The following is a 72,089-nucleotide window of genomic DNA, read 5'->3' as shown; positions in this document are numbered from 1 at the left end:
AGTACTAAAAAAGGAGTTTTCTTATAATTTTCCACTAAGATGCGCAGTGTGTGGCTCTGTTTAAAAGTTTTCTTAAAGAACTGTACAGGGCGATTTAATCTTAAGATCAGCTGGAACACCCAGTGGTACCCAGGCTGTCAAGAAAGCATGGTAAATGGCTGTTAATGAAGCATTTAGGAAGCCTATTTGCATAAGCTCCCTTTCTTAAAAGTAATCATTTAAAATGCTGATGCTAAAAGGTAAAATCACAAGCAATTCTAGTTAGCACCTCCTGTTTTCTAGAAAAAGGACAACAGCTGTCTCCAAACACTGCTTTAAGTGCCCCGAGTTCAGATCCTGGAGTAGAACAGTTGGATTTTATGATGAAGATTTCTACAATTCAAATGTCTGTCCATGACCCCAACTACCTCACATAAGTTAGTTTCGATATGGGAATCTATTTTCCCATTGCTCATCATGGTCATCATCTTCTTATGTTTTTCTTCATGTGTGTTTCCCTGTCTGTTTCTGTGTCCTAATCTTCCATATAAAGGGCAGAAGTCTTTCCAGATTTAGATTCCTTTTATGACCTTGACGACTTCTGCAAACAGCCTGTTTTCAAATGCAGTTGCTCCTGAAGTACTGGGGTTAAGACGTAGAGACACATGATTTTGTAAGACACAGGTCAGTAGTAGACCACAAACAGAATTGTAGTTGATATGGATTATAATTCAAAGAATTTAGAGTTGGTGAATTCATACTTAAACTGATTATGTATCATTTGACATGCTATCCAATGACATGTCAAGTGCTTTTGTATTTCAGAAACATAAAGTGATAATTTGGGCTTTTTTCCCAGTGTCCTCAGTAAGGAATCTTCTCTGTGCAGTCAGAAGCTTTTTACCAGCCTTCCAAAGAGGACATTCCCTTCCCTTATACATTCACTTTCAGGTATAACACTTCTATTATCTGATTATAAATTCCAGAGTTAATTTCAAAATTAAAATTTGGCAAGAACCTGGTGATACCGGTAAGAGAGAAGAGCAAAGTCAGCTTTGATAAGCATAGGTTATCCAGGACTAAACCTTGCTCTCAGCTAGGACCCTGAATTATGCTCAGAAAACAGAATCAGTCTTTACCTGATATATAGGGAGAATTTTTTTTGACTTTGGGGGCATTTAAATTAATTGTCAAACTGTAGAAAGACCTGAAGAGTCTGAAATACTAGTCAGCAAAAGACTCAGAGGTCAGAAATTCCTGAGATTTCTGAAGAATATTCATTATGCCACACAAATATTGAATAAATTGATATGTATTCAGGCTATTGTTACTCTTTCTCAAAGGCCATTGATTATAGTGACACACCTTGTTTTATATAACTATGGTTAATGATCAACTTGCTATTTGTGTTACAAAAGACAAATGAAGTTAAATCATATTTAGATGATTTAATAGATAATTATATAGATTTAAATTATTAATGCAAACATAATACCAGGAAAGAATAAATAATTAATGATGTACTTATAAATAATTTCTATTAGTGAAATAGATTAAGAAAATGATTTGTCCTTACCAGTGGGCTCTTAAATATTTAACAATAACTACCACTGACATCTTTTAGATTCACCTTAAAACCCTAACAGTTAAGCCTCTTTTTATAATACAGAATGCATTTTAAATAGAAAATAAAGCCAAAGCAATGTAGTCATGAGTGAGTGTTATTTACTCCATTTCATTTACAAATATTTTACATTGGCTGTGCTCTAAACTATGCTCCATTTTTCCATATTCATAAGGATCTGCTTTTCTCTTAAATATTAAATATGGAAGATGTTAAAATATATGTGCATTTAAATAAATTCATTTTTTTCATAGTGGACGTTAGGACTCACAGTGTCCCTGTTACAATTTTCTATTATCCTGGCAAGAATTAAAATGTTTAAGAAACTACTTTATGTATTTGCTTTTCAAGTAATTGTGTAAGATTGCAAACAGGTCAAATTGTGGAGCGAAGGTGCTTGCATGGGTTGCCTCCAAAATTCACCAATTTTCATAGTGAAGAAAGATTAGCTGGGGCCGTGACATTGCAGCAAAGCTTCTCTATGAGACTGGGCTGAGCAACTGACAAAGGCCAGCATCTCCCTTCCTGGACTGTCTACTTCTCACTGCTGCAGTTAGTATATGTGTCTCCCTTAGGATGCTGCACTTTCTGAGATTTTTAAGACAGCCTATGTTCTTTAATGAGTCCAGGTCTTCTTTGTCTACTATTCAGTGATAGCTTCATAGAGAACGTTTCACATATAAATGAGTCCTGGTACTGAGGCCTCACAGAGTTCCAGCATTTCCACATTGCAGACCACACTTCTCCAGCACCTTTTTACTTTCATAGTTTATGGTTCTCAGTTATGTCTGTCCCTTTGGGAAATTTTGTGCGGGATTTGCTGAAGGATGAAAACGTGTGTGCTGGTAGCCATTCTAGACAAAACAATTCTTTGGATAAGATCCTTGCCACCATGGAACAATACACCTTGTTAGTCTGCCTGCACCCACACAAGTTAACACCAAGCTGCTAGAAAATTTAGATAAGAAACATATGCTTGACAAATAAGTTTTATTTGATAATCAAGATGTATAAATTCCTAAGGTCTACTGAGGTTCACGGTAATATTTGTCCAGCATCATCTTTGCTCACTTGTAAGCTTTAGCTATTTCAATAAACTAAGTCATACAAGAAACTGCAGTATTCCATATTGGAGTGGCTGCTCACAAAGAAAAGTCCTTTCTCAAGGTTAGCCATTTGGACAAAAGTTCTTATTCCCTCTGGGGCTTGAAGAAAGTTCTTTCTTGCCAGGTTCCTCTGGCAGAGGGAACCTGTGATCCTTCATTAACATATGACTGGTGCCCATTGTCAAGGTTGGTGCCAGCTTCTCAATTCCTGATCTCAAGCCATTTGTTTCTTTTCTCCCATTTAATCCTATGTGCAACTCTAGAGTATAAACGGTTTAGTCTTTTTTCACTAAAAGTTCTGGCACTATTTTCACCCTCAGATCCTCTCAGTGTCCCCCTTCTAAGCCACCTGCCTACCCAATGTAGAATTCATCTACTTTGGGACCTCTCAAAGTAGGTCTCCCACAGAATCCAAATAAAAACGGTGAGTTTGTTATATAGTCCTAATCAATAAACATATTTGTGTCAATATAGATAAGTATATGAAAACAAGCATTTATGAAATATTAGAATACCTTCTCATTTTCTTATACCAGTTCTCTTTATTGCCTACCTCTGTTTCATCTCTATTTACGTGTGTGTGTGTGTGTGTGTGTGTGTGTGTGTGCATGTGTCTACATGTAGGTACATAGGTAAGTATATGTGTGTGTTACACACATGTTGAAGTATGGGGTGTGGGGTACTTGTAGACCCATATTTCTATATGGTGTGGCAGCCAGGCTCTGAAGCCATAGGCCCACCTGAGGTGGTCATGTAGCCCTGCAGACAGCCTGTCACTGCCCTCAACAAGAGCCAGGATGTGCTACACCTTCTCTTTTGTTTTAAATGTAGATCACCTGGGGAGAGGTGTTTGCTTGATTGCAGGTGCCCTCCCTAGGCGGGCGCCTTCCTGGAAAGAGAATATTAATGAGGTATCTCACCTCAGTTGAGAGGGGTATTAAGAGATGTTTTGAGATAATAAATGCAGGTAGGTCTTCAGGATGGAGAGAAGCCTGAGATGCCCTTCCGTAATGATCCTGTAAGCTGTGTCCAGTTAGGGAAAATAGTTTTCTATGTTGGGACCCATGGGCCCTGACAGGTGCTACTCCATGTTCCTGTGTATTTGAGATTCAAGAACTTTATCAAGTGTCATCTGCAGGAATACCATTCACTTCTTTGGACAGGATGTTTTATTGGCCTATATCTCATCAGTTAGGCAAGACCACCTAGTCAGAGGACTCAGTGACACTCTCTCTATCTTCCTAAGTTCTTAAATGTGTGGTGGCTGTCCTCTCCACTAAACCTTACATTTTATGTTGGTTCTAGGGATTGAATCAGGTTCTCACACTTGCAAGTCAATTGTGCTACCTCCTCATACCCTCCCTACCTCTACTGCATAATGACGCAATGTCTTTTTATATATCATATTTGAACATACTAATTGAATTTATGGACTGAACAATGATTCTCTTTAAAATATCTCTGCAAACTCCGCTTTAAAATATGATTTACTTATCTCTTTTATAATTTATGATTTCATCATTTTTGTTCTTATTTACTGCAACTTGATAAAATGATTTACTCTCAGGCAACAATATTTATTCCAAGAATATTTTTAATAGGGGCTTATGCACTGACTCCTATGAAAAATTAAATAAGAGCTAGTACAGTGTTTATGGGAACTCTCTATTCTTCTACTTTATTAAACAAATGTCTGGAAATTTTGCAGGTGTTGTTATTCATTGCTTTATTTTACAGTACTTTTCATGATATCACATTAATTATATAATTAAGTAAGCATTCTAGTTTGCTTTCTATTATTATAAAACACTGACCAAAAATGAACTGAAGGAAACGGTATAATTTGTTTCCATGCTCTGATGACAGTTCATCACTGAAAGAAGTCAAGACAAAAACTTAAACAGGAACAGAGATAGAAAGCATAGAGGGAAACATTTTTCGGTCTGGTCTTCTTTTCCATGTCTTGTCCAGCTTGATTTTTTTTTTTTTGTGCAATCAGCATCACCTGCCTGAGGTGGCATCACCAAAAGTGGGCTAAGCCTTTCCACATGAATTATTAATCAAGAAAAGACACAACAGATGGATGATAGGCCAATGTGATGGAAGCATCTTTTCAGCTGGCTTTTCCCAGATAACTCCAGGTTGTGTCAAGGTGACAAAAAACAAACAAACAAACAAAAAACTAACCTGCACAGTAAGGATCTGTGAACATGGAGGAAGGAGGTGGGAATTCAGTGATAACTGAACCTTCATTATAGCCATGCTAGTATATCTTCTTGTAGTACAATAAGCATCCATCAGAGATAGATTATAAAGAGGAAATGTGGATTCCAACATGAAAAGAAAATACAGTGCGATAAAGCACAATGCAATATGTAGGCATCATTCTCTCTCTCTCTCTCTCTCTCTCTCTCTCTCTCTCTCTCTCTCTCTTAGTTTTTCAAGACAGTATTCTCTGTTTAACAACCCTACTTTTCTTTGAGTCTAGAGGCTGGCCTCAAACTTACAGAGATCCCCCTGCCACTGCCTCCTGAGTGCTGGGATTAAAGGCATGCACCACCACTGCCCAGCTGTAGGTATCATTTAATGAAATGGTAGTATACAAAAACACAGAGCAGAAGCATGGTTAAAACACACTGATAGAATAAAAGATTATGAACTTTCAAATCATTGATTGAAGCACAAGATTTTAAAAAGTAAGATATTAAGCCTAAACATTGTAATGTGATGTAATAATGTAATGAAGAATCTCTGGTGAACAAATTTTGAAACGTTTATCTCTATGACAAAAAATTCTTCTCTTAAGAACTAATATGTTTTATAAAAATCCATAGAAGAAATAATCTTGACATGTACTTAATATGAATGAGGTAACACTACTAACAATTATTTGGTTATAATGAAATAAAAATATTTGTTATTTAAAAAGGAAGGAAAAAGCTCTTTGGTTAGAACTTAATATAATAATGAACTTCTAATTTTTTCATTAGTGGAAAAAACTGGAATAATGGTCTTTTGGCAATAATCCAAGCATATTATATAGAAGCATATATAAAACTGTAGTAATAAAATTCATATCACAGTCAATGTAAAGCAGGGTTAAAGGGAAAATTCATAGTTATACAATGGGCTAGTGTTAGTGAAGAAAAGGAAAGCAGTAAAAAGTTTAAGCCAACAACGTAAAAACTGCAAGGTCAATGAAAACAAAGGACAAGAGAAATAAGGAAAAGAGCAAGGTTGAAAAAGAGGGTAGACACATAGAATCCTGAAATGCATATAGGATTATGATTTTACTATTTAACAAAACTGAAAAGAATCATCAACAAAACCAAGAGAGAAAATACGCATATATACACCATACAAAAGAGAAAGGAATGCACAACAAGCGATACCATTTCAAAACTGGAAGTCACTACTCTGAAATACCCCCCCACCCAAAAAAAGAAACAAAGTGCAAATCTTGGCACAAATTTTAATTCCAGAAATAATAACATATTGTAAAAAAAAATTCCATTAGAAATAGAAATCTTAAAGCAGTTTGTGTTGTGGTCATGGCAGCCCAATTCTTTCTTTCTTTCTTCCTTCCTTCCTTCCTTCCTTCCTTCCTTCCTTCCTTCCTTCCTTCCTTTCTTTCTTTCTTTCTTAAAACTTTCCACCTCCTCCCCACCTCCCTTTTCCCTCTCCCCTCCCCACCTCCACCTCCCTCTCTAGTTTTAAGAGCAGTCAGGGTTCCCTGCCCCTTGGGAAGTCCAAGGTCCTCCCCCCTCCATACAGGTCTATCTATAAAGGTGAGCATCTACACAAACCGGGCTCTCACAAAGTCAGTCCATGCAGTAGACTCAAAACCCAGTGCCATTGTACTTGGCATCTCAGTCAGCCTTCATTGTCAGCCACATTCAGAGTGTCTATTTTGATCACATGTTCCATCACTCCCAGTCCAGCTGGCCTTGCTGAGCTCCCATTAGATCAGCCCCACTGTATCAGTGGGTGGACGCACCCCTCGTGATCCTGACTTCCTTGCTCATGTTCTGCCTTGTTCTGCTCCTCATTTGGACCTTGGGAGCTAAGTCCAGTACTTCAATGTGGGTCTCTGTCTCTATCTCCATCCATCGCCAGATGAAGGTTCTATGGTGCTATGCAAGATAGTCATCAGTGTTTCAAGTTCTAAGCCAGAGGCCAGCCAGAACTACATGATGAGACACATGGTAAAATCCTATTCTCTACCAAAAACAAACAAACAAACCAAAAAGCTATTCTATGAATCTTTCGGAAAAGAAAAGGAAAAAGGAAAGGAAAAAAATCTCAAACGGTCAAAACTTTGCTATCCGGGAACCGTAATCGGTATTAAGAGGGACAGAGGAGAGCAATGTACATCAAATTTAAATCTCATATTATGACAGTTCTACCAGCATTCATACACAAAGACCACCATTCTTTTTTTTTAATCTTACAACATACAAAATGAAGAAATTCTTTCTAATATTGTTGTGAAGTCAACCCTAGTGTGGCTCAATTTCAGTACGATATTGTATATAAGATAAATATTGCTCGCAAAGAACTATATAGTCAGTAGAAAGGTGTATATTTTCCAGTGGTTCATTTGCAAGTTTTTACAATCCCCAACAAAAGTCTTAAAACCAATTTTTGTAGACCTGCAATAAATTTCATATGAAAATAGACTATGAAGAAAAAGAAATGTCTAAGAAAAATTGTATTTAGGGACTAAATCTACCAGATATATAAAAATACAAAAAGGTCCCCATAAGTACTACAATAAGTATCCTAGTGGTCCATAAACAGAAACAGACTAGTAACAACAATAAAACATTGGGCAATTGATATGACACCTAAAATATACATAAAGTGGACATCTTAACTTATAGAAGCAGGAATAAACTTTTTAGAATAAAGATCACTGTGGCAATTGGATACAAACAAAAACCAGAAACCACCTTAATTAAATTCACACACACACACACACACACACACACACACATGCATACACACACACAAACTTTCAAAAGACACTGATAGGCTAATGATACACACAGTGAATCCTAGAAACCAAAGACATAAACATTAAAAGTTAAAAAAAAAGTCATAGAAATATCATGAATTTTTCCTTAGTACCATGGTGGGAAAGGGGTTCTTATCATGACCCAGAAACCTAGTCAATGGAAGAACGGCCTGATGAACTGTTAAGAGTGACTAGATAAACAAGAATTAGGAGCTGGGTATGGTGACACATGACTTTAGTTCCAGCACATGGGATGCAGAGTTCTGAATTTGAGGCCAAGTTTGTCTATATAGTGAGGGCAGCCAGGTTACATAGTGAGACCTTTTCACATTAAAACAACAACATACAGTATTCCATATGTTTAGAGATTGAAAAGACTATTTAAAAAGAGAAATATTTGTTACATATATCCCAGACAGGATGTTAATATGTGTGTGTGTGTGTATAAGATACAAAAGAATCAGTTTCAAAAACAACAGGAAAATTGTCAAAATCTATAAAGAAAATTTTACTAAAATAATATAAATTTAGAAAAGGACTAGAATACTATTTTTCAGATATGGTGGTGCAATGACTGTAATTCCAGCATTTGGGAGGCAGATATCTTGAACAATTTAGTAGATATCTTAATTAAGGGAGCCATTTTAGGGTTGACAAGAAACTTGACTCTGGAGGGGTTCCCAGGTGTCCAAGGAGATGTCCCCAACATGTTCTTTGGACAGTGGAGGATAGGGTGCCTGAACTGGCCTTGTCCCATAGCCACACTGATAAATATCTTGCATAGCACCATAGAACCTTCATCTGGCGATGGATGGAGATAGAGACAGAGACCCACATTGGAGCACTGGACTTAGCTCCCAAGGTCCAAATGAGGAGCAGAAGGAGGGAGAACTAGAGCAAGGAAGTCAGGATCACGAGGGGTACGCTCACCCACTGAGACGGTGAGACTGATCTAATGGGAGCTCAGCAAGGCCAACTGGACTGGGACTGAAGGAGCATGTGATCAAACCAGACTCTCCGAATGTGGCTGACAATGAGGGCTGACTGAGAAGCCAAGGATAATGTCACTGGGTTTTGATTCTACTGCATAGACTGGCTTTATGGGAGTCTGGTTTGTTTGGATGCTCACCTTCCTAGACCTGGATAGAGGGATGAGGACCTTGGACTTCCCGCAGTGCAGGGCACCCTGACTTCTCTTAGGACAGGAGAGGAAGGGGAAGGGGGAGGAGGGAGTAGGAGAAGAATGGGAGGAGGGGAGGAGGTGGAAATTTTTAATAAATAAATAAATTTAATCTTTAAAAAGAAAATATGTACTTTTTTCATGTAACAATCATCACAACAGTTAGCAGGAGTAGAAGTACATTGATTCTATATTTGTTGGAAATTAGTGACCAAGTGACCATAGTTCAAGTACAGATTCCATGTACGTAATACTCAAAAGCATATTTCAACTACTAGAAATACTCAAGGCAACAGAAAACCACCCTGTTTTATGTTTTTTGTGAGGATTGCTCCCAGCGCTTAATATGGGCTGAGAGATGATGAGAAATACATTTCGGGGTTGGAGAGATGGCTCAGTCGTTAAAGGCTAGGTTCACAACTAAAAATACACATTACAAATACCCATGATGGCACCATACTATCTTTATAGCTGAAAACAGACTGATCTATTCCCATACAATCTGATTTCATCTATTTCCCAGATTGATGGATGATTTCCAGGTCTAGAAGCTGTGAAGTAGTCAGAGCAGGAGAAATGAAGTATTGACTCTTGAATGGCAGGACACAAGCTGTACAAAACCATAATAAGATTGAAGGAACTTTTGTTTTCTGCTTAACCATGCTATCCCTCTCCATTTTGCTCTCCTATGGACAAACTATGTTACTATCCCTCAGGACAAAATATGGGCTCCAGGGAGGGAGCTAGTTGTTAAAAAGGAGATGGAAGGCTTCCAGGTTTCTTCCGCAGGAATATTAGTAGTCAGTGTGGTACTCCTCCTTAAATATAGTTTATGTTTTCTTTAGTTATTTCCTCTCATGGAGATACAGGCATTTGTCTGTGGTTCTAATGCACTCCGAACACCACACACATACACACATATAAAGAGCATATCTGCATCTGTGCACTTCAGCTTATACTATCTTCAATAAAGGAAACAATCCTTACTTTAAATTAATATAAGTTCAATACACAAAGGCAAAGAACATAAAGTTCATAGATAAAAATGTTGAAGGGGATAAAAACATGTCTATGCTTCTTATCTGGACAGTGATCTGGGAATAAGTCATTTCTAAGAAAGCACAATTTTAGAAAGAATAGAGTATCTATCCTTAGGATGCTTGGGAGCTATTTTCCAGGTCAAGGTAACTGCATCTACAAATAGCCTGAAGAATATCCTAAAGACATAAAAAGTTGGACTCAGCAGACAGTGGTCCTCATGAGGAAGAGAAGTTTCAAATATGGTTGAGATGAGGTGATTCTCATACCTAAGTTGATTGTGGTATAGAGCTGTCCTTGTTGGTTGTTTTACTCTTAATTCTTAGTTCTTTGCTCTTTGGAGCCTGCTACCTAGCTCCCAAATAATTATGGTGATACTTATTCTTTCTAATAAATGTCTGACCATAGCTTGGTTATATCTAACCAGCTTTTCTTTCCTTAAACTATCCTATCTATCTTTTACCTTTGGGCTTTCACCTTTCTTTACTTCTTACTCTGCGGTTGCTGTGTAGCTGGGTAGCTGACCCCTGGAGTCCTCTTTTCCTTTACATTTTACTCCTTGACCCTCTCTCTTTAACCTTCTCTTTATATTTTCTGCCTGTCAGCCCCACCTATCCTTTCTCCTACTTAGCCATTGGACATTCAGCTCTTTATTAGACCAATCAATCAGGTGTTTTAGACAGACAAAATAACATAACATCACAGACTTACAAAAGCAACATAAAAGAATCCAACACATTTTTGAATCACTAAACATGTATTTCACAGCATAAAAAGATGTAACACATCTTTAACTAAGATTCCACAACAAATCTTTTTTTTTTATTTTCCCATGTGTAATATAAAGAATTGTAGGTGCTAAGTAGCTGACTAATCTACATCATGATTATAATTCTGACAGCTGTGAGAAGTACGGAATAGCTGAGGATGTTATTAAATTAAAGCAACAGCTACCTTACATAAGGGGCAGATCATGTTGGACTGCATTGAAGTATCAACAACAAAAATGCATAGAAATGTAATAACTAGTGAGAGTAAACTCCAAGGACTATTTTCATTGACTGACTGTTAGGGGTTCAGGAGAAAGAAAAGTCCAGGGCAATCCAGAACGCTAGTTTTAGAAAGGCAATCTAATAATAAAATTTTCTAAACTGGCAAATCTCTGAACGTCTTTGTATTAAGATCAGATTATTATTGAGCTTTTAGTAATGATACCCTTTTTATTGTTATTGATCCTTCTAGAACCAACACTTGAATAAGTGTTTAATATCGTCAGTTTCTAAGGAGATTCAAGAAGAATATACAATGTATCAACCAGAAAAAAATGTAGTTAGAAGTAAAAGAAGAGAAATGGGATGAGGAAGTGGGCAAAAAAAAAACATGGAGGAGAAGAAGGAGTGGAAAAGGAATGGGAAAGGGAAGAAGAGCATATGGTAAAGCAAGTATAAAAAACAGGAAAATAAAGTGTTGGGAAGGATACAGAAAAATCTGAATGTTTGAATACTGTTGATGTGAGAGCAAGACTCCTCCAGCATAATAAGTAATTTAGGGGTCACATAAAATGTTAAAGATTGACCAGTATATGGCCTATGGATTGCACTACTTAAATACATCCACATGTATGTTTTTATTAGAACAGGTTACAATAGAAGACAAAGGTCGCATAGCTCAGTTTTCTTTTAGGGAATGAATGGATAAATGAATTGCAGTTTACATATATAATGGATATAATATTATCCATCCATAGAATGAATGGAGTACTGATACATGCTGCAAGACAGATAGATATGATAAATGCTGTATTAGTGAAATCAGTCAGTCAGGAATTGTAATGTCTTATAGATTTCCATCTATATTTGTAGTTCAATGTGGATAAATCATGGAGATCATGATGTAGAGCTGTAGTTTCTTGGGGCAGTGCCAACTGAGGAACAGCAACTGAGAAAGACATATGGAAGGGTCTAGAAGGAAGAAAAGGGGAGGTGACCTGGTATGATTATGTTGAATTTTAAAATAATAATAAAGATCAAGGTATTCAATTCAGTTTTCCTGGAAAACATCTTAGAAATGCATTTGACACAACATTGTGAACATAGTGAGGAACAAGGAAAGATTTTACAGTATTGATAGTTTTATTTTGTGTGGCTATTGCTCAGACCAACAAAAATGAAACTTTCTGAAAATGTGACTTTTACACTTTGAGATAAAAATAAATAATAGAGTCAATAGGCAATAAGGACATCATCCATCTAAGTATTTATGCAATAAGAAATTACCAATCAAGGTTATGCCAGATGCAGACTCACTCTGTGTACATTTATTGATGTAAACTCTGTCTTTGAAGATGAACTAAATAGTAGCCAAAGAAAAAGTTGCAAATATATATCTTGTATTTTTGGACTATGAATAGAAATGCCAACACTCACTTCACCTTTATTAGTCAAAAAAGAAAATCTGTAACACACTCAAGAGAGAATCTGTTGTCTCCGTTCTTTCCATGTGCTCAAAAAAGTCAGTTACTCACTACCTTTGTTTTCTTAAGAGTTCCTGAATAATATCATTAAATGATAAATATCCAGCTTAAATTTATAGAATTATAAATTTATAGAATTAAAAATTTATAGAATTATATTAGTTCAATTATATCAGTCAATTATATGGTCATGTGCCCTCCCTCCCTCCTTCCTTCCCTCCCTCCCTCCTTCCCTCCCTCGCTTTCTCTTTCTCTCTTTTATGTGTGATATACATACAGTCATACCCTGTTCAGTTGTACCCTGTTCATGTGTGCTCGCTCTCTCTCTCTCTCTCTCTCTCTCTCTCTCTCTCTCTGTCTCTTGTATGTGTGGTATACAGTTTTGAAGATGTGTATTGGAAGGTGTGTGTACCCAGTTTTGAATGCCCTCCAACAGTCATCAGTTTCTGCCTTATTCTCTTGAGATGAATTCTCTCACTGAATTTGAATTTCCCTTTTTTTTTTCAACTGGATGGCAGCCAGCAAACTACAATAATTCAGTATCTAACCAATCTTTCAAACTCCAGGACTGGGGTTGACAGCATGCTTAGCCCTACCCAGGTTTTAAATTAATATTGGTATCTAAACTCAGGTCCTCATGCTTGCAAAAACCACTCTTACACAATGAGTCATTTTCCCTACCTCCATTCTCTCCTGTACAAGTCACTGTCATCACTCTAAGATAGACTCCAGAGAGGCTGATCTTTCATTCGTATTGGGTAAATTGAAGAAATTAGTGAAGAAATTCAAGTAAACCACTATTCTCTTGAATTTAGGACCACTAAGATGACCCCATGAACAAACGCAATTGTCTCCAAACCTGACAATCTGGGTGTCACCCCTAGAGTTCACACAGTAGAAAGAGAGAAATGTCTCTAACAAGTGTTCTTCTGAAGCCTATACCTGCACTATGGTATGCCACTGCTCACACACACACACACACACACACACACACGCACACACAGACATATATACACACACATACACACACAGACACACACACACACACAATCCCTAAATAAATAGCATGCCATAATAACAAGTTAAGAAATTCCAGAAAAAGATAGATTAATCATATTCCAGCGTCACCTCCCAGGAATCTTGTACTTTGTTGCATCTGTGCAAGCTACCAACATTAGTCAGAAGAGTGAATCAGAGTAAAAACTGATTTCCAAAATGCCAAGCTCATAAACCATAACATTGACATTCTAATTATCACTTCACACTAATCACGTAATTCTTTACACAAAGTTGGCTTTTTTTCCCTCTCGAACTTCTTTGAAATTCCAAAAGAATATTTTTTCCTAAAGATACTGAAACTCCAGAGATGAAAATCTAAAATTTCATTGTCTAAAACAATTATATTCTTTTCATTGCAAAGTCAGTAAAAATTGGAAATGTTGAAGTTCTGTATAAGGCACAACTAAAGAACATCTATGAACTGGCTGTTAAGCGCTTGGTATACCCCTCCTGCTTCACATATGTATTTCTTGTCAGAACAATGTACATCTTTTGAGTTGCAGCTGCAGGCTGAAATGAATTTGGCTATATCCTGTATGCATCCCGAGTCTTGTTCAGAACCTTGAACAAAAACTGAAAGCGATTGTAACTAATCTTTAGCGCATCTGGCCGTTAGGCACCCAGATTTTATTCCATCCTTGCATTGGTAATTTTACTAAAAATAGTTGACAAGACCTCCCGTGACTTCTTCTTCCCTTCCAGATGTAGCAGCCCTCCTGCTGGCATCCCAGGGCTATTAATTAAAAGGAACAAATATACTTGAGCACACATCACTAAATGATCTCCATGGTCTTTTGCTTCAGGGATGGCAGATTCAGATATTGAAAGTAATTTCTACCGAGGAAGATTTGAGTTGAATGGGGAGGTAATAAGGCAATCATTGAAAAGCAAGTGGGGATGACGAAGCAATGAAGACTTGTAGGAAGATTATACTGATGTCCAAGATGCATTCGGGTATGGAAAGAAGTATAAATAACCACTGCAATGCCTATCATGAAAACCTAAAGGTGTTTGAGACTCAAATGTAAATAATGGAGACTATGTAGATTATATTGAAACAAATATAGATAGGGCAAAGGAATAAAGCAGTGTTCTCAGCCCAAATATGCAAAGCCAAAAACACCAGGGAGAGAGACTTCAAGGAACATCATGAAACACTAGCCTAATGGAGCACAGGGCACAATTAGCTGGACTACAATGTCTATAGAAAAATTCAAGGCCAGTATACAAGGCCTTACAGAGGAAATGTAATGTTGGAGTTCAACCCAAGGAATACAGCTTTTCACAAGGTATGAGAGATGTAGTTTGGGCATATATCAATAGAAAAATGGATGTAATCAAGAAGAATGTCAGTGTGCTGACACTATCCTAAAAAGAAGTAGCCCTGGCACAAATTTAGTTTGTGATGAGAGTGGTACTATGAAAGAATCAAAAAAGGAAGAAGAGGGAAGGATGAAGGTAGGAAAGAGGGGAAGAGAGAAGTAAGTGGATAGGAAAGAGACAGGGAGGAAGAGGAGGAGGAGGAGAAGAGAGAAGAAGAAGAAGAAGGAGAAGGAGAAGAAGAAGAAGAAGAAGAAGAAGAAGAAGAAGAAGAAGAAGAAGAAGAAGAAGAAGAAGAAGAAGAAGAAGAAGAACCCTTCTTCATCTTTCAAGGGTTCTCTGCCATTTGACTACCCTTTGCTCTAACAGGTGATGCTTTGTCTACCCACCCCCACCTAGATGATTTCTCTACCATCTTCTCCCTTAAGTGACTTGTAGAGCTCAAGTCCGTCTATCTTTTAAAAGAGCGTATTTATATGCTAAGACCCTTCATCTGGTGAAATAATATGCTTACCTATTCAATTTCACAACAAAGAAAATATAACACAACATTATCCTTTAGTGTGGCTTTTTATTAACTTATGATGTACACTGAAAACTACCAGAGAAGCACAGAAAAGTGTCTCCCCATTCACCAGGTGGCCTTGTTCTGTGTTTTATTTACTGAATCTCACTACTAGGAGCCAATATTTACTGAGGCAACTGGCATCATTACCTTCGCAAGATGATGTCACCTTTAATGTTTTTCATAATATCAATTCCATCTAAAATAAAGGTCTTTCTAGCATATGGATCAGTGTTACTATCTCAATAGCTTAATTAAGTTTCATGTAGAATTATTTTCATGTTTGAACCCAGCACATAGTTACCCATTTTCTAAGAGTGTAAAACTCTAATTAACCCAATTAAAAAATAGGGTACTGATCTGAACAGAGAATTCTCAACAGAAGAACTTCGAATGACCAAAAGACACTTAAGGTCATGCTCAACATCCTTAGCGATCAGGGAAATGCAAATCAAAACAACTATGAGATACCATCTTACACCGGTCAGATTAGCTAAACTCAAAAACACCAATGATAGCCTATGCTGGAGAGGATGTGGAGTGAGGGGAACACTCATCCATTGTTGGTGGGAATGCAAACTTGTGCAGCCACTGTGGAAATCAGTGTGGCGGTTTCTCAGGAAACTGGGAGTCAACCTACCTCAGGACCCAGCAATTCCACTCTTTTGAATATACCCAAGAGATGCCCTATCATACTACAAAAGCATTTGTTCAACTATGTTCATAGTTGCACTATTTGTAATAGCCAGAACATGGAAATAACCTAGGTGCCCCTCAATAGAAGAATGGTTAAAGAAGGTGTGGAACATATATACAATAGAGTTTTACTCAACAGTCAAAAACAATGATATCTTGAATTTTGCATGCAAATGGATGGAAATAAAAAATGCTTTACTGAGTGAGGTAACCCAGACCCAAAAAGAGGAATATGGTATGTACTCACTCATAAGTCGATTCTAGCCATAATAATTAAAGGTCTTTGAGCCTATTATTCATGACCCTAGAGAAGCTAAATAAGAAGGTGAATCTGAAGAAAATCATGTAGTTATCTTCTTGGAGATTGGAAGTAAGCAAGATTGCCAGGCAACCTTGGGTGCACGGAGAGGGGGGTGGATGGAAGGGGAGATGGTTAGAGAGAAAGGAGTAGGGAAGGATTGGGGAAGCTTGGGGAATTGGGATGGGGGGAGGGGGGAAGGATGGCTATGAGAGCAGGGAAGTATATATCTCAACTAAGGAAGCCATTTTAGGGTTTACAAGAGACTTGATTCTAGAGGGATTCCCAGATCCAAGGAGAGATCCCCAGATGGTTCCCTGGACAGCAGAGCAGAGGGTGCCTGAACCGGCCTTGGCCCATAACCATACTGATGAATATTTTGCATATCACCATAGAACCTTCATTTGGCGATGGATGGAGATAGAGACAGAGACCCACATTGGAACACTGGACTTAACTCCCTAGGTCCAAATGAGAAGCAGAAGGAGGGAGAACGTGAGCAAGGAAGGCAAGATCAGAGGGAACCTTCACCCGATGATAGATGGAGATTGAGACAGAGACCCACATTGGAGCACTGGACTGAGCCCCCCAAGGTCCAAATGAGGAGCAGAAGGAGGGAGAACATGAACAAGAAAGGCAGGACCGAGAGGAGTGCATTCACCCACTGATACAAGGGGACTGATCTAGTGAGAGTTCACCAAGGCCAGCTGGACTGGGACTGAATGAGCACGTGATCAAACCGGATTCTCTGAATGTGGTTGGCACGGGGACTATCTGAGAAGCCATTGATAATGGCACTGGGACTTGTTTCCTCTGCATGTACTGTATTTTTGGGATCCTAGTCTGTTTGGATGCTCACCTTCCTAGACCTGGAGGGAGGGGGGAGGAACTTGAACTTCCCACAGGGCAGGAAACCCTGACTGCTCTTAGGGCTGGAGAGGGAGGAGGAGAGGGAGTGGGGAGAGTGGGAAGGTTTTGGGAAGAGGGGCGGAAATGGAAACTTTTATAAATTAATAAAAAAAATTAAAAATACAAATAAAGTAAAAAAAATGTACAGACATCTGGTCACATGCACAGTGACTTATTAGTCTTTGGGTACATTTGCAGTTACAGCCCATTTCTGTCTCCTAAGAGACTTGCCACCTTGTTTTTAAGTTCCTTGATCTCTATAATATTTTTCTAATTATAAAAAGCTTGGGTAATTCCTTCCTTAATAGCTTCCAATAATACTTTCCTGACACCCAATAGGAACTCATCTGTTATGTTTCATTTCTTTCAAAACTTCCTCTTGTATGTCAAATATGTGGTGATGAATGAGCAGATATACCTATCTAGGATATGAGATTCTGGATATACAGAGTAAGCCTCCAATAAATATAATCATGGTATTAGTGTTCCTAAGAATTTTTGCAGTTTCCCTAGCAAATGTTTCTATAGTTTCTCCAAAATAAAGGGTGCTTTTCTCATTTCATTTTGTGTATGCATGTCAAATAAGAATACTTTTTTTCACTTATTCCTCATTAGCTATAAATTTAGAATATAAAAATATACAAGTACAGTCAGTTACTGTTCACCAGTAGGAAACACATCACTAACTAAAACAGATTCTGGAAGAATTTCCAAATGATGGAGTAACAAATATGGTTAAACTGCAGAGGGGTGAAACTGATAAATTTTTAAATCACAGCTTTTAATGTAACAGCGTACGCTTTAAAATTTTAATGTGTATTGCAAAGACAATATAAAAGATGGCATACATCAGTCTAAAATGATAAAAATGTCATTATGACCTTCATGGGTTTTTGTCTAGCCTAAGTAATCCCAGTAAACCCCAGACTGAAGAATGCATCTTCAAACATTTACTGCTCCTGCCCTTGATTATAATCTTCTCTTTCTCTTTTGCATTTCTCATTAATGTACCCTTTCTTAGAAGAATTAAACTAAAATAGGAAGGCTTTAAATGAAAGTTAGTGACTTGTCAAGGAGACTGGCTTAGATCCTGATACTATGGATTTTCCTTGTTTCAATCATATCAAATCTGTCTAGTCTGGGCTTTGCTATTTTAAAGACTCAGCATCTCTATTTTGAAAGACTTACAGTTTTGTTTTAAGAAGCCCCTTGTGGTAATTTTTGTCATGCAAATTTCCATTTGAAAGAACAGACTTGCAATGTATTAAAATTAAAGCAGCCCCACTTCTGACCAACATATCTCAAGACTAATTTGTGAGAAGGTAGAGGGTTTTGGAAGGAAAACGGAGATGCAGCAGCAGCCCAGGGCCCTGACAGCATCACCTTCTCCCTGTGTGTCTAGGATAAGCCCTTCCACCGTGGCCCAGGGTCAAAGGCCACCTCACATAGAACAGAATTCATTTTTAGCGCCACAATTGTAAAAAGTGTTCAGCCTTAAAAATGCTTCTAATTCAAAATACTGTAAGCCTGGAAGATGCTGTTTCTCAGAACAACAAGAAAAGGTTGCCATCAGGATAAAAGGTGGCAAGAATCTAACTAGGAGGGGAATGAGGGCAGGGACATGATTGAGCTTTAGCGCATCAAGAAAGAGTAGGATTGTTGAGTGCTGCAGAGGTGGTTAGGACATCCCTGAGTACTAAACCTCACTCATTGCACAATTTTTTGTAAGGTGGCAATCCATTATTTAGGGGAACTCTACTTGCTCCCCTTCTTCTATCTACCTCCCTGGAATGTTCTCCAGCAATCCAAAGGATTTACCTTTCCACTCCACTGCAAATCTTCATCTTCTGCTGCAGACGATCTAACTGTTTGCCCTTAATTCACACAGGTGTGATGGCAGATACCCCATTGTTGTTATGGCTTCCAAAAAAGCAGTCAAGTGATCCAAAAAATGAACATGCAACATTCAGGCAGTGTGGTGAAAGTGCTTCTAATTTTGAGTCGTGGGCTACTTAGCACGGGGCATGCCTGCCTTGCTTGGAGGTTGCCTTCTGTGTTACTGACAAGCATTCAACTGAGACCCCATTCATTCATTGCTTCGTCTAGACAGCAAATGACACTCCTTCCAATTTGGCTTTGAGTTTTTTGATTGATTTGGGTAGAGGTGGAGGCTAGCTATCCTCAGGGCAACTGTTACATGTTACTGGGACAATTTCTCCCTCTGACAGTTTCTCTGTCTGTTTCGTCTCTCAAATTCTTCACAAATTTCTCAGTATAAAATGTTAATTTGAAAAAGGATCACTGCTTTTTGTAATATTAAGAATATTGGAATCCCTAATGTGGATTTTTTTTAAGCATTCATTAATTTTATGTGTGTGCCTGCCCATGTTTGACAATCATTGTGATTCTTGGATTACAGAAGTCTGGCTTCCACCAAGTGTTAAAAGGGCTCTAGTATATTTTTCATATGCTAGTCAGGATTCTTTGAAACTTCTTAACTATTTCTGGCTTTCCCAGAATTCTGACCTTATACAACTCAGAGCCTCTCCCTGCTTCTGCCATCAGTCACACAGAGACTAAGCTGACTATATTTGTACTGTTAGACAAAGTTTAATCACAACTTGAAGATGCAAGTGGAGAATCCCATAGGAAGGAAAAAGTAAATGTGGGTATTAGACATCTCTGTGCTTAAGTTCACAGCCAGACTTCTGATGTCAGGAGTTTCCAGACCATGACTTCTCGCTCCTCCCTAATCGTTTACAGGTCACAAAAACTTTTGTCATTAGATAAACATTAATGCCTTCATTTATGAAAATCATTATACTTTGGGAGGTTTAAAAGAAATGGCACCCAAAGGGAGCAGCACTATTAGGAGGTGGAGCCTTATCGGAGGAAGTATGTCACTGTGGGGTAGGCTTTTCTCAAGTTTTCCTAAGTGTGATAGATAGTTGACCTCCTGATGTCTCTGAGTCAAGATGCATGACTCTCAGTTCCAGCACAATATTTGTCTGCGTGCCACCATGATCCTTGCCATGACAATAATGAGCCCTGTCAACTAAATGTTTTCAAGAGTTGCCATGGTCATGGTGTCTCTTCATAGGAATAAAAGCCCTAACTAAGACAGAATTTGTTAACAGGAGTAGGGTTTAACTGTGATAGACCTGACCATGTGTTTGTTTGGAATAATATGGACTTTGGTACTTTGGGTTAGGAAAGTAGCACAATTCTTTAAGCACTGCCTAATGGAGCATATTAGTAGAGGCATAGAAGGCAATAGTACTAATTATGACTTAAAATGTTAGGAGCTTGTTCAAGAAGTTTCAGAGAAGAATTTTAGTATGTTGTCTAGAATCATTCTTGTGATATTTTGGTGATGAGAGTGACTTCTTTTTGCCTTCTTCCAAAGAGCCTGCCTAAGGTTAAAGTAAAGCGTTTTAGATTAATTCCCATGGCAGAAGAGATCTCAAAACAAGCCTAGTATAGACTGTCATGTGGAGATTAGTGGTAACTTTAATGAAGATATATAATGAAGTGCACCAAGATAAAGAAGGGAAAGAAAAAACTTTGAGGAGAAAAAGCACACCAGAAAGTGGATTGGGGCTAAATCCTATGTTCAAAGAGATAAACAGACAAAGAAATGGAACAAAGGGAATGGTGACTTCAGGGCATGATACCACCCAGCTAAGTTTCCAACTTGTGGAAAGGAATTTTGTTGAAATCATCAAAACTGAATAGAACTGGAGATGCGGAGAGCATTTTGACATCAGACATAGAGATGTAGAGTTTGGAGTCTGCCCAACTGGTTGTTGGTCTTATTTTAGTTCAGTATTTCCTCATCATGGTCCCTTCCCTGTGTTGTTGAATGATAATCTATATATTCTGTGCCATTATACGTTGGAACTATGTCACTGTTTTTTGATTTTGATTTTTAAAGGGTGATTACAGTGAAGAAATTGTCATGTATCTCAGAAGAAAAAACTTTGGATTTTAAACATTTTTGAGATTGTGATGGACTATGGAGACTTTTAAAGTTGAACTGAGTGCATTTTATTATTACTATTATTATTATTGCATTATGATATGGCTATTAGCCTTTGAGGTCCGGGTGTAGAATATGGTGGTTTGAAAGAAAATGGCTCCAAAGGGAGTGACATTATTAGGTTGTGTGGCCTTGTTGAAGGACGTGTATCATGATGGAGGTGGGCTATGACGTCTCTCTTTCTCAACACTAAGACATTACTGCTTCACAATGAAAGATGTACCTATGCAGATTTTTTCCCATGCTGTTAGCTTTGCAATGTTTATTGATATGATACATCACAGATACTTCTGAATACCATTGACAACAATGTTTGTGCATATGAATGGTGCTATAGTTTCCCCCAGACACTTCCATGAAATGTTATGGGATTCGCAAAACTTTTCCTTGGGGAAAATAAAAGAAGTTTTAAAACACTGGATTTGAACTCTTTGGTCTTATCACTTCCTAAAGTGTGTCTGATGAACACCAGTGATGGAACTTTCCTGGGACGCCTGACAAATGGTGGGATTTTTTCATGATACAACTGCCAAAGACACTCAATTCCCTGTAAGTAACCCCAACAGCCTCACCTGCTCATCAAGCAGAACTTACAAGGGATAGTTTCTTTTGTTTCTTGCTTCCAGGTCTATTGTCTGACAGTATTAGAGCCCTAGCAAATGTCACACAGCAATTGTTTCCTTCTTCCTTCTCTCTGAATAAAAATTGTCCTTCCAAAGTAACTTCCTTCTAGCTTTTCTACTAACTGTTGATAATTAAAATGCTTGCTTCTCCTTTCAAGATTTCTACATCTAGCTGGAGAGGTTCAACAGATAAAGGTAGTTGCCACCAGGCCTGATTACCTAAACCTACTTTCCAGAATCCATGTATTTGAAGTAGGTAACCGATTCCTGTATGTTCTCCTTTTACCTCCAAATATGAGAACATGCATGCATGAAATAAATGAAAGAAAATAAACAGCGTTCCAAAAAGTCTAGAAATCTTGATTTAAAGTAGCAATTTACATTTTTTCTGCTCCGTGTAGCCCATGTAGTTTGGTACTCATGCCTTTACACATTTTATCTTCACAGCAATTCAGTAAGTTATGAATAGCAAATATCTTATAATTGTGAGTTTCATTTAGAGGATGGAGCAGCAGTTTTAAGAAATTTCTTGTGTCTACACAGTTTGTATAATAAAAATCAATTCATACATAAATTCACCTAAATTCTTACCTCTTACAATGTACTGGAGCTAGACAGAAAGCTATTAAACTCGGTTTACTTATGAAAGAAAATAAAAGACAGCATGACTTTCCAAGATAACCCTCTAACTTGACTATGTTTGGAACAATCCTCAACTCATTTAGTTCCTATGTCCTTGCTAATTGTGAAAGGTGTGGTTGAAAGTTGTTCCAGTTAGGAGCCCATGTACATGAACAATAGCCATGTCCAGAACACAGTCCTCATTACTCAGTCTTTCTTTTTCTGATAAACTATCTGTTATTTAATATTCTACAGGCCATATTATAGATGCCAAGCGTGCAACCTCTTATATAAAGATGCCAGTTATCACCACATAACAGTTCCACAATTCCCACGCAGATTAGATCCCAGATGCACACACTTAATGCAGCTCCTTCCTAGCTTGATTTCCATGAACTCGAACAATCTCGAACAAGCCTATTTTCAAAGAATCCCATGAGCACTATAAATATCTAAGAAAAATGCTTTTGTGCTAGTGACTTCGTGTTGCTATACCTCTGACCAAAAACACCTTGGAAGAGAGAAGGTTTATTTCAGCCCACAGGTCACCATGGTTAGCAAATACCAAAGCAAACTCCAGATAAATGCTGTGTCCGGGCTTATGCAGCTAGCTTTCTTACATTTTTCATTGACCTGTTTAGGAATGGCACTGCCCAGTGGGAGGTACCCACATCAATTAGCAATTCAGAGACACATATACATAGACACAGACCACTATAATACAGGCAGTTCTGTGGTTGCCTTTTTCTTTTCCCATGTGAGTCTAGGTTTATGTCATGTTATCAGCAGCAACTGACTACGATAGCGCTCTAAACAACATTCTCATTTCTCTTCCAAAAGCACTGTCTAGGTACTTTTTATTTTAATATTGCAAAGTTAAAGATTACTGAGTTGTCTTATGTCACATGATAGAAGATATTAATGCTGTATTTGGTGAACAAATGGTAGACGCAGAGGTTTTTGTGGGACTGAACTCTATCAATGAGACTGTTTAGGAATGGCACTACCCAGTGGGAGGTACCCACATCAATTAGCAATTCAGAGAAGGTCTTACAGACACATATACATAGACACAGACCACTATAATACAGGCAGTTCTGTGGTTGCCTTTTTCTTTTCCCATGTGAGTCTAGGTTTATATCATGTTATCAGCAGCAACTGACTACGATAGCGCTCTAAACAACATTCTCATTTCTCTTCCAAAAGCACTGTCTAGGTACTTTTTATTTTAATATTGCAAAGTTAAAGATTACTGAGTTGTCTTATGTCACATGATAGAAGATATTAATGCTGTATTTGGTGAACAAATGGTAGACGCAGAGGTTTTTGTGGGACTGAACTCTATCAATGAGACTGTTTAGGAATGGCACTACCCAGTGGGAGGTACCCACATCAATTAGCAATTCAGAGAAGGTCTTACAGACACATATACATAGACACAGACCACTATAATACAGGCAGTTCTGTGGTTGCCTTTTTCTTTTCCCATGTGAGTCTAGGTTTATGTCATGTTATCAGCAGCGACTAACTACGATAGCTCTCTAAACAACATTCTCATTTCTCTTCCAAAAGCACTGTCTAGGTACTTTTTATTTTAATATTGCAAAGTTAAAGATTTCTGAGTTGTCTTATGTCACATGATAGAAGATATTAATGTTGTATTTGGTGAACAAATGGTAGACGCAGAGGCTATTGGGACTGAACTCTATCAATGAGAATGAAAGAAGGAAGAGGAGGAGAACATGAGACAATAGTAAAATAATGTGCTGATTTTCTTTTCTGCTCAGTTCATATAAAAAGTAGTTTCAGAAGTTTTTTGGGGGTTCTATAAATGGCCAATGCATTTACTTCATAAAATTTCATAAACTTTCTCCCACTTAACCAGTTTTGAAGTTTGAAATATTTTTTGATTTCCTATCCTCTCTACTCCTATCAGACTAGCTAGATGGGATATAAAAAACAGTATTTATTAGAGAGGAGAAAAGCTCATTTAGAAGTCAATGATAAGAATTCTAATTACTTTTCCTAAAGATGTAATTATACAGAGATAACTTCCAATTACAGAAATAGTGGAGAGTTGAGAGGGGAAAAACATAATTCGATACACCCAACAATTATTTCCTCAATGATTACAGATCCACAGGTCCTTTGAGACTGCATGAATCTGAACTTTCTTGAGCTCCTATCTAACATGGTTAGGAACTCGTTACGAAATTCTCGCCCTCTGTGCCATTTCCTTCCAGTGTGCACATTACAGGGAGTCACCCCTCTTCTTCTAGTCATACAAAGTATGCGTTCCAGTCACCCTACTTTGCCAGAAAAGTTTAAAAAATAAAGTACTAAATTTAATTTGGTCATTGGTGGGCAAGTGACTTTTTAACATCTAACTGATGTATAAGGAAACATTAGTGACTTCTTAACTTCTTTGTGTTTCAAATGCATCACTAGATAGATTATAATCTACCATCTTCAAAATCTTGATTGCAATAAATGGAGACAAATGTGTCTATAAAGTTTTTTTGTGTATTAATTGCCTATGTCCTATTGAACACACTCATTATTTTGTGTGTTTGATTGAGTAGACTAAAAATTACACTTTGAAGAGCATGGTCTCGATAGGCAATTTCAAAATAAATGGCGAAACCATATTTTCATTATTTTGTTACATAAGTGCACCCTATTTATTGGCAGATGTTTAATTTTCAAATCAATAAAGTGCTTTCTCAAGCTTTTAAGTACAATGACTAGCTATTAGGCTTGTGGAATTCATATTTTGAAAAGAATAAAATACTGATCCAAGAGGCTTATTTATTGTTTTCTTTCCTCCATCAAGTCAAATGATTTTTAATTGAAGATAGTTTTTAGCTTAATAACTGAGATCTGATTGTGTAGGTTGAGTATTGACCTCAACTTACAGCAGGTGAGGAACCATTTCAGTCATAGGAGGCAAAACAGATTGATGACCACTATTATCAGGTTAACCAGTATTAATCTACCATCAAATTAAAGGAACAGCAAAAATAATGACTGTTATTTTTAAAAATCAATCACAGCCCAAATGACAGCATTCATCTTTAGATACATTTCTTCTTCTCTGAAGGTGATAGATTTGAAATTCGTAGCGTTGGGATACAGAGAAATGCTAGGAGAAGGACGCTGAGATGTTCTGTGAATTTGACAATGTATGAAATAAGGAGAGAAATACATTTGTGAAGTTGTAGGAATTTAAAGGACTATATCTGTATCAAAGAATACATGTACCCATGTACAGTCTGTGGGATATCTAGACTTTTAATTTCAGTTGAACAAGTTTATGTCTTTATTCGGCTTTGAACACTGCCTTTTGCTACAATCAGGGTGTGCCTTTCATATTAAGGGGCTGGTCTATATGATGCAGCTTAGGGGTTTCTTTTTATAATCATTTGATTATGGACAATTTTAATGTATAGACAAAGAAATTTGAAAAACACTTATTTATATATCACCCAACTTTAAAAACTTTAAGTTTTCTGCTCCACTGTTTATGACACCCATCATCTCAATCCCTATTCAGCTCCATCATCCAAATATGCATATATATATATATATCACTTGTGCAAGCAACTCCTGCTCCCTTCCTTCTGAAATACACAAAAGCAAATCTCAAATATAGCTCTACTCCCTGAAACTCTCAGGTTGAAGATTTAAAAATTGAAGCAAAATGTATTTTATTTTCCATACAATTAATAAAATATTATAATTGCATTGTACTCAGTTAGCTTTGATTTGTTCTCCCATTGTCCCAATATATCATTTACCATGAATCTCTCTGAGTATATTTTGTTATTTTTCCAATGAAATCAACAGTAATAATTTTATGATATACTGTGTAAGATCTTTAAATTAATTTCACTGTGACAATTTTTAAACTGTAAAAACACAGTAATATTCTAAATAATGTTATAGTACTAAAGCTCTGTCTCTACAATAAAAGTAGTAATTCCTCCAGTTTAAAGCCATAGATTAAAAACTAATACAAGTCACTCCACGTTGTCAGAACTTGTAAAGAGACAGAGATCTCAATGTAGTAGATGGCTTGAAATGATAAAGATGAAGAATAATCATTGACCTGAGGTTTCTGAATTTCCTAGCAATTTAGGCCAAGTTTGAATTGACCTTTTGAGTAATGACACTTAGGGCTTCTACACAAAAATTTGTCAGGATCAAGTGAAAATATGCTAGGGATCCCTGTGCATACAATATAAGCAGTCCATAGTGTTGACTCAATATGTTGTCTAAACTTTCCCTCAGCCTGTAGTGCCTCAGCTTCTAATTCCTCTCACTTCCCACACAGGCAAGTGTACTTGGCTTCTTAGAACATCCCGGATTGTTTTGTGTTTTCCTTTCTTCTGAAATCCTGTACAAATTATTCTTCATCATCATTGCATTCATGACCTTGCTCAGTACACAACAGACAGACGAATGTGAAGGGGATGCAATTGAACTACAACATCACCTACCCAATTGTGTGTTCATCTTCAAGTTATACTGGCTAGCTGTGATCATAGATAAGATAAATTGGTTATGCTTTTACTAATCCCTACAATCTGGAAGAGCTGTCTTCTGCTATGGACAAATCAGCATCATCCTAGAAGTTCATTTATAGCCAACACTGATTCTTTTCCTTCTGTTTCATTTTTCCACTAGATACAAACAAATTTTTCATAGGAAGACAAACATCTCTATCTTCTTTCTCTTCTAGGTGTCATCTTTGAGTATATGGGAATAACAGATGTTCAAAACACGTACATCCCAATTCCCAGAACATGCAATTATGTATCTAAATTTATAAATTTTCATAGCAAGGAGAAGCAAATTTATAGAGATTGTTAAACAGTCCTCAAAGATGGCACGTTTATCAGGGTGGTCTTGCTGGACTCAGTGTGATATATATATATATATATATATATATATATATATATATATAATATATATATATTATATATTATATATATATTAGCAAAAAATAGAGTAGAAAAGAACAAAAGAGGCAACAAATTTAATGCACATTAGTGGCCTCCACAAGATGAAGAAAGCAAGGAAATAAAACTACCTTATGGTTTCCAGAAAGAAGACATCCTGATGAGAGCCTTACCTCTCAGCCCCGTGAGACTCACTGTGGTTATGGTCATCTCTCAGAGCAAAGCTACACTAGTATAGAGTACAGATCCTCTTTATCTCCATGCCCCCCTTCCTAAAAGCTTCCTTTTCATATCATCTTACATTCCAAACAGGGTTTTCTCTGTATGTAGTTTTGGAGGATGCCCTGGAACTTGCTCTGTATATCAGGCTGGCCTCGAAGTTGCAGAGATCTGCCTGCCTCTGCCTCCTGAGTGCTGAGACAAAAGGCGTTGCCACCACTGCCCAGTTAGTCTTACATCTTTTAGTCAGATGTTCATATTTCATCACATCAATTTTATTCAAACAATCAGAGTATTAGATGGCATATACTTCTCTTACTCAGCTCTTTCATGCGGCTTAGGTGACCCTGGACTGCCTTCTTTCTTCCCAAACACAGGCAGTAACTCATCCTGTGCTCACCTCTACATATCTCTGAATCCAGGACTCAGTCTAGCCGTGTTTGGTTGTTCATCAATAAATCTGTTATTAATAGCATGCGGCAGTCTTATTTCTAGATTTACAACTCTATCTTAGGTCTCCCAATTATCAACTCCGTCTGTCCATAAAGATTAGCCTGGACTCCAAGTTGAATTCCTCTCTCACTGCCTCCTCTTTCTCATATAATCAGTACTGTCCTTCCTCTCCCTATTGACACACTGCCTCTTCCTTTTAACTCCCTATATGCAAGTCACTGGTAAGTCTCATTGCCCAGTAGAGAACTGATAAGCTCCTAACCTCTATGATGACACCTATGCTACTCTCAAAAACTCATTGTCCACAGACTCCCTCTTCTTCTTCAACACCTAAACTCATATGTGAGTGCGTGTGCACAAACACACACACACACACACACACACACACACACACTCCACAGGCAGGGTGGAGGAGGGTGAAGTTTTAATCAGAAGTATTTTAATTGCTTAGAAAATTATCATTTTAGTCTTTGATCCTTTCTACTGATACACACTCTACTTTTCTTGGGATAGAAGTAACACTGTCTGCAGGGGACTCTATGACCTGGCATTGCCCCATTTCTATTCCAGGTGTTGCTGATCTGAATGCGTCTGCAGAAGGACTTGAGGACCTGTTTGTTTTACACTTAACATCCCAAGCACTCACTTGAATATTTATTTTCAGGTGGTTTTTTCTCCAAGAGCCCTCTTCTCTGGTCATTTGCTTAGCTCACTCTCTCTTCCCTCCTGCACTTTAGTCAGATGCCATGTTTACAGAAAGGTGCATCTCTGTCTTTTCCTCATTCTCTACTTCGTCTCCCCATTGTTTCCCAGATCCTTGGAGGTCACAAATTCCTTATTTGCTTTATATTGGCTCTGACATAGTACTTTCAATCCCTGAAGTCCTAGAGTTTTAAATTTATTGTATCTTCCTTCTCACAATTCACATTCAAAACAAAACAAAACAAAAAAACAAAACAAACAGCAAACCTAGATACCATCTCATCTTTTCTGAAAAGTTCTATTCCTATGTACCCACAATAGAATTTTATATGAACAGACAATGGCACATTTTCAAATACTGTCCATATGCTATTTACCTAATCCTCTGGCTGAATTTTCTTATAATTGAGAATGCACTATACGATACCAAAACTAGATAATACATATAATAATTGACAATACGTGGCTATCTAACAATATATCACTATCTAAATCAGAAGCTCATTACCTCAGATCTTAAGAGAGGGCACAAGTTAAAATCAAAGAACTACCAATATTTCAATAACAGATGTTTTATTACAAAAGTTAGTAAAGGATTTAACTAGAAATAATTAAATTCATTTTTTGTCCAGTCTTGCACCCCTGTAGAACTCAAAGGAAATAGCTGAATCTGTTCAGTTTTGGGTCTTCACACTCAGCTCTCGCTCTTTAATTAGGCATTGTAGGCTATCCAAGATAAAAGTGGGTATCGTTCATTTTTAGCCTATTATTTTGTAAGTTAACAGATGAGCTTGGGTTGATACTATTCTGTGAGTCAAACTTTATTAGAACTCAGTGTTTTTAATTAATAATCTTACACAAGTCAACCTTAAAACTGTAAAGCTGCAAGGAATCAAAGAGGATGGCCTCCTCATTTCCTCAATATCATCTTAAGTTGAAAAGAAATCCCATGTGGTTTATATTAAGTAGGAGAAACTCAGAATACTATTTAATCACGTTGACTATTTAAATATGTTTAAGTTACTTTTTTTTAAAAAAGTACACAATTTAATGCTATCAGATTCTAGTACTATGTTGAAAAATTTTATCACAAAAATCTTCCAATCACAATCTCAGATGTCGTTTTTGTTCATTTGCTTCTGTGAATCCAGTCTATTGCTAAGAATGACGGCTTTATTCTGATATTCCTCAACAGACAATTAGCTCTCCTAGGAGAGGACAAAAGTTCCCAGCATACATAAGCTTTCTCCTACCTTCCCTCTGCTCTTCCCACCATCCTCAAAAGTCTTAGCTCCTCATGATTTTTTTTGTTCCCCACGCCAATGCTCTTACTGCAGGCAATGGCCTAATTTGTAGAAAGAAAGTGAAAGTTCATCCTAACCGAAGGTCTTGACCCAACTTCACTTCCAGCAGCTGCCTTTCCTCTACTCATGACCAGGTCTTGAGGAAAACAAGTCTATTAGAAGTGCTTCATATGTCCCTAATGTATAACTCCTGGAGACCCTAGTCAATTGTCAATTAGTTCTACCTTGAAAGCAGGACCCACCAGGAACATTTTCTTAACTTTACATTCCATGTTGAGATGAAAAGTTTATTTTGTTTTCCAGCTGAGGGGAGAGAAACTGAAAGCTAATGAAAAATACAGAAAAGGAGGAAGGTAAGGAAATTAATTGTTTGTGATGACTCCACTATCCAGTGCACTGTAGAGAGGGGTGCCTCTGAGGCTGCTGGTGTATCCCAACCCTGTGGTTTGCAGGAGAAATTTACCGAACATATAACTTCATTTCAAACTGATTGTACAGAGGATTTTAGAAAAAGACAGAATACACATTCTTATATAAAGAATGTTTAAAGGCATGAAGTATAATCTCTGAATTAACTTCAAAGAAACCAAATCCTGATGCAGATAAGAAAGAGGTGCTTAGCTTCAGCCGTCTGATGGGCCTTGGAAGGCCTTTAATTGTATTCCATGTGCTATGTCTACCTCGTTCTTTTCAGGAAACCTGAAAATGGGACAGAATGAAATGTTTTTCATTGTTTGTTTGTTTGTTTTAAACCTGAATGAGATGTAAGAACTGGAAGGAAGGCTGAGGCATGTTTGGGAATAATAAGCTATTGCTTGTGGCTGACAAAATTGTCTGAAATGAGAGGAAAGAATGGGTAGGGTGGCTCATCCTTGGACTTCCCTGCCTCATCTCCATTATTCTGGCCTCAGTCTCTCTCTTCCTTTCTTTTTTTTAAATAAAAATCCAGACTTTCTGTCGCTCATACAAAGAACCTGCATTGCCTTGATCTTATTAGAGAACAAATCTACCCTCCCCGTCCCTATGTTACTTAAAAAAACTTGATTTGTTTTTTTCTTTTAAAAATATTCTATGCATTTTTCAGCTCCCGTAACTGAAATCATAAAGGCCTCTGCAAGCAAGATTTGAAAGTGTTACATTGTAGTCTGTAGGCCATGCACAATTGGCTGATAAAGATACTTTGTGTAATAAAGTTCTTTCTGTCAAAATATTGCCCTCAATGCAGCTGGGATTTAAGTATTTTCTTCACCTCCCTTGCAAGTGAATCAAATGGGAGAAGAATGCATGTGTTTTTCTCCTTTAATTAAAAACATAATCAGAAACACAACTGCAGACTATCACCTATGAATTAAAATGCTAATTTCTTTCAAAAGAAGAATTTATTTGATGTTCCCTTTGAAATATAAGAAATATACAACAAAGAGAGGAGGAGAAAGATGCCATAGGAAGTCAAACACACATTTGCAAAGCTAATTGAGCAAATTCAACACCATTTGACATTTTGCTAAGAGGAAAGCAGTCTTGCAGCTGCATAAAAGAACAATGCAAATAAAGACAGAAAAATACACAGTCGAAATTGATCTGCTGAACTCCAAAGCACTAGGATAGCCTTGAAGAAAGGGTGAAATTGAACTGTGAGCAACAGAGAAAGAACTTCATCTTTCTACCACCCAGGATCACAGTTGCCAGTGATCTGCCCCTCCTGCTTTGCTTCTCTTTGGGGAGAAATTACCTTATTTGAACAGAGTCCTAACTCCCAAACTTTCCTGAGGGTTAACGAACAAAACATACATATTAGTCAAAAAGATTTCTCCGTGAGAAAAGATGCAAAAGAGAGCTAGCTTTAATAAGAGAAACTAAGACCCAAAATGGAAATTACTATGTTTCCAATCTATAATAATGCAGTACACTAATCTGCTAGACATTACTTGTGTCCAAATCCAAAAAGGTTCACCAATATTTCACTTGTTAAAAATAAAATCAAATTCATATTCTGTGTCTTCTAATAATCAACTTGTCTCTCTGCCATTCTCTGCCGCCATCTTTCCAAACAGCACATTACCGAAACGAAAATGCTGTAATTTACGTCTGAGTTCACGTTGGCACAGAGTTCTCAGTGCTTTATGGTTGCCAGATCCACACAGAAAAAAAAATAAAGAACTTCTTACGCTCTCTGCTTGGGATGCCAAACAGCTGCCAAGTGAGCTGGCCAATCGCATCTCCCCTCTGCAAAGGTCCCCATGGACCTCATCAAATGCCAACAAATATTGAATTCATAACTGATGGGAACCTGGCTTTAGGTGATGCTGCTAACCTCCAAAGGTACTTGTAAGGGCTTTTCAATTTAACCTACATGTCCTGCAGCCCCTTTCCTGTAACATTGGAAAAATAATGACTCTTTTCTTTAAAAAAAAAAAAATGGCCCTGGGCATGGGCAAATGCCTGGTGTGCTTATAAAGTTACCTGTCTACTTTGATATCAGCCTCTTCTTTAATTGCAATGGTGTTGTGGGTAGAAAAGGCCACAGCAGGCTTCTTCCCTTCTCTAGCCTGATGAGTACGTTGGGGTCTATCTTAATAGAGTCCTGTAGGAATATTTTCACCACTGTTCAGAGGAATCGGGGATATCGTGTTAAATTAGTTTCCCTCTACAGTGAGGATTTGTGGGGAGGAGAAAGAACTCAATATAATCTTCTGGGGAAGGATGGTTTGTCAATTTGACTTCTTACACTCAGCCCAAGTGGCTTGTGTGCTTTCCTTCCTCATCAGCCCTTCTGGGGAAGTTTGCCCTCAACCTCCTGGCAGGGGTGAAAAAAAAACATGAAGTTGCCTCTGCACGCGGTGCTTGCTCCCTGTGTGCGAGCATAGCATCTCTTCTCCGACATGCCCAGGCCACAGTATATTAAACTCAGAGAGGTAGGTTGATTTAGCTACAGACTTACAAGGGAGGTTGCATACAGAAAACAATGTGAAACAACTACAGGGGTGAGGGTGTTAAGCAAAAAGAAGTAAATTATCTCAACAGCCAGCTGAGAGACTCTGTGGCTATTTGTCCTGGTTCCAGTGCCACCACAGTCCTGCCACTGGGTTTTGATTAGTATTAAAATAACAATTATAAATAAGTAAGATTCTAAAACAAGAGACTTCTTCCATTTCTGAAATCTCTTTGGTGTTCTTTTGATTTTTATCTACCTGTAATGTAGTGGTTAGAGTTAGACTAGGTGTTCTTTAGGGAACCTAGTTCCTTGTGGTATTGCATGTTTCTTATGCTACAAATCTCAGTAGTCCAGAAGAAGTGATTTCATGATTTATTAGCATTCGAACAAGCTCTGTATAGATTGTCTCGTTCCCAGTTTCATCCTTAATATTCTATACCAACTCCAAGCTTGTACACGTCTAGGTTTTGAACTGAATACAGATCCACATGTGAGATTCCAAAGCACAGCAGGTTTGTCTAAAAGTCCTTTGTGGTTTTACATGGCTAGCACTGCATTTTGCCCAGCCACGTTGTTAAATTATTAAGCAAATACACCATTAAGCGGGAAATGGTGGAGAATCAAGAGTACACAAAAATTAAGTTAAAGTCCTTATACATTATGAAGAGGAAATATTCACTAAAATGATTTTCAATTCAGAAAACTGTTTATGAAGCACATACTGCATGACACACTGTGCTCTGAGAATGAATTTATGCTCCTAAATCATGAATTAAATGCGAGAAAAGCATTGGATGGGCTTTTTTAGGTTGCTCAGATAATCAAGCAGTAGGATCAAGATTGAAGCCACATACCACACTGCACCATATTATCTTTCTATTACAGAATAATTATGTCTTAGTGTCTAACTTCGAAACCAGGTTTTGGAACGCATATTTCAATGGGGTAGAACTACTTAGCTGTATTACTAGACTTGCTCTTTGAGTTTGCTTCTCCCCAAGGACTTATCCTTTCCTTTCCTTCTCAATTTCAGCACACACAGTGTTTAGAGCAAACATTTCTACTAAATTACCTGTATTGTTTATCTAATTTTCAGCATCTTTCCTGGACACTATAACATATGGATAATTCATTTATGAAATCTAATGAAATATTTCACTTAAATATTTCATATTTTTTATGGCTATTATACTTACTATCTCCAGATTTGGGAATGGAGTCATCTTTAAATTTAAGGAATAAATTACATGAAAACATGTTTTAAAGGGACCTTTTATGTTGGGAGCGGTGAACCCCTAGATCCTGAATTTCTTGTAAACAACTTGTTTTCTTCTGCTCTGAGACAGCCTGCAGCTTTTCTGAGAACGAGACTCTCATGGGTTCCTGATGGCAGGAGAGTGGTTTCTGATGGGTTTGGCTGGGGTGTGGCTATCAGTTAAGGATCCCTATGTAAGTGGCTCTGGTACACAATAAAGGGGGGCCTCCTTGGGGCGTTCCTGTTTCAAAGATGACCTGTGTCATCTATGTGTCTTTGTGTGTTCAAGTCTCCAGGCCCTTGCCTGAGTCACAAATGGTCCTGTAGTGAAGGCGCCACAATACAGGAGAAGTACTGTACAGACACATAGAACAGACAGGCGCTACACTTTTACATTAGTTACTGATGTGGGATTCCCCTTTGTATGCCGTAAATATGTTTTATTAGCATTGATTAATAAAGACACTGCTTTGACCTATGGCAGGCAGAATATGGCTAGACAGGAAAACGAAACTGAATTCAGGAGGAAAGAAGGCAGAGTCAGGGAGATGCCATGAAGCTACCAAAGGAGAAAGATGTCAGAACTTTACCAGTGGGCCACAGCCTCATGGTGATACATAGATTAATAGAAATGGGTTAATTTAAGATGCAAGAGCAAGCTAGGAATATACCTAAGCTATTGGCCAAACAATGTTGTAATTAATAGAGTTTCTGTGTGATTATTTAGATCTGGGTGGCTGGAACAAACATACTGCTTCTGTTTACAAGTTACCTTTTCTGTGGTTCTTTGGATCTACATTTGTTCCTCTTTGAAGAGGGAGCATGACTTCTTTGTGATAGTCTACATAGAGTCATTTCCTAAACCAACTGCTTTCTAAAGATTTCTACTTTGTATTGTCAGAATCATCTGGATGTTCCCTGAAATTTAAACTCTCTTAGAAGTAGACATGTAAACATCTGTGATATATATTGTATATAACCTGTGGTCATCAAATTTTTATTTCAATGAGCTAAGTAATGTATATTTAATCTTATTCCAAGTATAATATTCTGCCTGCATAATATATACCGATATACATCCGAAATTCATTTTCTCTTCTATAATAAGCAAATGGTTTAAATTTGGGTGTTATTTAAGAGATGTTTAGAATTTATTATCTGCAACAAATCTGTTTTACATTCATTATATAGACATGAGTTTAATAGTTCTATTAGTAATAGCCCTAAGAAAGTCATCCTGGGGATATGATAGTGTTTTACTGTAGAATAAATACCATAATACTGTTTATTCTGTGAATTAGTGAAGAGCAAATGGGCAGAGGTAATGGATTATGGTAGGTTTTTCATAATGTGTTATGGTACTTACCTCTTTTATAATGGATTATGGTATTTTTATGTAATAGAATACTGTAGACCTATCAAAATTATGGAATAGAAGATTGAAATTTTTCTCATATGTGTTTGAGTAGCAGTAATGTGGTAATACAAATAAATATGGACATTTCATGTTAACCAACATAAATAAAAAGACAGAAAGGGTATAAGTTGTCTTTAAAATTTAGACTTCTTTGTGTCAATCCTAAAGTGCCGCAAATGCAACTTGTCAGAAAATCATAAGCTATACACAAATTGAAAACCATGCCATTATTAATTCTTTGAGAATTCCATACAATGTATTTTGATGATATGACTCTCTCTCCCAACCAACTCCTTTGAGATCCACCCACCTTTACCTAACCTCCCAACATTGCTATCAGCCTATCTCTCTCTGTAATTGGAAATTCATCCAGTTTGTGTTGGCCAACTACTCAGGTACTGGGCACCTTGCAGTGTGGTCAAAATGCCAGAAGTCACACAAACTGACTCTCCCTCTCTTATCAAGTTCTACATTGAGATTTAAAAGCGTGTTCTTCAGTGTGTTGTTTCCTTGTTCTTTTCATCTTTAAAACATTTCTTCAGTTCTTGGCCAATATCATTGTTTGTGCCAACAAAAATTACTACCAGTATAACTGAAGTTATTCTGTTTTTAATCATGCTAAATAATATGTTTGAACTCACTGTAAATTGTCTAGGGTCAGTGCAGATAAAGAGAGAGAACATAGAGTATCATCATAAAAGGATTGCTTATCAAAGTGGGAGAAAGATTTATTAAGAAGATAAAGCATCCTTTAGCCATCTCCTACCTTAATACAGTTTTTGGTTTAGCTAAACTCAGCTTGGAAACCACATGTCATGGCCAGGTATTCCAAACATTTTTCAACTTTGTATATAAATACAATCAAGAAAATACCTGACACATCTCCACATTACTGTTTCTTTGTATCTTCAAGGCAAGAAAAACAGACAACATGGTCTTTTGATTAGCATTCTGGAATATGGGGCTATAATGTTTTGGTATATTTATATTCATAGTCACTTTCTAATAAACACTCTTCACTAATGGTCATGGGTTTAAAAGGCTTTTTGTTAATATGGTAAGGCCGCGGGTGACTGAGTATCACATCTTTTGAAATTCTCAGCTTTTAATGTGACCATTATACATAGAAGAAATCAATGATTTCATCAGCTTAATAAGGCTATTGCTCTGTGTTCAATTTATTATATAGAGCCATGAGGGTGCCATTGGAGAAGGCTTTGAACATTTCAAACAGATTCAATTTTAGTTTCTGATTCAAAATTCAGAAGATGTTCTTGAAGGGCTATGGTATTTGATAGAAATTATACATCAAAATAGTATAAAGAAAAAACTAATAAAAAATAGAGCAATAATAGGGAAACTGAGCCAGGAAATTGAAATCAAGGGCATTAAAAGCAAACTCCTTATGCCTAGCTTCCTGATCATATTTGAGTACACTATCACTGAAGGAGAGTTTCAGATTTCATTTCTCTCGCCCTGTTCTATGCACAAGAACAACAAACTTAGAATGATCACTCTGATTTCTTAGAAACCAGAACTGGCCATGCAAGTACTAGCTTCTTCTGAGTTCTCGGCAGAGACGATGATGCAGAGAACACACACCTTGGTTTGCTTGTTGTCTCAGTTATTGGGAATCTTGGTAGGACAGACACTGCCACCACGAAGAGGAGAGTGAAGATCTTACTTATCCGTGAAGTAATGAGATAGTCTCTCTAACTTAAAGAAGAATCATGAAGGCCACGTGACTTCACATAACAGCCATTTTCATCAGTCCTCTCACTTTGTCTTATCAGCAATAGTGCTGATAATTTGATCTTCAAAATTCTGAGTTCTAGACCTGTATTTTTAGTTGGATATAAAAATGAATGAAGGGTTTTCTTTACAAAACCAGCAAAATCTAACCTAATTACTCCACAGATGACAACACCTCCTCCTCCCCTATCTCTCTTTTGTTTCTGGGCATGCTTATGTATATGATTGCACATGTGGACACAGATGCATGTTCAGAGAACAGAAATCAAGTTCTGCCAAGCATCACTACTCATATACCCAGGTTTTGTTGTTTGCATTCCCTTGAACTGGATCTTTCCTTGACTTGGATACAGACAAGTATGTTGGACTCATTTCCAGGCAGCCCTGGTAATGGAATCTACCTGTCTCCATCTCCTCAGTTCTGAGATGAAAGGAGCTTGCTGCCTCACCTGGCTGGTTATTATTATTATTTTTTTTAATGTTGGTTCTGGAGATCAAACTAGGGTCCTCATACATGTGTAGCAAGCTTTTCCCTCACCGACCTATATCCATTGCCCCAGGAAGAATTTTCTACTGTTTCAGTATTTTCCATAGATCAGTTATATGGCCTTGCTAAGAAACAAATAGTAGATGCATGCTATTAAAGAAGCAACATTTCACACACATGCCAGCACACATGTGTGCCTGCATGCGCACACACATACATACATTAATAGATATAAACTTTTTTTTCTTTTTTTCAGACTTTCTTTTTATTGATTTTTAATGAGCTCAACATTTTTTCTCTGCTCCCTTCCCCCTTCAACCCTCCCCTAAGGTACACATACTCCCAATTTACTCAGGAGATCTTGTCTTTTTCTATTTTCCATAGATTAGGTCAATGTAAGCCTCTCTTAATGTCTTCATTGTTGTCTAAGTTCTCTGGGATTGTGGTTTGTAGGCTAGTTTTCTTTGCTTTATGTTTAAAAACATTTTTAAGAAGAAAACTGGCTAGAACTATTCTCCGATATGGTCCTTGCTGCCACATGCCAGAGTATACATGTACACTCAAGCAAAAATACAAAAAATAAATTAATGTAAAAACTATATACCAGATAGCTGTTACAGAAGGAATTTAAACTAGTTTCATGAAGGATGTGATGACTTTAGTTTTTCTTCCACTTATGATAATGCATAATCTCTCTGGCCCCTAATCCAGGTTTAACTCATCCTCAGACCTTGGCAGAGGCAGAGCAATTGGTTCATTGGTGGGTACCTGACTTACCTGTGCTCAACCAAATCCATATCTGGAGATTTGTATTGCTATTCTACAAAATGCAGGAATAAAGAATGTCTTATGTATTTAAATAGTGGTTTCAAGAAGAAAAAAATTCAGGTTGGGGCTGTTTATAGTATATTCTCTATCTACCATCAGCAAAAGGCATCTTTTATTATTGGCCTTACGGTAAAGCAGTTCCAGGGTCCAAGAAAATAACTTTAATTTCCTCATGCCACTTGCAGCTGAAATTTTGTTTTTGGCATACAAACAAGGTCCAGATGAAGAGCAGGAGGGAGAAGATGAACAAGGAAGACAGGACCGCGAGCAGTGCTTCCGCCCACTTAGACAGTGTGACTGATGGCCAAGGTCAGCTGAACTGGGACTGAACGAGCATGTGATCAAACCAGACTCTCTGAATGTAGCTGACAATGTGGCCTGACTGAGAAGCCAATAATAATGGTACTGGGTTTTGAGTCTACTAAATGCACTGGCTTTTTGGGAGCCTAGTCTGTTTGGATGCACACCTTCCTAGACCTGGATGGAGAGAGGAGGGCCTTAGACTTCCCACAGGGCAGGGTACCCTGACTGCTCTGAGAACTGGAGAGGGAGGGGGAGAGGGAGGGGAGAGTGGGATAGAAATAGGAGGAGGGGAGGAGGTGGAAATTAAAAAAAAATAGAAAATAAAAAAAAAGACGCTTGAGTCAATAGTAGGGATACAGACCTAAGTTGTTAGATTGCAATACAAGTAAAAAGTGTGTATTCATAAAAATTAAGATAATAATGGGGCAGAAAATAATTGTCCCAAACCAAGTTTACAACTATGGTATATTCTTTTTGGGTTTGAAATCAAAGCACAAATACATACATATTCACACGGACAAATAAACAGCCATTGCACTGCATCCAAACAAATTGTTGAGCTAACTTGTACAATAAGAGATTTTTCTTTTGAGGCAGGGTTCACATTTTGTTCCAGGCAATCCGTGAGCTTGTGTTCTCCATGCCTTAGATGCCTGGATGCAGAAACTGGGAGAGCTAGTCATGATGGCTATCTCTTACTAAACAATCGATCATGAGAAAGTTATTGTTTAGCATCGTATTATTCAGCAAACATTTTATATAACAAAAGTTAGCTTTAATATTTCCTTTTATTCAGTCTTTGGTGAATGAGGGATCCACTATCACTTAGATTTTATTGTACTTGTGAGCCAGTGTGTTTGTGTTTGAAGGACATAAAGAACAAGTAGTCTTTCAGTGACTGTGGGTAGAGAAAGCAGAAGAGATACACAAGAAATCCGACCTGGGTCAGGTTATGAAGGGACTTGGGAGTCATGTTAAAAATGCTATAAGAATCTGAAAAAAAAAATCACGAGGTTTTAAAAGGAGGGATGACTCTGTATTATGGAAATTTAATTTCAAAACATACAGCTTTGCATTATGTTTGTGTTAGGAAAGAACTAAGTGGTTATGCAGATTTGAATACGAATCATCAAGACTTGCATCCAAGTATTGATAGATGAGTAGATTAATTTTGTATCCACTCACCCAAAACAGAGACGTGGAGTTTGTCTGAAGCTCCTTTCCAGAGTCTGTGTCATCTGTCCAAATGATACACAACATTTTGATGACACTTGGATCAGTAGAAAGCTCCGAGGAGGTTACTTGCTTGTGTATATTAACTGCTGCTTATTTTCTAAAACTGGGAATGAATCAGGAAAAGGCGGGATGACTGCTGAAATTGACTCCTTTGTGGAGAGGCTATCCTACTAGAGGGTAGAGGGCTGGCTCAGTGGCTAAGCAGCAGGTTCAAACATTTAGAGTCCCTGGATGTAGAGGCTCTGATCTCAGCAGGACTCACTCAACCATTCATCCTCCCAAGGTAGAGAAATTGAAAGTTACACAATTTAGAAAGTGTGTGTCTTTCAGATAATGCCTTAAAAAAGCAAATTCTATGTGAACATTAAAGACTGAATAGCAGCAGTTTTGAGGAACTGGGACCACCTCTGTGTCCTTGGCCTAAATTCCCCCCTTCCCTAACATAGTAGGATAGACTCTTCAGTTGCCAATACTTGACAGCGGCTAAGTATGTGCCATTTGTCTGGTCAGTCTCCAGCATCCTTTGGAACGAAATGAGTTTTATTTAAAAAAAAAAAAAACCTATTTTGACTTCCCGAGTCCCTCCAATAGTCAACTCCAACTTCCCTGTGCCTTTTTAATGATGTCCCCATCACAGGGACTCTAACCCTCTCAGACTGGAACAAACACATTTTGTAGGTGAATGGTAGCTTGATCTCTACTACAGGGGGTCTGCTGTCATGCTCTGATACCAGGGGTAATGCCACCTCTGTGACTTCTGTGCCCTGATGATAACCCAACTCTGGTAACTGAGAGATGCAGAAAGGGTACTGCAAGGGAGTGAAGAGCAGGGGACCTGGCCAGTGCTTTCACGGCTGTATCTTTTATTTTATTCTATAATAGGATGCCAAGCTCTGTTAATAAACCAGGGTTTGTTCAGAAATGCAAAACTGATCTCTTGACCATTTATTTAACGATAATAAAGATTTCTCACACACAGATTCTTTAACAATATTGTATATTCTCATTCTTGGAACTATAGATATTTCCTATTCATTCCACTGTGACAGTTCTATGTATATCCACTTCCTTCATCTCCTTCGCATTCTCTTTCTCATCACCTAGGGATATGCTTCTTCCTATTGGTCCAACTAATCCATTGCCAGACCATGAAACAGAAAGCATCAGAAATCAGAATTCTGGCTTTTGAAGTCCACAAATAGAAGTTCATGAGTAAGGCAATAAAGAAACCCAGTCTCTATAGTACACCCAGAATCCTCTGGAGACTAGGCAACATTTGTGTACTGTAAAAAAGAAGAATGAATCAAGCTGCACTGATGGTCATGAAGTACTGAGAGAACGATTCAACCAGCAAAATTTGAAAGATGGAAATCAACGTCCAGCAGTACCATAGCGGCAGAGGGTCATCCAGGGGCTGCATTAGCCCTTCTGGCTAATTAAAATATATGATCTAGACTTAGGCCTTAAGAAGTTAAAAATTGGTGAGCTGGACAAATGTAAGAATTATACCACAAGGAAAAACCATCTGGGAGGCCTGAGAAAGTTATAATTGATTTGAGGACTGTGGTTTTCTGAGACAAAAAATTATTTGGCAGGTCTCTCTTTAGAAACCACAGACTCATCCCAAATAGAGCACCTTTCATCTTTGCTCTCCTCCTCTGGGAAGTAGAGGAATGGAAACAATTAAGTTTCATTTAATGAAGGAACATGGAATGAAAGGTGTATTTCTAAGAAGGATTATGCTTTCATACCATGCCAGAAAAATTATGAAGCACATAATTTTTAACTCTGTCCTGAAACAAATAGACACTACTCAACTCCAAAGATTTGAAACAGCAAAATGCTTGCTGTGGAGGCCTGAGGACCTGAATTCAGATTCCTACTCCCTCTGTAAAAGTTGGGTGTAGTGGCACGTAGCTATATCCCTAGTAGTGAACAGGAAACAACAGGCTAATTCTTCAGACTTACTGGTCAGTTAGCCTTAAAGATTCGTGGGCTCCATGTTTCAATGGAAGACCTTGTCTCAAAAAACTAATGTTTAGAGGTATAGAGCTATAAAGGAAGACATATGAAACACGCGTTTACATGCACGCACGTGCGCGCGCACACACACACACACAGCCTATCAGCAGCCCATACAGAGGTCAGAGGACAACTTGAGTACAACTTGCAGGAATTTTTATTTTTTTTGTTTTTTCTCTTTGTAGTATATGAGACCTGGGGGTCTAACTCAGGTCATCAGTCTTGGTGACAAAGCCCCTTTGCTAGCTGAGCCATCTTGCTACCAAGACGCTATTGTCAAAGTAACAAATTTCTCCATAAGTTGGGTTTGGATGATTTATATCAGCAGTCCTGCTGCTTTTTCTCAGTGCTACACATTTTAGATGCTCAGAGCCAAGTCACCAATGGCTTTTGCTCAACTGAATATCCCTCAGCCCCTTTGGACTAAGAAGGCCACTAGTCTCACAACTCACAGCTTTAAAGGACTAACAGCCTGTCCTATAGGTCGGGTACAGTGGAAAGGAGACTCAGTAGATCCCAGACACCTTCTGTTACCACACCTTTTCTTTACACATTATCTTTTCTCTCATTCCATAGTACTTCAACTCTGGGAGGACTCATAAGGAGTACCACCCGCACTCTATTATAACCCAGTATTGATCTTACACACATGCTTTATCCATGTTCCTTTATCTTTTCACCCAATTAGTCTGACTTATCTCCATGATACACCCACAAAAAATTTTGACTCTCTTTGAGCTTCTGTGGTTCTGAGGAGCCCACTCTCTTTCCAATCTTCTATTAACTCATACCAACCTTTATTTCCTGATATTGACCATCTTATCTTCTCATGGAACCAGATAAGTAGTTCTAATGAATGTGAAAATTCAATGCCAGTTTATTTTTTGTTTGTTTGTTTGTTTGTTTTTATTTTTCGAGGCAGGGTTTCTCTGTCACTTTGGAGCTTCTCCTAGAACTAGTTCTTGTAGACCAGGCTGGTCTCAAACTCACAGAGACCTGCCTGCCTCTGCCTCCCGAGTGCTGGGAATAAAGGCATACACCACCACCACCTGGCTCAATGCCAATTTTCAATCACCAGACAAAATACTCAGGCCCCATGAATGTGTGTGTGTCACCTACATTGAGGCATTCATGACTGAGTAGCATTTCTGTAGTTCATAATGTGTTATAACATTCTCCCATGGATGCAGACTTGCTCAATCATTTGTGATATGATTTTTATTAGATGTTTAGAGAAAATGTTCAGAGCTAAGGCTTCAGAGGATAATAGAAGCCTTGAAAAATGTATCTGACTAGACACAAGCCAAGTATGTTGGGGGAAGCATAGAGAGAAGATAGAACCAGACCCAATTAAAAAATGGAAAAAAATTCATTAATTTCCATTCCTATGAATCCAAAATACAATATATACATACAAGAGTGCTTAAAAATCATCTAAAACAAGCTTCTTTTGGGTCTTTCAACATTTACAATTATTCATCTCATTGTCTATCCTTCTGTATAGCATATTTCTCTTCTTTCAGCAATATTCTGTCTGAAAACTACTGCCGACTCATAGTACAGACAGATGTTGCTATCTCTGAAGTTCAGGCACATGTCATGCTACTAACAAAGGCATATACAATATTGAAGCTTAGTCCCTCTCCTTAAGTTCTACATATTTTATTTAAGGAGACATGTCTAAAATGTTAAGATTATCTGTCGTACAAAACAGAATTGTAGTTGTTCTATTGAAAAGAAAATGCTCTGTATTTTAGTATGACTCTTAGTATGATAGTGAAGGAGGAGAAAAAAATAAAGCAGGTGAAGGTAAAAACTTTAGACATGGAAGTTTCAGGTTCCTGCGTCACTCCTACCAAAATCCTAATGTAGATCTTCCCATTAACTCATGATTGCTTCAGTTATTTGAATACAATGGCCTCAGGTACCTTATTTTTAAAGTAAGGGTAAAGAGAACTTTGATTCCCAAGTTCTGAGAGAGAATTTGTAAATTAAATTTGTAGCTTATAAGAGGGTTTAATATTTGTTAACTGACATCTTTGTTTAAATATGCATTTGTATAAAAGACAGAGACCTAACAGAATTTGTAGGCAAAAATGAGTATGGTAATTCATTATTGGTGTTCAATAAAATATTTGTTGACAGAATATGCTCATAAATTGAAGTAATAAAGAGAGTATAAGATTCCCTGGGGATATAACTCAAAGAGTGAATAAAGTCTCAGATTTATATTCCATCCATGCTATTAGACATCTGCCAATTTCCAGGTAATGTACTAGGAAATTTCATGCGTGCAATTCCATTTAAATTCCTTAACAATGAACTGTTGGGAGCTTGTAATATTGTTACACATTTATAGAGGAAAACAATAGTACCCAGGACAGCCAACTGCTTGCTGTCAAGTCCCATATTTGTAAGAAGGATTGGCTATAGGTCCTGTGAAGCACAGTGTAGAGCATTCGGACATAAATACTCCTCATTCAGGAAGCAAATGCATGTCAAACGTCTGGCAGGAAAATCAAAACTTGAAAAAATATGTAAGAGTTGGAGAGAGTCAATTTAGAGGAAAAAAAACTGCATATCTACCAAAAAAGAAGCCAGACTGTAAACCTGTTGAAGGAAAAGTAGAAGGACTATAAGTGGCTGCCAAGATAAAATATAGTGCACACACATGAACAATACAATAGGACTTAGGAGAATCAGACTGTGCCATTAAATTAAGAACAACATCTTCAGAATGGCATTTTCACAATGGAAGGATAATGATATTACAGGTGGTATGGTCTATTATAGTTAGAGGGTTATTGGGATTATAAACTGATCTACTCAAGTCATTCAGGAAAAGGTGTGGGTGTGAGTGTGAGAGAGAGAGGGGGGGGGAAGACAGAGAGGGAGAGAGACAGAGACAGAGAGTTCATGTACTATACCTGTGCATGCGTGTGCAGTTGTATACAAACATATAGAGATACAAGTTGACTTTGAATGACCCTTTTTATTGTTCTTTACTATGTGTCTTGAGTCAGAGTCTCCCCCTGATTCTAGGCTGCTAAAGTCTCCCATTCTTGAAAGGAAAATCTAGAGGTAGTTAGAGAAGAAAACCCTACAGCTATAAAACAATCTAATCTTGCTAGTCTGAAGAGTCACTGAGTTCGGAGGATCAGTCTGTCACTGTCCCACCCTTCTTGAGTTTACATATCAAAGCTACCCTATCCAGTTTTCATCTGAATACCAAGGATAAACTCAGGTCCTCATACTAGCATGGCAATCATTTTACAAACTAAGCCATATTCCTGACTCAGAATGTACTTTCAATAACAAATTTTAAAATGTACAGTTTCTCATCTCTTCTATTTGCAATTATTTACATTTACTACAGTGCTATAATTTATCTCTCACATGCTTGTTTGCTGTACATAAAACTCACACTTCTTTTAAAATTATTTCTTAGCTTTATTTTTCTTTAGGAGTATGAGTAATTTTCCTGAGTGTATATATGTGAACCATGTGTGTGCCTGATAAACTCTGATATCTGAGGAGGGTGTTGGATGCCCTGGAATTATAGTTATTGATGATTATAAAGCACAATGTGGGGACTGGAAAGTAAACCTGGATCCTCTGGAAGAACAACAAGGCTATTTGACTTTTACTCTGGCTTCCTTCTCTTGCCCCTGAAGTTCATAATTCTTGCCGTATTTGTGTTGTTTTCTTTCAAGAGCCTCTTGCTAGTCATTGACATGGCAGTGACAGGGTCAACTGACAATCCATTTCTCTAGACAATTCTATTTGTGTCTGAATATCCATAGAATATGCCTGCTTAGAATAGAACACCAGTGTCTCAAGAAGACTCCCATAGAAGCCAGTGTTTGTGGGCAATTCATTACAGCTCTTCCATGTTCTGTTCAATGGAAAATGGAAAACAAGCTAACATTCAATATATCACTCTTGCAGAGACTATATCATCAACAGTGCGATGAGTTTAGCCACATGTCATCATCAACAGCAACAAAAAAGCAAAAGAAAATGAACATTAGTTTCTTCTAATTATTCCCTAGAGGCTGTAAAATCTCATTTAAACCAAATGAGTATTTAAAGCCAAATATTTTCTGTTTTTTTAAAGTACAGTTACAAAGAAGTTCCATTAAGTAATGTATGCAATATACTAGAATTAATAATATGTGGGTGTACTTGTAGTTCCTAATCTGTGACTGGAAGGAATGATGTAAAAAAAGAAAAATGCCATGTGAAGATTTGGGGTTGACTTTACAAATGCCTTTTTTGTAGGACAATTACAAGAAAGATTCCTTCTCTTCTACATTTTTTTTTGGTATCCTGTTTACATAAGTGAATTCAAACATTCATTCGATAAATTATTTTTATCATTTTTTTTCTCTTGGAAAATGCATCATGAGAAGCATAAGCTTTATATCAAAGTGGTGAAGGAGGTCCTTCTGTCTATGTGCTGCTTTTATTGATTAATGAATAAAGAACTGCTTTGAGCCTATGGCAAGGGCAGAACAGAACTAGGCATGGAAAAACTAAGCTGTAATACTGGGAAGAAGAAGAGCAAAGTCAGGGAGACTCCATGGATCTGCCACTGCTGGAGACAGACGTGCTGAGACTTTGCTGGTAGGCCATGACCTCATGTTGACGCACAGATTAATGGAGATGGCTTAAATTAAGATGTAAGAGTTAGCCAATAAGAATCTAGAGCTAATGGACCAAGTAGTGTTTTAATTAATACAGTTTCTGTGTGATTATTTCTGGTCTAAGTTTGTCAGGCAGCCAGGTCAAATAAGCACTTCCTTCTCCTTCATATTAGCATCCACATGGCCAATACCCAACTAAATCAATGTAAAACATGAAAGGGCTTGAAAAGGAATTTTAGACAAAAAAAAAATACAGAGATTAACACAGCTTCCTGCTGTTTGCTGGCAGTGTGAAGCAGCTGCTTTAAGAGAGGTTTTTCTGATTCATCCATAGCAGACAAAAATAAAGCCATGCGGTTTTAGAATGCAGCTTCGTTGGCCATGCTGCAAGCGTGAACACTATGGAGCATTTGAATAGCATTTGTGGGCTTGGGTGTTTGTGTGCCCACTTGGGGTCAGGAGAAAAGCAGCTAAGACCATTCTTACAGCTCAGCGCTCCACACCTGGGCAGGCTATGGATCAGGCCTACTAGGCTTACACAAGCAGGAGAGAATGGTGGATTCCTGCCACCATACACAGAGATATTTCTAAGCCATGCAGTGTGCTGAATTGAAGATTTAACTACTACTCAGAAAAAAATGTTTTATGTGCTGCATGCTTGTTTTCGGAGTTAAAGTGCTGAGCACGGTTCCTACAAGAGCTGGCAGTTATGATACATCCACCATTTTAAAAGTGGAGACAGGCAAAGTCAGCATCCAGAGCAGTTGCAACCAAGCTGCTTACCATTTTAAGAGCTCTTCAACACACTAAAGAATTACAGATAAGGAATAAAGACAAATCCAGATAAGTCATAGTGCTAGAGAAATGTACATAGGCTTGAAAGAGAGAAGAAAAAGAGCATAGAGAGTTTGAAAAGAAGCAAATAATTTTTAAAAAAGACTTTAAAGAGACAATATATATATTATTGTGTTTTCTTTGAATTTTTGACTGTGAAGGAACTAAGTACAGAGAGACATTTCATTGTATGGGCTGCTAAACTAAACCATCATGTATATTATAAAGGCATCTTGAGTTCAAAATTTGAATCTAAGTATATGTTGCTTTGGAAAAGAGGTTCGTCTTTTACTTCCACAGAAGATGAGAACCTGTAGATTGCTTCCAGATAAATATGGTTTGATGGACCAAGACCTCCTGAAAGGTTGCCTTGAACACCCCTCAAAAATACATTCTTCAAAAAATTACTTTGCCCAATAAACAGCAGGAAGGAGTTTGGACAGGACTGCATCAATATTTCCAAATATTGTTTGCAAATGTTTCTTTACACTTAAAGGGGGATATGATACAGATATGAATAATTTTCACTGATATGGATCTTGGTTTATTGATACAAATGTAAGGTCAATTTTGTTATATGCAAATATGTATTTCTGATCTTTATTAATGTATTGTGTTTGTGTAGCTAATGTATAACTAAGAAATAAAGGTTAATAGATAGTCATCTGTAACAGTCAAGATTTTAATCATGTTAGTTACATTTTCTAGATATATAGAGATATATTTCAGTTAGTTAGGTACTCTTCAAATCTTTCAGAGACCTTCAGAATATAGCATTTAAATGTTTGGCAATTTGGGACTTTTCATGACAATGAGACACATCTGCTCCTGGCAGCACCAGCTACTTCAAGAGGAAGATGGGTATCAAAGAGGCTCCTTGTGGGGTTTGCTAGCCATTTGGACAAGAAACTAACTGTTCCTGCCTTGACTGCTTAACTGGACATGTAGGACCCACAGAGAAATGGCTGCTGAACTTGCCTAAAGGTTAAATGATTCTTCAGGGTTCCTGCTTCATGAAAGAGTCTACTAGACATTCTACAGCACACAGAAAACTGTGGCTGACAAACTGCCAGTATAGGTGAAACTGTCTTTGAAATTTCCTGCTTCATGGAAAAATCTGCTGGATACTATGTGCCTGTAGGCTGAAAATGAATGTCCCAATGGTACAGAAGAACTTTGGGTAACAGTCCAGGCAACAAGATATCTCTGTCAATTTTAGAGTTTTGGAAGTTGCTTACAATGCACTTCATGTTAACTTAGGTAATATTATATCCTTCTGGAGTCTTTGATGGAGTTGAAGAATTTATAGTTCTAGCTATAGTTTTTCTTAGTTATGATAAAATATAAAGTAAATATAAATATTGTAACTGTAATTCTTGTTTGATACCTGTTTTGTTATATGCAATCTTACTATGTTAAAGTTAAACTCTTCATTTTTGTTTAAACAGAAAAGGGAAAATTGTGTTGGTGATCCTTCTGTCTATGTATTGCTTTTAATTGGTTAATGAATAAAAAACTGATTTGAGCCTATGGCAAGGACAGAACAGAACTATGCAGGAAAAATCTAAACTGAATGCTGGGAGGAAGAAGGACGGAGTCAGGAAGACTCCATGGATCTGCTGCAAGAGATAGATGTGCTGAAACTTTGCTAGTAGGCCACAACCTAGTGGTGATACACAGATTAATGGATATTGGTTAAACTAATATGTAAGAGTTAATAAGAAGTAATGTTTCTTATTAACAGTGTTTTAATTAATACAGTTTCTGTGTGATTATTTTGGGTCCAAGCTAGCCGGGTGGCTGGGACAAACAAGCAGCTCTTCCTCCTACATCAAAGAAGAATTAGTAGGATCCCTGACGCTCTATAACATATTTTATATAGGTCATTTTTCCACATACCCTCCCACACAGTTATTGTAGGGAAGATGCATTCCTATTCCATTTGCTGGAGATGTTCCTAAAGTCCTGGTTGTTGGCCTATTTTCACTGTTCCCTTACCAATACCAGTATGCCAGCATCTTTTGCTTTTGAAGGAGACACAAAGTATCCATTGTTTGCAAAATCAAGGTCATTGAAATATTTGGTATTTATAGCTGTTCATTCTCGAAAGTGTAACTCAAATTACTTTTTTTAAAAAAAGCACAACTGTCTAAGTTGCATTTGTTAATTCTTGTTTTCCCATGTCATACATTTTGTTTGTGAGGCAGCTGTACGTAAGCAGTCTACCATTGAAAGCAATTTCAGGTGAAAGTAATTTAATTTCAGTCTTGGAAAAAAGAAAAGGAAAGGTTCTTCTGACTTAAGCAGTTCTCCAGTCAGTAGCTGCAGTTCGTTTGCTAGGAGACTTTGAAATATACCAGAAAACAGGCTGGCTGGCAGGTTGGTTTGTGCTGCAAGATATCCTGACAACCTGTCAAAGTCCCACTTTTCTCACATTCTACCAACTTCTCTTTTCTAAAGAAAGCATGAAATGTCAAAATGACAGGTGCCGAAGTGCAGCAGCATCCAGCTTCTGGGCCCGTTACCTTAGGAAGGGAAGAGTTGAAAAGTTGTGCAAGTGACATATGCTGAAGGGCGATAGAACTTGCCAGGTAAAGGGACAGCATGATGGTGCTGATGCTAACCCTTTGCAACAGAATAATTTGAGCTCCGTTTTCTTGGAAGGACAAGCTAGAGGTAGTTAGAGACGAACACCCTACAGCTTTAGGGCAATTATCTTCAATGAATCACTGGGCAAGCCTTTTTTCATAATTGGAGATTTTCTACTACTAATTTGTTTCATGGAACCAATACTGCATAGTTAAGGGAGATCTAAGGTGGCAACGTTGTTATTTCTAAGCAGAAAGAAGGGTCATATAGCTAGAAGAGAGGTGAAACATGGGAAACAATTACAACTACATCTGTATCCGTCTACTAGTGCCTGTGCACGCTCATGTGTATGGAAATACCTTCTGAGAGAGTAAGTATGACTTCATTGGTATATATTAATCAGGGAAAAGTTTGCTAAAAGTAAGACTGAACTGTGAAATTCAGCTTGAAATTTTCCCTCTGCTACTCTTAAATGAATATCCTGTAGTAAAGAAATAAGAGTAATTCTGGATGTTCACCCATTTCTTTGAAATTTGCAGAGAACAGTGAGGTATTGATTTTTCCTAAGTGTGGATTGTTGTAAACTGAGTTAAGTGTTGCCACTCTATACTAAACAAACAGATGAAAGTATAATAGGAATAACCAAGGAATGGTAGTGTGAGGTGAGGAGTAGTCAGGGAAGCTAACAAAGCCTGGGGAAAGCTCGGAAAGACTCGAAGAACAGGAAGGACATTTGATTCCCCAGCTACAGAGCTCTATAAAACTAAGAAGCTATGGATTCCAAGTTGTTTGTCCTCTCAAAAGTTCAAGCATTGGAAAACAGTCCCTAGAATGTGATTCTGTCAGGTGCTTTGAGAACGTTAAGTTGTGGTAGGTTGGGAGAAGGACCTTAAGCTATTAGAGGCAGACCCTCTGGAGGAAATCCTCGTCTCTTTCACTGAATCATCACTGGTGTGGGTTGTTGTAAAATATTTGAACATGACCCTTAATCTTTCTCTGTTTCTTATTCCGACATGCGCCATGTGCTGTTTCTTTTCAAATATACTCCATCACATGCCCTGGTGGGAGATGAAACCCAGCCTCTAACAGTGATGAGTAAGCCTCTTCTTTATAATGCAAATATACATGAAATATTTCAGTACAGTAAGTAAAAAACAGATTAACGCATTGGTAAAAGATTGTTATCTGTTTAGGAGATACAGACAGGAAGGAGAGAGGAAGGAGTAAGGAAAGAAGCAAGGAAAGAAAAAATGGAGGAAGGAAGGAAAAGAAAGGAAGGAAAGAAGGAAGAAAAAAAGCATGTTTCTAGCTTCTCAGTAAAAAATAAAACAGATTTAATTGTAGGAGTCAGCAGATATGTGTTCTCTGGGAAATAACATCATGTAGCAAGTGGGGAGTTCATATAGTGCAGGTGTACTGCAAATTACTCCATGTTTGGACCAGGTTGTCAATTCAGACTGTCTAAAAGGGATCCACTTATGAAATGGAAACTCTTGAAGAGTCTGGCTCATAGTATCCTGAAGAAGAAAGAGTGATTCTGTGTGTATGCAGCCATCACTACACAATTATATTATTAAGAAGCCAGTGACAGAAGTCTCTCTCATTTATGTAGAAAGAAATATAAAGAGATCCTGCATTAAATTAGTATTATGAATCAGACAAGGATATTGTGTAGCCAGAGGTGAGTTAGGACCATATTACTACAAGAGCAGAGGGTTCAATTAACAAACCTGTTCACTATGTAACTTCCAATCTTGACAGTACCACAAGTAAATGTGCTTACAGCAGGCAGGTGAATAGGAAGTTGGGGCTTGCGTTGCTGATGAGAACTTCAAATAGCAATGGCTAATAATTCTGAAGCATTTATCAATTCCTAGGCAGAACACTAAAAGTTAAAGAGAATAGGTTTTTTTAATTTATCTTATTTGTATCTGAATTGGTTAGCACCTTATCCGTATTTGACAAAAGTAAAATGTTTTCTGAAGATGCTTAGTTTAAAAGTGGCAGGCTTTATGCTGAATGGGAAGCTGGGATACCAAGCCACCGTCTTGGGCCGCAGCTTCCAAATCAGAGAAGAAACAGATTATGACAATATGTTTCAGGTGGAGCCTCTCAAAGAAAACTCCATACTCTTGGGTCAATAGTCATTTTGTGAGAAGAATTTATGTAGATTGATTATCTATCTTGACTTTAATCTTAAGTGAGATAAGGATGTTTCTGTCTCAAGTTTATATTAATAACTCCATTAGATTTAAATTATGGCAAATGTTGGTAGTCTCAGTTAGGCATTAAAGAAGTTAAAAAGAAAGAAGGAAGACTTCTGATGTGGGATTCCCCTCTTTATGTTGTGAATATCATTGGTTAATAAAGAATCTGCTTTAGGCCTATTGCAGTGAGAATCGGGCAAGGCAGGAATTCCAAGCAGATGGATGGATGGAGAGAGAGAGAGAGAGAGAGAGAGAGAGAGAGAGAGAGAGAGAGAGAGAGAGAGAAAGAGAGAGAGAAGTCAATGAGAAGCCACATAGAAAGATGACCAGGAACCTTACCAGTAAACCACAGGCATCGTGGTAAAATACAAAATAGTGAAAATGGGTTAATTTAAGATAAAAGAGCTAGCTAGTAATATGCCTAAGTGATTGGTCAAACAGTGTTTTAATTAATATAGTTTCTGTGTAATTATTTTGGGTCTGGGCAGCCAGAAAACAAATGAACAGCCCCCAACAACAACCTTTCTCTCATCTTTTGCAAAATGTGTTTCTTCTGTTGTTAACTCTTCATTGATGTTTAGCTGTATCCTTGAAAATAAAATGCTCAGGAGACCAGATCCCCATACCCTCCATGCTTACTTCATATAAATTAAGTTGTAGTAAAGTGTAATTGATGTAAAGATGTTTGGGGGACAATGCTTAGGAGAAGGAGGAATACAGAGGCAAGTCTTTTCAACTCAGAGTATTCCATTACACTGATTAAGTAGAATGGTGGAGAAAAAAGTCTCTGACCCAATTAACTGCTGCTTTTGCCAGAAATATTATAACAGACTATACTACATTTTGTGCTAATTCTGAAAATGATCAAGCGTGATGAAAAACCTTTTCAGTTCACAAACTGAGGCCTCAGCATGGAGATGGTCCCCTTGAACAAGGAGCCAAGAGATGTTCTCATTAAAATGATGGAGTCCCAGGATTAAATCGGAAAATAATTATAATTTAGACTTTTTTTTTTAGTTAAAATGTCTGTTTGTTTTTTTAATTTGACTCTTTGTAGCTGCAATTTTAGAGGTTCTACAATTGAAAAATCTTTTTTTACCAAATATGTAAATGACTCAAACAACATTACCTTTTTCCACAAAATCATTGTGAGATTATAAACCTTGAACCTGGAGTGCTCACAATAACTTGCCAACAGGTGTCTAGCTCATCGTCTCTCAAAATCACACTAATTACATGGAAAGATGAAGGACAGTCAGCTTCAACAGTAAGCAGTTATAAAGATGCACATATGAACATTTGCAGGGACCTTCCTAGGAGTTCTAGGCTGTTTATTACAGTGACCAGGACCATGGCTTCTATACATTGTTTTACTTTGAATAAAAATGGAAATTTGTTTGATACTATCAGCTTCTTAATATAAACTTCTCCAGTCTTACCAGGGTTCTGTACAGTCTATTCGTCTGTCTGTTTCTGTCCTGGCTGCTGGAGACATGTGTATGGGATTATGATAACATCAAATGTGTTAGCAAAGATGATGCCAAGAAAGATAATTTGAAAAAAATAAGTATTAGACAGTGAATATTGTAACACATATCTTTAATTTCAGCACAATGAATGCAAAGTCAGGAGGATCTCTGTGAATTAGAGGCCATTCTGAACTATACAGTGAATTTTGTCTAGCCAAGACTAAGAGGCAAGATCTTGTCTTTTAAAAAAAATAGGGTGGAAGGGCTGAAGAGATAGCTTATCAATTAAGAGCACCAACTCTTCTTTCAAATAATCCTGTTTAGATTCCCAGCAACTACACAGAGGCTTAAAACCATTTGGAACTCCCAATTCCAGGGGTCCAATAATCTTTTCTAGATTTTGGCAGGCAGCAGGCATTATGTGTTACTCAGATGTACATTCAGTCAAAACACTTATTCACATAAAGGACAAAAATAAAAATATCTTAAAGTTTATTATCGGTAGTTTAATGGCTAGTGGTGAAGGAAGTTGCCTCAAGACTGTAGAAGTGCACTGGGGGGACACAGATATTCCAAATCATCTGGTCTTGATCTGCTATTTAAATTACTGCTGTAGATGTCTCTAGTGAAGTACTTTATTCAGTTTCTACTATGCAAAATATATAGTATCATCTGCAATATACAGTACTTCATAATAAGGTTCTTTATAAGTATAAATTACAATCACCATTATTATCACCAAAATTGGTAACTAAGTATTCTTTCATTCAACCCATATGTCTATAAACTGCTTCAGATTTTGAAAGAAAACTATTAAATAAAACAAAACAAAGCAGTAAGTTGTCAGAGGAGATGAGCCCTAAATCATGATTTCTCTGGATTGTGACTCCCAGGCTTAAAATGGAAGGCACAGAGACATATGTATCCCAGTATCTTTTACAGTTATATTAAGCACATTTCTCTAAGCTCAGACTTTGAAGGTTGCTAACTCATTAGGTATGGACTTTTGCTCACAGCTTCTGTTAGAAGGATCATTAATGGTAGTAGTATCAAAGCCCCTCCTCACTAAATATTAGTTATATTAATATTAAGTTAATGCAAAGGATTTCATCCTGAGGCTTCCTACAGATTCATCAGAAGCTCCAGACATACTATTTATGCTTATACTTGATTAAAAATAAATTCCTCCTAGAGGGTGTCCTTCCATCCTAAGATCAATTGCCACAGATAACTTTTTGTTTCTATTAAGATTTTATAGATTCACTGTAATTATGTGTATATAGATATAGAAAGACAAGTGCTAGCTGTAAGATTAGAGTACTGGTAATTCCTTAAATATTATGCAGGTATTTTAACTGCATCTTAATAGAAAGGCAAGTTTCTTAGGTCTTTAGGGAATCAGAGAACGTCCTAAAACCTCTATGTAGAGAGTTAGTTTGAAAGTTACGACTTGTTTCATTTCAGTGAAAAAGTCAGTTAAATTAGAATATAAAATGCTGGCTTAAGAAGCACTGCCTCTTTTATCGTTTAGACTTTGAGACCTTCACTCAGAGCCAGAATTTTAAGTAAAGTGTTGTGATACCTAACTCTCTCAGCGGTAATTCTTTTCCTCCGAAGTTATATAAAGGGGTACTTTTATTAACTTTTGAAGAAAATAGATAATAAAAGAATAGAGTCTGCCTCAGTTGCAGAAAATTTACAAAATTCAAAATAAAATAAAATGCACATCTAGAGAGAGAGAGAGAGAGAGAGAGAGAGAATACAAAAAGACCTTCACTTGGCATTTCTGTGTCATGTCACCTCATTTAGCTGAGAGGGTAATAAATGGACCAGGAAGTTCATTGTTTGATGGACAAAATGCCAATTAACTAAGTTGACACAATGCAATGGACAAGTTTGCCTTATTTTTGTAATGAATTGGCTGTCTCTCCTTCTTGTTTCCATGTCCTGTAGACACTGCAGCAGATAAAAGTATCTCTATTGAACAGAGTAGTTAAGTGATTCAGCTTTAAAACATTACTGTTATAGAGGCCACACTTAATAAATCATTTGAAATGCTTGAGGATCTATGGATTAAAGCTTTTGGAGTGTCTTGTAATCATTACACACAGCAAACAGAAAGAGAGCACTGAGGCCTTGCACACTTTACTTGTCAATCAATGCTGAGTATCTCCAGGTAGAACCAAACCCGCCCAATACTCAACACTGAGTTTCTTCAACAGTAAACATCTGCTTTGTTACATAATAGATCAAACTGTGTCTCAGCCTTAATTATAGGTGTTTGACAAGTTTGGTTGAAGATATCAATACCCTAGTTATAGTAAACATAGTATAAGTCATTCATTATTTGAACCGAAGACAACACTGTGTTTTGAATTGTTTTTATCCCAGGCATTCCCAATCGTTAGCACAGATTAAAAGGTACAACAAAATAACAGCACTCACAAAATTCAGCTAGATTGTTCTGATACCATTTTGATGTTAAATGGACCTCCTGGGCTAACAGTTAGGAACTGTTCATTAATTATAACTTTCATTCTCAGAGAATTTTAATCCATGATACTGAACCTGTACACGTGAGGTGAGAAAGCATCCTATCTTAGGCTGAGAGGACATGACTTTACCACAGTTAATACTAACAATTACTATGTATCCAAATGACAGATCTTTATTTATATCACTCTAGCATGTCTAACAATATGTTTTAATAGTTGTTTTATAACAAATCCTAATAGCAAAATATGTGCACATTTATTTGAATGAAATTCAAGAATAAAATCTAAACTCTAGAATCATCACATTATGAAAGAAAAATACAATAGGAGCTTCTCCATTAACTAGACCCTGTCTTTAATGAAACATGCTACAAATTCAAAGTGCTTATTGAAGCCTTCAACCTTCTTGTTGACAAAAGTAAGTATTTTAGACTGACTGCCTTTTACCTCATTTTTTTACAGTGTTGCTGAATTTTAAGCTTGAAATTACTCTAAAATATGAAGTGTTTAAGCAGGTGCTTTTTTCTGCACCTATTGTAGCTCCATTGTGCCATTCTCTGATGGAGGAGGGTCATCTGTCTATGTGTTACTTTCATTGGTTAATAAAGAGACTGACTTAGCCTTTGATAGGACAGCAGCTTAGATAGGCAAAGTAGACAGAACAGAATGCTGGGAAGAATGGAAGTGAGGCAGACACCAAGCAGTCAGCTGCCAGGTCAGACATGCTGAATCTTTCCCGATAAGCCACGAGCTCGTGATGACATACAGATTATTAGAAATGGGTTGAATCAATATGTGAGAGTTAGCCAATAAGAGGCTGGAGGTAATGGGCAAGGCAGTGTTTAAAAGAATACAGTTTCTGTGTAATTATTTCAAGTAAAGCTAGCTGGGAACTGGGTGGTGGCATACAGCCCGCCACTCCTTTTGCAGCAATTCTCAGGATGAATCATGGTAACTATAGTCAAAGAAACCTTTTCCATCCTGATCAACCCTGTTCAATCCTATCTGTCCAATCTCGTATTAAGTGTCTCAGTACATCAGTACTTCCCTAATGCAGCACTTGTCTATAAACACCATGAAACAAGCAGTTTCACACTCTCCAGTCAGTTGGTACCCATTTTAACGAAAAGGAGTTAGCTGAATTAAGGTTGCACTGCCCCCCGTTCCTCTCGTGCATGTAAGAATATTACCAACACAGGATGTTACCATGTTAGAATATTCATGAAATTTTACTGAGTAAAACAATCCAATGCTCCAACCTCGTAGAAGGGCGTGGGCGGCAGGTTTTGTTCTCTGAATCAATGAACAATATTCTTCTTCCCCAGAGAGAAAACGAGTGTCTCCCTTATAGAGAACACACATGGGAAGCAGAACACCACCTGGTGTGGGGGGGAGTTACCAATTTTAACAAAAAGAAGCTATTGACCCCCAGGGATTTTTATATACAAACATTAAGGTCTTTTTGAAGCTATGTCATAAGGTCATTTCTATCTTGACATGGATTACAATATAATAGGGACTTTTTCCTCCCCATAATAAGACAGCAGTCTCCTGAGAACACAGTGATTTTATATAGTGCATAGAAGTTCTTTTAACTCAGTGGGTAGGGGCTGTCTATTAACGCTTGCCTTCATTGTTTTCTGATTCAATTGTAAAGAAGCACTCTCTCTACCCAACAAAGTTGCTAATCCTTTCTTATCTAAACATCATGATGAACATTTCTAAATAGAAGCAGATTTAGAAAATAATGAGACTTTAATTTGGATGTTTATGCTGGAAACATGGTGACTAGCGTTTAAAGAACATTTCTAACAAGCTTCTCATCTAGTTCTTCCAAATTTCTAGACATAGAGATAGGCAGAATAGTCAATTCTTCTTGTTGTGTTTATTTCATGACACTTCAGATGAAGTATTAAAAAAACACAAAAACAAACAACAAAAAACCTAAAAGGAATCAGAGTACAAAACTACACCCCAGATTCTGTCTAAATCTTTTTTCATTCCTTTACTTGGTTTGTACTTCTTCAGTGATCTGCAGGTCTCTGTATCTGCAGGTTTCTATTTGCAGGTCTCTGTGTTAGAAAACAAAATAAGTCATTGCATTCACATGGCTTATTTCTCTTAATTGGACATTTTACTGATCTTCTGAAAGGAAACATAATTTTGTATAAAAAATAAATGTAGATGTTTTGAGAATCTTTAAATACTTTTTGGAAAAATATATAAAACACAAAAGACAAATTTTTTTTTCTAGAACATTTTTGTATCTGTGTATGGACCCTTCATTATGACTCATTTTCTGTTATGAAGTATGCGTCAGTGTGGGCAGTTTAGTAATTCTTTGACAGCCCAGTCAGAGTCTGACCAGCCTCCTCCTTTCTTCTGGCTGCTCTAGTGATGCACTCTAAAAGAACTAGGATACAGGAATCTTCTGATAATGACATGAAGTATGGTCATGGTTCTGGTCCCAAAGTCAAGCATGCAGGAACTAAGCAACTTGTATGCTAATGCCTAAGGTGGATAATGGATCCCCTGTAAAACAAACTACATTGTGTTTTGTTTTATTTTGCTGAAAAAAAAACCCATCAATTTAAGATATGAGAAAATGGAAGGAAGGCATTGCTCAAGATGATTTACATGGTAGACTGTAATATAGAAGATTGAGTTTACCTTTCAGAAGAGCAAAAGCAGTTTGAGATACTTAGTTAAGAATCAGTGTAGATGGGAGAGGAGGATTGGTGGAGAGAAAAATGCTAATATTTTCTCCTTCAAGAAAAAGGAGAAATCTAAACTGACTTAGTGATTATTTCTAAATGGGATATGTGTTCTGAAAACAGGAGTGGAATATTGCTGGAGGAGTGTTCAGAAAGGGAGCCCAAAGACATCATATATTCAACCATAAGCTCAAGGAGAAAATCTGATAATTTAAGTGGGCAGACGTATTGGTGCATAATTTTGTTGGAAAAAGTTGCCACAGGCCACAGTTTTGGAAGACTGTACTGCTCTGTTCTTGGGGTTACAGTGTGTTTATCTCACTACCCACAGACTGTAGAAAGCGCTCTGCACTCTTCCTACTTGCTAGCCACTGGGCAGATTCAAAGTTGTCCTTTGTTCAGACTCTTGGGAGTATGCATGGGTAAAGAAGAGGATGGATTTAACACTCATTTTGTTCCACTTGAACTTATTTCGGGAACAATTTTTTTTATTATCATTTGAGCAAGCTACTTAACATATGGGTCTTCATTTCCTCACTGATGTAATAAAGGAGCTTATCCAGATGATTCCCTATGCCCTTTCCTTCATGTGCACACGTGCACATACCACACACACACACACACACACAATCTGTAATTCCACTTTCAGAGGATCCGACACCTTCTTCTGGCCTTTTAGGGCAGCAGGCAGACATTGTTCACAAACATATATACATACAGACAAACATTTGATGTGGAAGTCCCCTCTGTGTGCTGTTATTACCATTAATGAATAAAAAAACTGCATGGCCTGTTGATAGGGCAGAACTTAGGTAGGCAGGGAAAACTAAACAGAATGCTGAGAAGAAGAAGGCAGAGTCATAGAGACGTAATGGATCCACAGCTGGAGATATGCTGAAACTTTGCTGGTAGGCCTCGACCTTGTGGTGATACACAGATCAATGGAGATGGGTTAAATTCACATGTAAGAGTAAGTCAATAAGAAGTTAGACCTCATGGGCCAAGCAACATTTTCAATAATACAGTTTCTGTGTGGTTATTTTGGTTCGAGGTAGCCAGGACAAGCAAACGATTCCTGCAACATAAATTCAAATTGATAAAATAGTAATAGGAAGCAATTAAAAATACCTATCAGATCATACATGTGCCTCTTAGTGTTTCACTAAGAGCAGAATGAATGATCAGTTCTCACTGCCATGCGCTAGACAGAGGGAGAGCAACTTTCGGACAAAGGGGAAAAGCAGAGTTCAAGGTTTCCACCTCTCTAGATAAATATATGTTTGTCCTAGCGTAGAGGAGAGAAACTTTTTCTAGAGAAAACTGAGTGCTAAAATTAATTAAATAGCTTGTTTTAGCATGAAAAACTGGCTCAAGCAAGATCCCACGGAAACCGGGAACATGGAATAATTACTTTCTTCATGAGAAAATATCTGTGCTGTGATTCCCCTATCCACTGGTATTGTTTAGAAGGATCTCAAGGTTATTCAAATTCACTGTTCTATGTAAACTAAGGATGAGGATGCATTTAACCAAGATTAGATGTAGGGGGGAAATTTACTGAAAGGGTAGCAGGTAGTGAATAAATTACTCCATAGAGGGCTAGTGTTCTGTCTCTCAATTTAAAAAAGCAGCATTTCACATCTTTAAGTGAGGTTCTTACTTGATTTTGTTTCAAAGAAAAGTGGGAATAGAAGTGAGGAAAATAATTCATGTATTTCCCTAATTCTGATGTTCAGATAAAAGCAATATATAAACACAGTTGCATTTAACTCAGAAGAAATATTTCATGAGCAGAGGCTGACATTTATACTTTACCCTATCTTGTAAAAATGATTGCAATTTGATGTCTATTTTATAACAAAATCCTGACTCTAGTTGGAAGTTATCCACAAAGTCATTGGCACTATCCCTTGAATTATATTCAGCACCTGGAGAGTGTCACAGCTGAGTCCAGCATGGGAGCTTCCAGATTCTGGGAGAAAAGTTTTTCACAAACCAAACAAGAATTAGGCAAGCAATTTTTAGAAGGCTTAACGCAACATAGACTCACTTGTGGAATCAGTGAGCACACGTCCCATGGAATTTGTTATCTCCGATTGTGTTCCTGTTATGGGATTTGTTGTCCTGTTTTCCCATTCTGCACTTGATTTGCAATTCTGGGCCATAGCAACAAACTGCCCCAGAGGGCTGAGCAATGGTCAGTGAATTTAATCGGGCTCACATTGGAATCTGTGAGTTAAATTGTTACAGCTCCACCTAGTGGACAATTCACATCCAGTGGGGACAGCAAAAAAAAAAAAAAAAGAAGTCTGGTCCAGGAGGATGGGCCAGCAGACTCCAAGGCAGGGTGCTTCAGTGACAGGCAAAAGCTGTGCAAAGTTGTACTGATGATCGGCTGTACACTAAAGATGGCTGTAGAGAAATCAAAGTGTAATTATTAGAGAGAGGGAAAAAGCCATCAGCTTCCTCATTACTTCAAGGACCTCTAGAGATTTTTTATAGCTTTCTGGAGGATGCCGTTAGGTATGGAGAGAGTAAAGTCGGAGGATGAAATTAATAGAATTCACAAGTGTCAACAATTGGGGGAAAATTTCTAAAAACGTGTGCACAGACACGTATGTACTCAGTATTTTGTGGCTGCTTCCTTCCACACGGTATTTAATGCACGTTCTGAATGACCAGCTTCAGTCCACAGTCACTTTGTAATCATACCTAAGGCTCTCTGTGTGTAACAGAAACTCTGTCCAGCAGTACTTCATAGGATCCCTTGTTCATTTATATTCCCTGTCTTTCTTTTGCTATCTTTCTAAAAGCTGTGACCAGAAGCCATAGGATTGAATTAATATCATATGCTTCTCTGACAGCAGAAGCAGCAATGCATTGGATGAATGATCTCCAGATCATACAAACTACATGTCTGTACATGTGAATGGGATAGCAAAAAAAAAAAAAAAAAAAAAGCAAAAAAGACAGACGTCTGCCTAGATCGTTGCCAACTTAATCCCGCCCTCTTTGTTCCTCTCCTTCTTTCTTTACCTCTCAGTTTGCCATTGCAGAGGAGCCAAGAGGTTTCTCCTGCACGAATTCCTCTTTATGCAAACATCTCCGAGACATACCGCTCCTCACTAAGTACAACTGTTTCCCTGGGAGACGTGACAAAACAACGGCTGTGACTTTTCTCTTATTCAAATCAAGTGATTTCTTTTTCCATTTTACCCACATCTATATAGGGTACTCAGAGAGCTTCTGCATCGATAGCAACTTTTAGAATGCCCTTGACATTAACAGTTTCCAGATCCGAGATACGGCGGCCTTTGAAGAAAGTGCCTAATGCTGTAAGGCTGAGTTAGCATAAACACTGTACAGTCCCAGGTAAATGGCACCTGGAATTCAGCATACATTCAATAAACACTTCCCGAATTGAATTGGAAAGGCAATTTGTAGGGTAATCGACAGCATTTGCATGGTTTCTCAGACAGGCGTTTCAGCAAATTAGGTAAGAACCCAGGAAAACCTTGTCCTAAGAGCTTCCTATCGAAGACTTCGGAGTCTGTGATTAGAAGCTGAGGTTAAGCCCAGTGTGAGCCTTACATGTTGTGTGATCAGAAGTAAGTTACCTCTTTCCATGATTCCATTTCCTCCCTGTAAATCAGAAAATAAAAGAACAACACACATTTTTCTGATAATAAGAAAATAAAGAAGTCTTTTGTACAACATTAGGTTCAGTATAATAAACACTTGATAAATCCTAGCATGTGTGGGTACCATATTGAAGGGCTGGCTTTCTTTTTTTTGATCAAGAGAGACTTCTATCAAAGGTTTCACATAAAAAGGATAGGAAAATAATGAGAACAGAGATAGTTGACCAAGCATTACAATTACCCAACTAATTATAAAGTCCTCTGAAGAACTGCTTTTCAAAGCAAATCTATCCATGTGCAGTAAGTTTGAGGCAAGTGTTTGGCAAAGATGAGCAAAATGTTGCCTTACAGAACAAAAGAAGCAATGTGTAGACAGCCTGTATGCTGCCATCAATACCATTATTAAGGGCAAGGTAACATACAGAACAAACGAGTCAAACACAGAGAAGCTAAGTAACCCACCAATAGTTGTTACTGGACACAAATACATATGCAATGGGTTTTTTTATTTTAAAAAAGTGAGATACTGATGATAAATCTGAAACAAGCGAAAGCAAGCATCTCTCAGGTTTCAAGTTTTAAAACCAGAAGAATTATTTTGCTGAGTAAAGGCCAAAGCATATTTAGTAAGACAGGAGAACATGTTGCTTATAAAAATATATTGTTCAGGTTCATGTTAATCAAGGTCATTTGTGATGTTGGAGTTGATTAATTTTTGGTATTTTGGACCAAATATAGAAAACAATGGGAGAAAAATCAATTTCCAAAAGATGCCCACATCCTAATACTCGGAACCAGTGGGCAGATTATATTACATGAGTGCAGTTGAAGGCAAGTCTGCTAGTTAATGAGATCAGATGAAAGCTGCATTATCTTAGGTTACCTAGTGAGTCCTATCTGATCATAGGAGAGAAGGAGAGCGATCATAAGAGTTAAGGAGAGAAGAAAAGTTGGTGTTAAAGCAATTTGAGAGGTTAGCATCTGATGGGATTGAAGGAGGAAGAAAGAAAAGAACAAAGGAATGTAGGCAGCCTTTAGAAACTCAAAAAGGGAAGAAAATAGTCTTTTCTCCGCAACCTTCCCTACATGAATGCATTGCTGGCACTACCTTGGTTATAGACCAGAAGTATCTGCATCAGAATTCTGGCTGAAATATTTAATGGGATACAGGCACTCCTGGGATATAATGCGGGCTCAGTTCTAGACCACTGTGATAAAGAGCAATGTCACAATTAAAGTCATGCGTTTTTGTTTCCCATTTCATGTAAAATTATGTTTATATTAACTTCTAGTCAGCTAAATGAACAATACCATTACATCTTATATATCAATGTGTATGCCTTAGTTAAAATATTGCTAAAAATGCTTATAGTCATGTGGACACTTTGACAACTGATGTTAATAGACCAGATCAACAAAGATTTCCATTTCCTATTAGTCCAATTTCTAAAGGAAAATGCAACATATTCTGTAAAATGAAGCATACTTATAAATTGGTATTGTTTAAAGAAATCAAATTTGTCATTTAAACTACAGCAGCAATAAAAGTCTACTGTGGCCAGCTTGACTACTTTCAGGTGAGTAAATGTGGAAAACCCACACCTTTGAAGTACATTTTGGACAAAAGAAATAGATGACATTTAAAAATAAAGAAGATAGAATCAGAGCAGAGCTGGTGGTCCATTTTGCTTTGTATATGATATGCCTTGCTAACAACATCATTAAAATCATCAGGGATAAGTGACCAGGGGATCAAACCCTCCAATATTCCTCTCAGAGTGCTTCCTGGGTTAAAGTATTGATGCTGATAATTTTGGCAGAAGGCAACTAGAAAAACAAGAATTACGGTAAAAGAGTGGAATGTGTATTCAGAGTACTAGGTAGAAGACAGAGAGCTGGAGTACTGTTTCCTATTCGTATGACTTGCCAATATCTTATAAAACCATGGCCTCAGCCTTCAATATGAAACCTTAATTAAAGCAATAACTAATATCTTTAAGGACATAAGAGTCATGAAATCAGTCTCGGGACTGCGAATAGAAGTGAGTGATCAGATAACTAAAAAATCTTTGTTTGTACCTCCCGAGAGTCAGAATGCCCATTTGTGAATACAGCTTCTTGAGGCTGCAGGTGGATTGATCTCTCTCTCTCTCTCTCTCTCTCTCTCTCTCTCTCTCTCTTTCTCTCTCTCTCTCTCTCTCACACACACACACACTTAATAATTTCATATCACAGAATTTATTGAGCTGCTATGTCCCTCATTTATTGGCTGGAACACTTCTTCTAATCTCTCCTTGGAGCACTCGCATTATTTTCCCTAATAAACTTCTATTGGCACTGTGTGTCTTTTGACTGAATTCTTTCATTCAAGACAACCAAAACAGAGATAGCCCTGCAGCATTTGCGGCAGCAGAATGATGTAATAAGGAAAAGTATTAATGAACTGCATCAGGACATAAATGTAGTGTAGATAGAAGCTACAGATGTGTTGCTGCGGTTATGTGCTCATGCAGAGGATCTCGTTTGGGCTCCCAGCGCCCATTTTTGACTAACAACTGCCTGTAGCTTCAGTTCCAGTGATTTCAACATATCTGGCCTCCACGTGCATGTAGTTATGCATTCTGGCAACAACTCATACACATAAAAATAGTTTTTAGCAAAAAAATTTTAGAAAATGTGACATTCTTAGAGAGGTAAACAGCAAAATTTACATAATAGTATCAAATAACAGACTTCCCTTTCTACAGAGGAAGATGTTTCACCTATATTTTTAGTTACTTTCAAGAAAAAAAGGAGGATTTTTTTTTTTTGGGTTAGGCTTTAGTGAGAAAAATAAACTAACCCAGTAGGGTCCATTGAAACAATAAAATCCTTTGGCTTCCATACTCTACTCCTCTACGAGGGCTGAGGATATACCTCAGCCTACTTGCTTAGCACATACAAAATCTTAGTAATGATCCTCAGTACTTCATAAACTGGGTATGCTAATACTTGCCTTTAATAAGAGCTTCTGGGAGGTATAGGCTGGAGGATCAAAAATTCAAGGTCATCCTCAGTTGATTAATGTGTTAGAGGACAGTCTGGACTATGTGAGTCCCTGTTTCGTAAACAACAAACAGAAAAGCAAATGAACAATAAAGCCTCAGTGTGATCTATGTTCTCAAAGCATAGACAGATTGTTTTGTTACATGCAAATAGCAAGATGCTCCATCTTTCCCACATAGTTATTGTGAGCATCATACCAGGTCACAAGAAGCCCAGCACACAGCAATAATAAGCTGTTATTTATATATTACATCTAATTATCATGAATGCAGACAAAGACAAAATTCCACGTGTGCAATTCTATTGATATTTATTAAGTTTTGATCTCAATGACTATCTTTTTTTTTTTTTTTTGGTTTTTTGAGACAGGGTTTCTCTGTAGCTTTTGTAGCCCAGTCTGGTCTCGAACTCACAGAGATCTACCTGCCTCTGCCACCACCGCCCAGCCTAAATTTTGTGTGTCTTTATATACTTTGGAACATATTAACACAGTCTTGATCTTTATTCCTACAGTGAGATGAAAATAAGTGTTTTTATTCTTAATATATAGTTAGTTGCTGCTACTGTTATAAGAACTGCACCTTGAAATACCATGGTCTACCCCTTAAAGCTAAATTCATTTGTCTTTATAATGGATCACTTTATATTGTGTCCTCAAGCACGCACTTTTAGGTAAAAGTCTTATTTCAGAGGCCTCCATAGACAGTAAGAGTATAACCGCAGACAGAGATGGAGATAAACCTAGGCAGTGAATTCAGAGAATGTGATTTGCACCCAGAATATATACTTTAACCAAAGCATGAGCCACAGACTTTCTCTATTACTGCTCAATGTCAAGGAAGCAATCAAGGAGCTACTAGATTCCGAATGGTGAATCTACCGCAAGAAGACACGTTATTAGCCTAGGTTTTTGAGGAGAGGCCTTCCAATCACTCAAAAAGTAGCTAATAAAGAAATCTATGCTTCTATTGAGGAGAAGGTCTTTTTGTTCCTTTTGAGTAAGTTGTCTTCTTCTGATTAATAGATGGTCCAAGTTCCTATTCACCTCAGTGGATATTCATTGGCTGCTCACTGCAACACTAGCCATCAATCAGAATTTAAATTCTCTCCAATTACTGCCCACTGCGGAAGTGACGCTAGTATATTGCTTCCACTCTAGCTCAGTGTCTCCTCTCTAACAGGTTTATTTACATAGGTGTTATATTTACATTTATTTTCATCTACAAACATTCTCCCTTTTCTCTCTTCCCTTGGGAGACTTTTACTCCAGTCTTCACAGTAGAGAATGCCAAGGTATTTGGAAAGAAGACACACACTGTATTGTCGAAGAAAAAATGTTGAGAAAGTATTTGACTGAATGCAAATCAGAGGCACAAATTCTTACAGAATCCTTATGTTAATCAGTACCAAGTTCTTGGCTGTCTTACTCAGCCAAGATGTTAACTATCTACCATCTACCTACCTATCAATCTACCTATCAATCAATCTATCTATCTATCTATCTATCTATCTATCTATCTATCCACCTACCTATAATCATCTCTGTCTTAATCTTTATTTTTGTATCTATCTTTGTCTCTCTCCCATGTTCCCTATCTTTCCCAAGAACCCCCACACTCCCTTATATAAAATTACAAGTTAGTATGCAACCCAGAAAACAATTCTTACTAGAACAAGGCTGACACCCTAGGAAGATAGAAGATTGATACATAGGTGATACATCAATGATAGTTAACTCTCTGTTATATCTCTTCATAAATGTCCACTTGATTGTTTATAATTTATCAAAATGTCACCAGCCAGCCAGTGGTGGTGGCATATGCACTTGAAAGGCAGACCTCTGTGAGATCGAGTTCAGTCTGATCTACAAGAGCTAGTTCCAGGACAAGCCCGAAAGCTAGAGAGAAACCCTGCCTCAACTCCCCCAACCCCCTTAAAATGTCACCAGCCAAATAACAATACATTTAAAATAGAGACAGTCATGTGATCTGAGATAATCACAGTTAAAATGGGTACAAGTTTCATTCCATTATCGTCAACATGAAGATTTTCTAAATCAAGCATTATATGGTCCCTGAAAGTTGGCAGATGTTTCTTACACCTTAGTTAAGCCACATAACCTGAAATACATGGTTAAAAGGAAAAACATATAAGGTGAATAAATTTATTACAATGTTTACTTAAAAATTTATAAAAGGAATATTTGAAGTTTGGGTACAGGGTAACTTTTTTGAAAGAAGCAACTAGAATCAATATTTCTTTGGTACCAATACTCAGTTTACAGTAAATGGACACACACACACACACACCACTTCTGTGACCTTCAACTCCAATAGTATACCACAGTCTAAAGAAAACTAAATGTTCTAGCATGAAATGCTAACAATTTTTAAAGAAATTTATTTTTCCCAGTTTGCTGTGTTCCTATTCAAGCTCCTCTGGAAATGAAAACAAACAACTCTAAAGTTATTTCCCAAAGAAGACTCTCTCTGAGCAGCTCTATGAAGGTGCAGAGTCGAGACCAATCCAAATCCCTTTGTGTAGTATGTTTCTTTCTGTGTTTGGCATGGTTTCACTTTCTCTGTTCCTTAATGCCAGGTCTCCTTTCTACTCTAGATTGTAATTGGCTTGAGGGCAGAGGCTATACTTTCCCTTTGTAGAGTAGAAATCATCTCAAAGAGCCTGCAGTATTGTGAACACTCAATAGGATATTGTTGATGACTGATCTTTCTGAAAATGTCTAAGAATAAAAGCAGACAGCTGTGGGCTGCTATGGCCCCCACTTGCTTATACTCAAGTACCTTTCTTTCTGCCTGTAAACAATAGCACACCTAGGCAGCATCTATGCAGGAAAGTGAGTCGGAAGAACAATTCCTTTCTCCAGCGCCATTATGTGACTCTGTCAATGCTTTAGGAATCTGCATGAGGATTTGTTTTAAACGTACAAGCTGTGTAGTGTCTCAGCTCCATAAGCACAAAACCTGATCCCACTCCCTCCTCCTCAGTCCACACATTCTTAATGTTTAAACTGTGCCCTTGAGACTTCTCTGTTAGTTAAGAGATGTACAACATAGGGGCAAAAATCAATCTTAATTAAGGCGAACTTTGGAATTATGATCGAAGGAAGGTACATTAGCCCAGTGCTTCCACACCCCATACACTGTTGTTATTGATGTTTGGACAGATGGGGAAAGTGAAACAGGAGTCAATATTTCGATCTCTTCTGTTCTCGAAGGATCTGAATTTTTAACACCTCCATAATGAGTGCTGGTGGTGTTTAATAAATACACAGTCACCCCTTGGAGTGACTCTCTATGGAAGGTACCAATGAAGTCACTAGAGCTTCTTGGTAGTGGGAGAAAGTAGTCTGGACTTAGTGGAACTGAGATCTAAGTTTTGTGTTTGCCAAGGATTTTAACATCCAGAGTTTCTTTTAGCCAAGGTTAGGAGCATTGTTCATTGGTTAGTTCAATAAAGAATACATGTTGCAAATATTCCCACATTGAGATATTTAAAAATGCAGGGAGTGCACCTACCTAAATTGAATTGACAACTATTGATTATGTGTCCTCTTTCCTCTCTTTATCTAGGACTATTACTGACCCATCACCTCATTTCAGTAGTAATTCTAGCATAGAACAACACTGGTAATTGAATTACATTAATCAGCTGACCTATGGCAGCCAATCAAATTTCTCTCTGGAGTCAGTGATTTGCTAATAGGATACAAGAGCGCTTAGCTCTTGGTACTGCAAGTATCAAGCATTTAATTATGTGAAATGCCTGCCCACGCTACACTTTTACAAAACACAGAGGAAACAATCTGAAAAGAGAAGAATATATGTATTTAGACACAATATGGCATTCCAGTATTAAACAAATGAGAACACTAAACTCTGCTACTGCACCCGAATAGCTAGCCTATCACTCCTCTTAGTAATTATCCTTTTGCAAAATATCCTCTATGAAATAATTTATTTTTGTGTAAGCTAGTATGAGTTAGGGATATTGGTACTCACATATTTTTGAGTCAACTGTCTCTTTGATCAAAAAATGTACCAGGCTTTTAACAATGTTCCAGGTACTCTTGAATACGGAAACAAGAAACATATTTTCTGCTTCATATAGATCATTGCATAGTTGGTCATACAGGAAGTGAAATCTAATAACTCTGTAATACAATGTTATAAGAGACAAGAAATGATCAACACAAAGTTGGAAAATTGATAGAGCAACAGTTTTCAGAGGACATTTGCCAAAAGAGCTTCTAAATGAAATGAACTGTTTCTAGTTAACAGATATTTTACAGGTTGATAAAGTCAATAGCATTCTACAAGTAGCAAGATATAAAACAAAGAAGTCTAAGATGTCAGTAAGTATTCTCAATAGAATAATAACCATAAGACTTGATGAGACACATAATATTCTAGCTGATAGAAAATAAAGAAGAGTTTACTATTATCCTATTGAAGCAGGGACCCTGGATTGACTTCCACTGAAAATTTATGAACTTATGGGCAGAGTTATATTTGCGATGAATGACATGCCCTCAAAGGGAGTGTTTCAAGAATCTTCAGGTCAGAAAAGGAGGCTTGGGAATGGGGATTGACTCAACAGCCTTCAAATATTCAGATGATTCTTAAGACCTTCTGCAGATTGTTCAGGTTCCTATGACTTTCACAATTGGCTGTGATTTTAGTACTTGCTAGTTTGGCAAAGATATGCCTTCCACTCTTGGCTTATGGTCAGCCTAAGAATGCCCAATATCTTTGCTTTGTGCTAAACCTCGATGGGTCTCTGGAAAAGATAAGAATCTCGCACATAGGGAGTAATCTTGCTTAGAGATTGAATCCATCAGTTCAAGGCAGTTTCCAAGTTTCTCATAAAACACTGGGAATTCCAAGAATCATCAATCTTCCAAGAGGAAGTCTGTTGAGAAAAAGTTCCAGATCTCAAAGATGATTGATTTTTAAAAATATTTATTACAAACTCTAAGAACGACTAATTTTCTGTTGAGCTTTTCCTAGGTATCAGTAATTATGCTGAGTATATTATATACATTTCCTAACTTTGTAGTTTTAAGATATTCCAAACGTGTTATTATTAACTCTATTTTAGAGGTGAGAGATACAAAGATCAAATATTTTAAATAACCATCTAAATGTATGTTCTCAGTAAGTGTTAAGAACTATGCATAAGCTATAATTTTTATAATTTGAAGAGTTCATTTTCTTTTCTTTATTTCTTCCTGAGGATAACTTTGTGCTCCTGATCTTCTTGCCTTTATCTTCCAATGCTGGGATTATATGAGTTAATCATCATTCTAAGCTCAATTTGAAATCTACAAATTCATTATGTGTTCATTTTCCTGAGTCAAAACCTACCCTGCAGGTTCTGTTTAATAAGTACTATCTACCGAGAGCTAGTTCAGTTGTTTTACTTCTACTAGCTTATTTAATTATTTCCAGTATACAGTGATGCTTAGACTGTTGCTATCTATACAGATGGTTGCAAAAAATGAAAACATGAAGACTATCAATAATAATTATTACTTACAGGCAAATAATACCTTACAACAAAAGTTTTCTTATTCTAATTCCCAATGCATATGAAAATTCTAGGGTCTCATAGCAAAGAGAAAGTAAGAGGGCCAATGAAATCAGTTATCAGCCAGATGATAATAAAATGGCTAGTTTGTTGCTATTTATCCAGGGAGGGTCAATGTTATCCCAGGATTTCTTTTAAAAAAAGGGGGGAAGGGCTGGATAAAAGAGAATCCAAGAGAATAATGAGAGAGACATGGGTACAAATAGGACTTACTCTTAGATTGTTAGACAGAACTGAAGAGACGAGAAGTGGGGCAAAAATCAGGCAAGAAAGTTTCTAGAACTTGAAAAGGGAGAGAAACAATTTCTTATTAGAACTCCAGAAAATAAAGCTCCCTCCTCAAACCTTGATTTTATCCAAAAATATCTAGACCAGACTTATAACTGTAGACAATACACTTGTATTGTGTTAAGTCCCAAAT

This window comes from Myodes glareolus, chromosome 9, assembly GCF_982192425.1.
Source record: "Myodes glareolus chromosome 9, mMyoGla1.1, whole genome shotgun sequence".
Taxonomy (NCBI): Eukaryota; Metazoa; Chordata; class Mammalia; order Rodentia; family Cricetidae; genus Myodes; species Myodes glareolus.
The sequence above is the reverse complement of the archived record's forward strand: the minus strand, read 5'-3'. Positions refer to the sequence as shown.